This window comes from Cupressus sempervirens, chromosome 4, assembly GCF_028749045.1.
Source record: "Cupressus sempervirens isolate cs-2001-9-10 chromosome 4, ASM2874904v1, whole genome shotgun sequence".
NCBI classification, from domain to species: Eukaryota; Viridiplantae; Streptophyta; class Pinopsida; order Cupressales; family Cupressaceae; genus Cupressus; species Cupressus sempervirens.
In genome coordinates, this window is record NC_143121.1 from 784,331,349 (window position 1) to 784,398,848 (window position 67,500).

Sequence of the window (67,500 nt, forward strand, 5' to 3'; positions counted from 1 at the left end):
CAGCATAACCTCCGTTAATGCAGACGGGGTGAGATGACAGGAAACTAAAAAGGTGGGTCAAAGTCTCCTGCAGATGAACCAAGAACGAAAAGAGAGGAAGAGAAGTACAAACACCCATAAAGACACGGTCACATTGATGCAACATGGGGCTAATGTCATGGAAGGGACACTCACTTGACAAAGGGAGAAGCCTAAAATATCAAACAACTATCCCCCCCATGGTGCTTTATAAAAACAGTGCATGTACAACTGACTCAAAACAACATTCATGACCCTCGAAATGCAAAAGTGGCACTTTATCTTAGTGTGATACATAAAAGTGCTTCAAAATGATAGCTACAATGATCAAAACTAAAAACAAGCTGCAACAAAATAAAATACAGTCCAGAACAAAAGAAACCATGCTAGGAAAACGATCCTTGGGCCTAAAACACTCAAAATATCCACCATATAGAAAAAATGCCAAAAATATGATAGAAAGAGCATGGGCCAAAAACTAAGAAAAAAGACCACATTTCTGAAAAGTACACAGAACTAGCTTTCCAAAAATATATAGTTTTCAAAAAATTGACATGGGATGCAAAAGATATGCATGCTAGAATCAAAAACACAACTTTGGACTTTAATTAAAAAAATAGGCAATAAAAAAGCATCAAAACCTAAAAATACCTACATCAATGTCTCCATCTCAGAACCAATTTTTTGGCACTTCTTTTGGATCGAAAAAATACCTCTGTGTGCTCAAGTTATGGCCAAAAAACTAAAGGTGGGTCAAAAATTGACCTTGGAGATGTGCAAGCAAGGTTGATGATGCAAGATGATGTCATGCTAGCATTAGCAATTTGCTTGTTTAAAATTGATGATATACCAACCGTCGAGGCAAAAAAAGGTGCCACGTGGCAATTGGCTAACATGGCAGGGGCTACATGGCAGCCCTGCCATGTGTCTCACATGGACAGGTGCTGACTCAGCTACACGAACTACTAAGTGTCAAATGCTAGCGGGCTGACTATACATGCAGATTGCTACAAGTGTGACAGGTCCACTGATGTGTCCACAAGAAAATTTTTCCGCTCAGCTAGCTTCCTTTGTCAATTGTGAAAGTATGCTTAGTTGTCACACTTATCTCCAAGCATCTTCTAGCTTGTTCTAGAAGATTCCATGAGGCCTTTATAACCAATCTCTTCCTCATTGTATTTTCATAACATAAGACATTTAGCATATTGTAAATACATATTTTTTTGTGTTGCAATATCTTCTTCTCTCTCATGTCCATTTAGGGTTTGTGGTGGAAGAAGGTGAACTGATGTAGTGCAAATGTCATGTTGACATCAGCATTTCATTGGCTTAAATTTGACAGCTTGTGACCCATCATCGTAAAAAAAGATGTTGATGTAGTACTGACATTAGCAATCTATGGGATTAAATTTGATAGCTAAACCATCATCACAACAAAAAATGATGCTACGTGGTAGCAACTGATGTGGCAAGTGACATGGCAAAGTGCCACGTGGCACCCATGCCATGTGTCACCCCCATAACACACTGACTGGGCACAAAGTATCCACGCCGGCTCTGTGTTGTTGATGATTGTACTGCTGACTTGTTGGGTGGTGATGTAAGCAGTGATGGAGACAAGCAGAGCTCTAGGTGGCAAAACCAAGTGTAGAGGCGCTAATCACTAGCAAAGTGGCCAAAAATGGAGGTGCCACCGACAATAGCAGAGGATTGGCCGAACAAGGGGTGGGAACAACTCTAAGTGGAGTGGAGGCTGCAAATGTCAGTGGCACCATTAGTGTCAAGTGGCACAGTGGAGGAGGTTGTGCCCGAGGTGACACTACCTACTGCGGCCACTGCAGGCCGCACACAGGTGGCATAGTGGCACAGAGGCGGTGCACCGAATTTAAATTTTTTTAATTTTCTTGCAAAAAATTATTTGTACGGCCTCCCAAATTTAAAAAATTTTGCCTCCCGAAGCCCTGTAAATAAATTCTTAGATCACCTACAATGCAAATAGCTTAAGTACAACTAATAAATAAATGCATTTACCTAAGTAAAATTTTACATGACTACAACTAATAAATAAAGTCATTTAGGGATGAGTTTTTGAATTAAACTCCTAGACTACAATTATTAAATAAATACATTTACCTAAGTAAGCTTAAGTAAATAGAATAAATAATTAGTAAATTAATTATTTACTCTGATAACCCCCCTTAAGTGCAACTTAGGGAAATGCCTTAAACTCACAAAACTAAGATGAAATGAAAAATGGGTCCCGACAACAAGGCCATGTTAGGTACCCATGTACAAATGCAAAAGAATGCAACCTCTGAAAATGAGGAAAGAGAGAAAACCACATGGGAAAAACCTTCCCCAAAAAGAGGTAACCTAGTGAAGAACTGAAGAAGCCTCTGACTAGGGGAATGTCCCCTAAAATAGGAACATGGAATGATCATGAAAGCATCATTGAAGCATGAAGAAGTCACAAAATCTACCATCTGGAAGAAAAATACTAATATGAAGAACCTCCATGGAAGAAGAAGGCATGAATCGAGCGTGTCTATATGGTAGATGATCCATCTCACCAAAATGCATAGGTAGCCAGCCACTGCAATCACCTTGTATATAGGATCAACCATTGAATACATAGCTCACACAAACGAACCATCGAACCAAGGATGCATTAGAACAACAACATAACCCCCCCTTAATGCAGATGGGGTGAGATGATAAGCAACTGAGAAGATGGGCCAAAATCTCTAGCAAACGAACCAAGAACAATGAGAGAGGAAGAGGTATAGACACTTATAAAGACACGGTCACACTGACACTACATGGGGCTAATGTCATAGAAGGGACACTCACTTGACAAAGGGAGAAGGCCTAAAATAGAAAACAACTATCCCCCCCATGGTGCTTTAAAAAAATAGTGCATGTACAACTGACTCAAAAACAACGTTCATGACACCTGAAATGCAAAAGTGGCACTTAATCTGAGTGCGATATATAAAAGTACTTAAAAATGATAGCTACAATGATTAAAACCAAGAAAAAGTTGACACAAAAGATAGGACAACCTAAAACAAATGAAACCATTCCAGGAAAACAATCCTCGGGCCTAAAACACTCAAGATATCCACCATATAGACAAAAATGGAAAAAATATGATAGAAACAACATGGGAAAAAATTTAAGAAAAAGGACTACATTTTTGAAAAGGTGATAGAACCACCTTTTCAAAAATATAAAGTTTTCAAAAAACGGGCAAGGAATGCAAAAGATATGCTTGTCAGAGTCAAAATCACAACTTTGGACTTTAACAAAAAAAAATAAGCAATAAAAATGCATCAAAACTTAAAAATACCTGACCAATGTCTCCATCTTAGAACTAGCTTTCTCGCGCTTCTTTCAGATCAGAAAAATACCTCTGTATGCTCAAGTTATGGCCAAAAAATTGAAAGTGGTTTAAAAAGTGACCTAGGAGATGTGCAAGCAGGGATGATGCAGTGCTGATGTCAGCATTTCACTGGAAAAAATTTAACAGCCTACATCTCGTCAACATAAAAAAGTGTCACGTGGCAAAGATGATGTGGCAGGGGTGATGTGGTAGGTCCACGTGGCAAGGTGCCACGTGTCACCCATGCACGGTGCCAAGTGGTGTTCACTATGCAGTGACAACAAAACTACTACTGACTAGACCACGAGCGGAGGAGGAGCGGTGAGTGGGAGGAGTTCCCTTATAGCAGACCAACAGAGCTGAGCTGTAGAGGTTAAACATCAGTGAAGGCACTGACTGAGCAGCGCGCCGATGGAAGCAGCGACTGAGCACTTGGGAGGCGGTGCCTGGGGCAGCACTACCTACTGCTGTCGCTACGGGCCATGCGCAGGTGGTGTGGTGGCAGTACTACAAATTTTATTTTCAAAACTGCAATAAATACTCTAAAATCATCTTTACGGCCTCTCGAGCTAAAAAATTTTTACCTCTGTGAGCCCTGTCTCCAAAATTGACAAGTTTTATATGAATCCTGACTACTAACAGCCTTCTAGATCCAATGGCAGCATCCGTAATGCCCAAAGTGCTCTAAAAATTCATTGTCCCTCTGATTTGAAGAAAAATGCACAAATAAACTAGGGTTTGTGACTCCAAATCACGGCTTCAAAAATATTTCAACGAAGCAACAGCAGGAAGGCTCGAATACCATGTTGGAGTTAATGAAATCCAACTCCAAAGATGCCCAAGATCATCTGCATGCAAAAACCTATCAAAGAGAAGCCAAGGAAGGAAGAGCATGGAGCAAGGGAAAAACTTTAAACAGACATGAGAGACCACAAGATATTGCAACACAAGAAAATATGTATTTATGATATGCTAAATGTCTTATGAAAATACAATGAGGGAGCCCAAATATAAAGAGCTCTAAGAATCTCCTAGAACAAGCTAGAAGACGCTAGGAGATAAGTGTGACAACTAAGCATATATTCACATAAGGTGGAAAGTCCTCGAACAATGTGAGAGGATAAGTATGACTTAGGAGATAACAAACTCTAGTATTATCAACAACTTATAACAAACTCCTAGACTATAACTAATAAATAAATGCATTTACCTAGGTAAACTTAAGTAAATAGAATAAATAATTAGTAAATTAATTGTTAGAGTAAATAATTAATTTACTAATTATTTATTCTATTTACTTAAGCTTACTTAGATAAATGCATTTTATTTAGTAGTTGTAGTCTAGGAGTTTGTTATAAGTTGTTGACAATACGAGAGTTTGTTCTCTCCTAAGTTACACTTATCCTCTCACATTATTCGAGGACTTTCCACCTTATGTGGAAGTATGCTTAGTTGTCACACTTATCTCCTAGCATCTTCTAGCTTGTTCTGAAAGATTCTATGAGGCCTTTATAAGCAGTCTGTCCGTCATTGTATTTTCATAACATAAGACATTTAGCATATTGTAAATACATATTTTCTTGTGTTGCAATATCTTCTCTCTCATGTTCATTTAGAATTTTTTCCTTGCTCCACTCTCTTCCTTCCTTGGCTTCCCTTTGATAGGTTTTTGCATGCAAGTGATCTTGCATGTCTTTGGAGTTTAATTTCATCAACTCCAATATGGTATCAGAGCCTCCCTGTTGCTACTTCATTGAAGGATTTTTGAAGCCATGATTTGGAGTCACAAACCCTAGTTTGTTTGTGTATTTTTCTTCAAATCAAGAGATCATCAAATTTTTGGAGCACTTTCAGCCCAAACAGACACTGCCATTAGATCCAAAAGGTCGTTTGTAGTTAGGATCCATATAAAACCTGTCAAAGGGAAGCCAAGGAAGGAAGAGCGTAGAGTAAGGGAAAAACCCTAAACAAACATGAGAGAGAAGAAGATATTGCAACACAAGAAAATATATATTTACAATATGCTAAATGTCTTATGTTATGAAAATACAATGAGAGAGAGACCACTTATAAAGGCCTCATGAAATCTTCCAGAACAAGCTACAAGATGCTAGGAGATAAGTGTGACAACTAAGCATACTTCCACATAAGGTGGAAAGTCCTCGAACAATGTGAGAGGATAGTATGACTTAGGAGAGAACAAACTTCCGTATTGTCAACAACTTCTAACAAACTCCTAAACTAAAATTAATAAATAAAATGCATTTACCTAAGTAAGCTTAAGTAAATAGAATAAATAATTAGTAAATTAATTATTTACTCTAACACCCCTCCTTAAGTGCAACTTAGGAAAGTGCCTAGTCTAAGAGTTAGTTATAAGTTGTTGACAATACAGAAGTTTTTTCTCTCCTAAGTCATACTTATCCTCTCACATTGTTCAAGGACTTTCGACCTCATGTAGATGTATGCTTACTTGTCAAACTTATCTCCTAGAGTGTTCTAGCTCGTTCTAGAAGATTACTGGAGCTCTTTATATTCGGCTCCCTCTTTGTATTTCATGTTATGTCAGCATTTCACGTGAAAAAAATTGACGGTCATGAGGCCGTCGAAGCAAAAAATATGCCACATGGTAGGCTGATGATGTGGCAAGTGACATGGTAGGTCCACGTGGTAATGTTCCACGTGGCACCCATGCCAATTGTCACCCCCACAACTGCTAACTGGGCACTCTCCTTCTAGGTCCTTTGTGACCTACTCTTAGTTTTTTGGCCATAACTTGAGCACACGGAGGTATTTTTCCGATCCAAAAGAAGCGTTAGAAAGCTGGTTAAAAAATGGAGATATTTGTGTAGGTATTTTTAGATTTTGATGTATTTTTATTTCCTATTTTTTTAGTTGAACTTTGAAGTTCTATTTTTGACTCCGACTTGCATATCTTTTGAGTCCCATGTCAGTTTTTTGAAAACTTTATATTTTTGAAAAGCTAGTTTTGTCACCTTTTTAAAAATGTGGTCTTTTTTTTGAGATTTTGGACCATGCTCTTTCTATCATATTTTTGGCATTTTTGCTATATGGTGGATATCTTGAGTGTTTTAGGCCCAAAGATAATTTTTCTATCATGGTTTCCTTTGTTTTAGGCTATACTATATTTTGTTGTAGCTTGTTTTTAGTTCTTATCATTGTAACTATCATTTTGAAGCACTTTTATGTATCGCACTAAAATAAAGTATCACTTTTTCATTTCAAGTTCATGAATGTTGTTTTGAATCAGTTGTACATACACTATTTTTATAAAGCACCATGGGGGGGATAGTTGTTTTCTATTTTAGGCATTCTCCTTTTTTCAAGTGAGTGTCCCTTCCATGACATTAGCCCCATGCAAAGTCAATTTGACTGTGTCTTTATAGGTGTTTGTACCTCTTCCTCTGTCGTTGTTCTTGGTTCATTTGTAGGAGACTTTTGCCCACCTTCTCAGTTGGCTATCATCACACCCCATCTGCATTAAGGGGGGGTTATGCTATTGTTCTAATGCATTTATGGTTTGATGGTTTGTTAGTGTGAGCTATGTATTTAGTGGTTGATCCTATATACAAGGCAATTGTAGTGGCTGGCAACTTATGCATTTCGGTTTGTGCCTACTTCTTCCTTGGAGGTTCTTCAGATCAGTAGTTTGGTAGAATTTGTGGCTCTTCATGCTTCAGTGATGCCTCTTCATGATCATTCCATTTTCCTATTTTAGGAGACAATTTCCTAGTTTGAGGCTTCTTCAGTTCTTCACTAGGTTCTTACCTCTTTTTGGGGGAGGATTTTTTTCACATGATTTTCTCTCTTTCTTCATTTTCAGAGGTTGCATTTTGTTGCATTGTACATGGGTACCTAATATGGCCTCGTTGTCAGGACCCATTCTACATTTCATCTTTGTTTTGTGAGCTTAAGACATTTCCCTAAGTTGCACTTAAGGGGGGGTGTTAGTGTAAATAATTAATTTACTAATTATTTATTCTATTTACTTAAGCTTACTTAGGTAAATGCATTTTATTTTATTTATTAGTTGTAGTCTTGGAGTTTGCTATAAATTGTTGACAATACGGGAGTTTGTTCTCTCCTGAGTCATACTTATCCTCTCACATTGTTTGAGGACTTTCGAATTTATGTGGATGTATGTTTAGTTGTCACACTTATCTCCTAGAGTCTTCTAGCTCATTCTGGAAGATTACTGAAGCTCTTTATATTTGGGCTCTGTCTTTTTATTTCATAACAATATCACTTCTAGCATATTGTAAATACATTTTTTCTTGTGTTTGCATATTTTCTCTCTCATGTCCTTTTAGGGTTTTTTCCTAATTATTTACCTCTATTTACTTAAGCTTACTTAGGTAAATGCATTTATTTATTAGTTGTAGTTTAGGAGTTTTATATAAGTTGTTGACAATACGAGATTTTGTTCTCTCCTAAGTCATACTTATCCTCTCACATTGTTCGAGGACTTTCCACCTTATGTGGATGTATGCTTAGTTGTCACACTTATCTCCTAGCTTCTTCTAGCTTGTTCTAGGAGATTCTTGGAGCTCTTTATATTCGGGCTCCCTCATTGTATTTTCATAAGACATTTAGCATATTGTAAATACATATTTTTTTGTGTTTGCATATTTTCTCTCATATCCGTTTAGATTTTTTCCCTTGCTCCATGCTCTTCTCTTCTTGACTTCTCTTTGATAATTTTTCACATGCAGGTGATTTTGGGCATCTTCGGAGTTGGATTTCATCAACTCTAATATGGTATCAGAGCCTCCCTACTGCTGCTTCGTTGAAGGATTTTTGAAGCCATGATTTGGAGTCGCAAACCTTAGTTTGTTTGTGCATTTTTCTTCAAATCAGGGGAATAGAGAATTTTTAGAGCATTTTGGGCCCAAACAGACACTACCATTAGATTCAGAAGGCCATTTGCAGTTAGGATTCATATAAAATTTGTCAATTTTGGAGATAGGGCTTCGTGAGGTAAAACAAATTTAGCTCGGGAGGCCATACAAACGATTTTAGGGCATTTATACAAGAATGAGATGATATAATATGAAAATACATAGAGGGAGCCCAAATTTAAAGAGCTCCAGGAATCTTCCAAAACAAACTAGAAGATTCTAGGAGATAAGTGTGACAACTAAGCATACATCCATATAAGATGGAAAGTTTTCGAACAATGTGAGAGGATAAGTATGACTTAGGAGAGAACAAACTCTCGTATTGTCAACAACTTATAACTAACTCCTAGGCTACAAATAATTAATGAATGCATTTACCTAAGTAAGCTTAAGTAATAAAATAAATAATTAGTAAATTAATTATTTACTCTAACACCCCTCCTTAAGTGCAACTTAGGGAAATGCTTTAAGCTCACAAAACTGAGAAATGTAGAATGCAGAATATAGAATGGGTCCCAGCAACGAGGCCATGTTAGGTACCCATAAACAATGCAAATGATGCAACCTCTAAAAATGAGGAAAGAGAGAAAACCACATGGAAAAAACCCTCCCCCAAAAAGAGGTAAGAACCTAGTGAAGAACTGAAGAAGTCTCCAACTAGGGAAATATCCCCTAAAACAAGAACAAAGAGTGATCATAAAGAGCATCACTGAAGCATGTAGAAGCCGCAAATCTGCCATCAAGAAGAAAACTATTGATCTGAAGAACCTCCATGGAAGAAGATGATCCATATGGAACCGAGCGTGTCTATATGGTAGATGATCCATCTCACCAAAATGCATAGGTAACTAGCCACTTCAATCATCTTGTATATAGGAATAACCACTGAATACATAGCTCACACTAATGAACCATTGAACCATGGATGCATTAGAACAATAGAAAAACCCTTCCTTAATACAGACAGGGTGAGATGATAGGAAACTGATAAGGTGCGCCAAAGTCTCCTACAGATGAACCAAGAACGACGAGAGAGGAAGAGGTACAGACACCCATAAAGACATGGTCAAACTGACATTGTATGGGGCTAATGTTGTGGAAAGGACACTCACTTGTTCCTATTTTAGGGGATATTCCCCTAGTTGGAGGCTTCTTCAATTCTTCACTAGGTTCTTACCTCTTTTTGGGGGAGGGTTTTTCCCACGTGGTTTTCTCTCTTTTCCCATTTTTAAAAGTTGCATTTTGTTGCATTGTACATGGCCTCGTTCCCAGGACCCATTCTGCATTCATCTTAGTTTTTTGAGCTTAAGGCATTTCCCTAAGTTGCACTTAAGGGGGGGTGTTAGAGTAAATACTTAATTTACTAATTATTTATTCAATTTACTTAAGCTTAGAGTTGATGAAATCCAACTCCGAAAATGCCCAAGATCACCTGCATGCAAAAAATGTCAAAGAGAAGCTAAGAAAAGAAGAGCGTAGAGCAAGGGAAAAACCCTAAACAGACATGAGAGAGAGAATATTGAAACACAAGAAGAATATGTATTTACAATAAGAATGTGATATGTTGTTATGTAAAAATATAATGAGGGAGCTCGAATATAAAGAGCTCAAGGAACCTTCCATCATCGAATAAGGTGAGAGGATAAGTATGACTTAGGAGAGAACAAACTCCCGTATTGTCAACAACTTATAACAAACTCCTAAACTACAACTAATTAATAAAATGCATTTACCTAAGTAAGCTTAAGTAAATAGAATAAATAATCAATAAATTAATTATTTACTCTAACACCCCCCCCTTAAGTGCAACTTAGGGAAATGCCTTAAGCTCAAAAAATTAAGATGAATGCAGAATGAGTCCCGGCAACAAGGCCGTGTTAGGTACCCATGTACAAAGAAAAAGAATGCAACCTCTAAAAATGGAGAAAGAAAGAAAACCACATGGGAAAAACCCTCTCCCAAAAAGAGGTAACCTAGTGAAGAACTAAAGAAGCCTCCAACTAGGAAAATGGCCCCTAAAACAGGAACATGGAGTGATCATGAAGAGCATCATTGAAGCATGAAGAAGTTGCAAAATCTACCATCAAGAAAAAGAACTGCTAATCTGAAGAACCTACATCGAAGAAGAAGGCACAAACTGAGTGTGTCTATATGGTAGATGATCCATCTCACCAAAATGCATAGGTAGCCAACCACTATAATCGCCTTGTATATAGGATCAACTACTAAATACATAGTTCACACTAATGAACCATCAAACCAAAGATGCATTAGAACAATAGCATAACCCCCCCCTTAATGCAGACGAAGTGAGATAACAAGCAACTGAGAAGGTGGGCCAAAGTCTCATGCAGACGAACCAAGAACAACGAGAGAGGAAGAGATTTAGACACCTATAATGACATGGTCACACTGACATTGCATGGGGCTAATTTTGTAGAAGGGACACTCACTTGACAAAGGTAGAATGCCTAAAATAGTAAACAACTATCCCTCCCATGGTGCTTTATGAAAATAGTGCAAGTACAACTGACTCAAAACAACATTCATGACCCTCGAAATGTAAAAGTGCTACTTTATCTCAGTGTGATAAATAAAAGTACTTCAAAATGATAGCTACAATGATCAAAACTAAAAATAAGCTACAAAAAAATATAGTATAGCCTAAAACAAAGGAAATCATGCTAAGAAAATGATCTTCAAGCCTAAAACACTCAAGATATCCACCATCTAGCAAAAATGCCAAAAATATGATACAAAGAGCATGGGCCAAACTCTAAGAAAAAGGAGCACATTTTTTAAAAGGTGACACAACTAGCTTTCTAGAAATATAAAGTTTTCAAAAAACTGACATGGGATGCAAAAGATATGCTTGCCAGAGTCAAAAACACAACTTCGGACTTCAACTGAAACAATAGGTAACAAAAATATATCAAAACCTAAAAATACCTGCACCAATGTCTCTATCTCAGAACTAGCTTTCTGATGCTTCTTTCAAATTGAAAAAATACCTTCGTATGCTCAAGTTATGGCAAAAAAATTTGGAGTAGGTCAAAAAGGACCTAGAAGGAGAGTACAAGAAGGTGTGATGATGCAGTGCTGACATCAAAATTTCACGGGTATAAATTTGATGGCTCTGAGACCATCGTAGAAAAAAGAAGGTGCCACGTGGCAAGTCTATGTGGCAACCACATGGCTGGATGCTAACGTGGCAGGTCAACATGGAAAAGTGCCACATGGCACCTAGGCCACATGTCACCCCCGTGGGTTGCCAAGTGGAAAAATTGGCATGTGGCCACTGACTATACCAGTTGATGCAGAGGGAAATATGAGTTGGCACGCTGATGTGTACGAGCAGTGAACAAGTTGTTGCACCCTAGCAAAGGCGCCGAAATAGGACTGAGCAAATGAAAAGCTAGGCACAAAGAGTGGCGCCACCTATCATTAGCAGTGCCAAGGTGGCCCATCGGCAGCGATCGGACCGGTACAGAATGGGTCTTGGCAACAAGGCCATGTTAGGTACCCATGTACAATGCAACAAAATGCATCCTCTTAAAGTGGGGAAAGAGAGAAAATCACGTGGGAAAAACCCTCCCTCAAAAAGAGGTAAACTTAGTGAAGAACTAAAGAAGCCTCCAACTAGGGAAATGTTTCTTAAAACAGAAACAAGGAGTGATCATGAAGAGCATCACTTAAGCATGAAGAAGTTGCAAAATCTGCCATCTGAAAGAGAATTACTGATCTAAAGAACCTCCAAGGAAGAAGAAGGCATGAACCGAGCATTTCTATATGGTAGATGATCCATCTCACCAAAATGCATAAGTAGCCAACCATTGCAATCGCCTTGTATATAGGATCAACCACTGAATACATAGTTCACACTATTGAACCATTGAACCACAGATGCATTAGAACAACAGTATAACCTCCCCTTAATGTAGACGAGGTGTGATGACAGGCAACTGAGAAGGTGGGCCAAAAATCTCTTGCAGATGAAGCAAGAACGATGAGAGAGGGAAAGAGGTACAAAACACCCATAAAGACACAGTCAAACTGACTCTGCATGGGGCTAATGTCATGGAAGGGACACTAACTTGACAAAGAAAGATGGCACAAACATGGCAACTACTATCACCCCATGGTGCTTTATAAAAATAGTGCATGTACAACTGACTCAAAACAATGTTCATGACCTTTGGAATGCAAGAGTGGTACTTTATCTCAGTGCAATACATAAAAGTGCTTCAAAATGATAGCTACAATGATTAAAACTAAAAACAAGCTACAACAAAACATAGTACAACCCAAACCAAAGGAAACCATGCCAGGAAAATGATCTTCGGACCCAAAATACTCAAGATATCCACCATATAGAAAAAAATGCCAAAAATATGATAAAAATAGCATGGGCAAAAATCTAAGAAAAATGACCACATTTCTAAAAAGGTGATAGAACCAGCTTTCCAAAAATATAAAGTTTTCAAAAAATTGACATGGAACACAAAAGATATGCAGGCCAGAGTCAAAAACTGAACTTCAGACTTCAACTAAAAAAATAGACAATGAAAAAGCATCAAAACTTAAAAATACCTGCACCAATGTCTCCATCTTGGAACTAGCTTTCTGACACTTCTTTCATACTAACCTATTAACCTAAGCTTACTTAAGTTAATGTATTTATTTAATATTTAGTATTTAATAGTTGTAGTGGTTAGTTGTTGACAATAGGCGAGTTTGTTCCCTTCTAGCATGTTCCATCTTTTTGTGGATGCTTAGTTGTCAACCTTATCTTCTACCACTTTCCAGCTATTTCTACAAGCTTCCATGAGGCCTTTATATTTAGTCTCTCTCTCATTGTAAAATCATCCATTCACATAGCAATTTCATTTTTCTATTGTGAAATATTTTCTCTTGCATTGTTTGCTTCATACTCTTGCTCCTTCGATTTCTCTTCAGCAAGCTATTTGCATGTAGGTGATCTTGGTGACTGCGGAGTTGAATTTCATCAACTCCTACATGGTATCAGAGTCTCCTTGTTGCTTCTTGTTCGAAAGATTTTTTTGAAGCGACGATTTGGAGACACAAACCCTAATTTGTTTGTATTTTTTTCTTCAATCAGGAGGAAGAGCATTTTTTTTAGTATTTGAAGAAAAATGAGAAAGAGGGTTTGACATTAAAAATTTTGATATTTTGGGCTTTTTCTTTATTTTTTGGAGGTGCGATGACGACGATTCAGAAAAAATAACTATAGAGGTTATTTTCAAACAGTGATATCTCCCTCATACGGACTCATTTTTTTGAGCAATTTTTTTTTGTTTTGGGGTAGAATTTCGTGATGTACACATTGGTGTAGGTGGTTTGACATCTCTATTCATGAATTTTTTTGCAACTCGCAAATTTTAATTTTTGTCACTTTAAATACTTTGTATGGGCTCATCTGGACACATAATCAGGTTCCATTTTTTTTGAAAGTGCATTCTTTTTTGTCTACTTTTCAGATCTGAAATTAGATTATAGGTTCTATGGACAGAAATATTACTTTCAAAAAATAGGTCCTAAATTGGCTATTGTAATTGCACTAAATAAAGAGTGTCCAATTTATACATTATGGGGAGCAGGGGGGGGGGGGTGGAGCATTTTATTTTCTATAATTTACTTCAGAATAAGACCCTTCTACTTCTGTCTTCTTCTTTCTCTCAATGGCGGATCCATCTGTGACCTGTCTCACACCACACAACTATCACACTTAGAAGGCACAAATGACATGGCTTCTCATGTCAAGGGGCTTATGGTCATGTCTGGATGAGAATCAACCTATTCTTACATGAGCTTTTGATGTTCTTCAATATAAAAAGAAAATTGATGAGGCCATGGGATTGATTTCTTTGATACCATGTAGGAGTTGATGAAATCCAACTCCATAGTCGCCAAGATCACCTACATGCAAATATCTTGCTGAAGAGAAACCGAAGGAGCAAGAGCATGAAGCAAACAATGCAAGAAAAAATATTTCACAATAGGAAAATGAAATTGCTATGTGAATGGATGATTTTACAATGAGAGAGAGAAACCAAATATAAAAGCCTCATGGAAGCTTGTAGAATAAGCTGGAAAGTGGTAGAAGATAAGGTTGACAACCAAACATCCATAAAAAGGTGGAACATGCTAGAAAGGAACAAACTCCCTTGTTGTCAACAACTAATCACTACAACTATTAAATACTAAATATTAAATAAATGTATTAACCTAAGTAAGCTTAAGTAAATAGAATAAATAGTTAGTAAATAATTAAGTATTTACTCTAACACCCCCCTTAAGTACAACTTAGGGGAATGCCTTAAGCTCACAAAATTAAGATGAAATGTAGAATGGGTCTCAGCAATGAGGCCATGTTAGGTACCCATGTACAATGCAAAGAGAAAAAAAATGAAGTGAAGGAAAGAAGGCCTCAACCAATCCCCCAAGGACAACTTCTGTCAAAAAAGAGTCAAGAGACCCACTCAAAACCATAAGTACAACCAACCCCCCCATGAGAGATACTAAAGCCTCCCTAGAATAAAGGAGCCCCTGAAAGAGGGATCAAACCAATGCAAATCCAATGTGGAAGAAACAAGGGAATCCCTAAATGAAAGGCAAAACTGGAAAGCCTAGTTGACATCCAGAGGAGAATGTATGAGGAACCGAAAAGGGAATCCCCAAGGTAGGTGTGATGACACTGTTATGAATGTTCACTATAGAATCTGCAATAAGTGCACTTGGAGGCTCGATGAATGGAGCTAGAGGATTAGGCAGAGTAGAAGAAGAAGAATCCTGCTGAAGAGAAAAATCCTCAACTGGATGTGGCATGGCAGTCAAAATAGGGATCTCAAGAACAATACAAAGGTTCAAGTATCCTGACTGCACCACATGATACTCCTGTGAAAGAGTAGTGTGCTCCAAAAATGGAGATGGTGTACCAAAGTGTTAAAAGGTGTAGAGACAAGTGGAAGGATCAACTACCCCTATACCAATCAAACCTCCTATTACACAATCTCGAATGAAGACTGAATCAACAGTGAACTCAACTGTCTTCCCTAATCCACTACATGTAATCTAATAAATCAAGAGAAGATTGGCAGACAAAGATGAAACATAAAATACATCATTAAATATACCATCTTGGATGTGAACTAAACCTTTCCCATAGACTAGTAGTGCAGTGTTATTCCCCATGAGAATACGAGGAATGGGAGAAGCCTCAAGAGTAGAGAAAACACCTTGAGAAGATGTCATATGGTGAGAAGCACCTAAATCCAGTATCCAAGAAACCTATGAAGGATATGTAATGGTATCTTGTAATGCATGACCCTTTCCAAGATCCAATGTAGATGGCGAAGATGTGGAAGAAGACTAAAAGGCAGACCCTTGTGAGGTAGAAGAGGATGGAGAAGAGACAATGTTCTTCTGAAGAAGAGCTTGCAAATCTGCAATTTGTTTCTCATAGCCATCAAATCTCTTTTGAAAATAATGTGCCTCATCATGAGATCCTTTCCCACAATAGGAATAGGTAGGAGTCTCGATCTTTTTTTTCTCCTTCTTCTTAGAAGATGATGAATCAGTAGAAGAGGGATATGATATCTGCATTGACTTCTGCTCTTGTGTATCCTTGGCAAGCAATGCATGTGATTGTGAACCTGAAAGTGAATCCATTTGAGTGATCTTGGACTATTCACATGTTAATCAATCACAAAATATCTCAAATGAAGGCATCCTAAGTCTATCACCCAAGGCATCCATAGTGAAGTAGAAAGTGGAAGAGAAGATTTGATACTGTCCCCTTAACTTTGAGAGTATCAAAAAGATACACTCATCATCTGTCTTAGTTTTCCCAAATCCCTACAAAAGTGTACTTAGAGATTTGAACTTCATCAAGAAGTCTTCAATGGTGGGAAAGTTGTCAGGTGTCAAAGAATTCAACTCTGCATCTAGTTGAAGTGCCTAGAACTCATTCACTTGGCCAAACAAAGTCTGAAATTTGAGCCAATAAGCTCATGGAGTAGTCAAACTATCCAAGTGAAATAGTAGATTGTCAAATTTTATCCCATGAAATGCTGAAATCAGCATGATGTCATTAGCATCTTAACCTCTTACACATCTCCAAGGTCCTTTTCGAACTACTCTCAATTTTTTGGCCATAACTTGAGCATACGAAGGTATTTTTTTGATCCAAAAGAAGCGTAAGAAAGCTGATTTTGAGACGAAGACATTGATGTAGGTATTTTTAAGTTTTGATGCATTTTTATTGCCCTTTTTTAGTTAAAGTCTGAAGTTTTTTTTTTTACTTTGGCATGCATATCTTTTGCATCCCATGCCCATTTTTTGAAAACTTTATATTTTTGGAAAGCTAGTTCTGTCACCTTTTTAGAAATGTAGTCCATTTTTTTAAATTTTGACCCATGCTCTTTCTGTCATATTTTTGGGTTTTTTTCTATATGGTGGATATCTTGAGTGTTTTAGGCCTGAGGATCATTTTTCTAGCATGGTTTCTTTTGTTTTAAGCTATACTATGTTTTGTTGCAGTTTGTTTTTAGTTTTGATCATTATAGCTATCATTTTGAAGCACTTTTATGTATCACATAAAGTGCCCCTTTTGCATTTTGAGTCATGAACGTTGTTTTGAGTCAGTTGTACATGCACTATTTTCATAAAGCAGCATGGGGGGATAGTTTTTTTCTATTTTAGGCATTCTCCCTTTTTCAAGTGAATGTCCCTTCCATGACATTAACCTCATGCAAAGTTAGTTGATCATGTCTTTATAGGTGTCTGTACCTCTTTCCCTCTCATGTTGTTCTTGGTTCGTTTGCAGGAGATTTTGGCCCACCTTCTCAATTGTCTATCATCTCACCCTATCTACATCAAGGGGGGGTTATGTTGTTGTTCTAATGCATCCTTGGTTTGGTGGTTTGTTAGTGTGAGCTATGTATTTAGTGTTTGATGCTATATACAAGGCGATTGTAGTGGCTAGCTACCTATGCATTTTGGTGAGATGGATCATCTACCATAGAGACATGCTTGGTTTGTGCCTTCTTCTTTCTTGAAGGTTTTTTAGATCAGCAGTTTGGTAGATTTGTGACTTCTTCATGCGTTAGTGATGCTCTTCATGATCACTCATTGTTCCTATTTTAGGGGACATTTCCCTAATTGGAGGCTTCTTCAGTTCTTCACTAGATTCTTACCTCTTTTTGGGGGAGGGTTTTTCCCATGTAATTTTCTCTCTTTCTCCATTTTCAGAGGTTGCATCTTGTTGCATTATTCATGGGTACCTAATATGGCCTCGTTGTCGGGACCCATTCTACATTTTCATCTTAGTTTTGCGAGCTTAAGGCATTCTCCTAAGTTGCACATAAGGGGGGGTGTTAGAGTAAATAATTAATTTACTAATTATTTATTCTATTTACTTAAGCTTACTTAGGTAAATGCATTTATTAATTAATTGTAGTCTAGGAGTTAGTTATAAGTTGTTGACAATATGAGAGTTTGTTCTCTCCTAAATCATACTTATCCTCTCACATTGTTCGAGGACTTTCCACCTTATGTGGATGTATGCTTAGTTGTCACACTTATCTCCTAGCATCTTCTAGCTTGTTCTAGGAGATTCTTGGAGCTCTTTATATTTGGGCTCCCTCATTATATTTTCACAACATATTTGCATATTATAAATATATATTTTCTTGTGTTTTCATATTTTCTCTCTCATGTCCATTTAGGGTTTTTTCCTTGCTTCATGCTCTTCTCTCCTTGGCTTTTGTTTGATAGATTTTTGCATGCAGGTGATCTTGGGCATCTTCAAAGTTAGAGACTGAATATAAAGAGCTCCAGGAATCTCCTAGAAGAAGCTAGAAGACACCAGGATATAAGTGTGACAACTAAGCAAACATCCACATAAGATGGAAAGTCCTTGAACAATGTGAGAGGATAAGTATGACTTAGGAGAGAACAAACTCTTGTAATAGAATAATTAATTAATTATTTACTCTAACACCACCCCCCCCCCCCCCCCCCCCCCCCCCCCTTAAGTGTAACTTAGGGAAATGCCTTAAGCTCACAAAACTAAGAAATGCAGAATGGGTCCCGACAACGAGGCCATGTTAGGTATCCATGTACAATGCAACAAAATGCAACCTCTAAAAATGGAGAAAGAGAGAAAACCACATGGGAAAAACCCTCCCCCAAAAAGAGATAACCTAGTGAAGAACTGAAGAAGCCTCCAACTAGGGAAATATCCCCTACAATAAGAACAAGGAATGATCATGAAGAAGCATCACTGAAGCATGAAGAAGCCACAAAATCTACCATCAGAAGAAACTATTGATCTGAAGAACCTCCATGGAAGAAGAAGGCACAAACCGAGCATATCTATATGGTAGATGATCCATCTCACTGAAATGCATAAGTAGCCAGCCACTACAATCGCCTTGTATATAGGATCAACCACTGAATACATAGTTCACACTATCAAACCATCGAACTAATGATGCATTAGAACAATAGCATAACCCCCCCTTAATGCAGACATGGTGAGATGACAGGCAACTGAGAAGATGGACCAAAGTCCCCTGCAGACAAACCAAGAACGATGAGAGAGGAAGAGGTACAAACACCCATAAAGACATGGTCAAACTAACTCTGCATGGGGCTAATGTCATGGAATGTACACTCACTTGACAAAGGGAGAATGCCTAAAATAGCAAACAACTATCCCCCCCCCATGGTGCTTTATAGAAATAGTGCATGTACAACTGACTCAAAAAAATGTTCATGACCCCCGAAATGCAAAATTGTCACTTTATCTCAATGAAATACAAAAAAGTGCTTCAAAATGATAGCTACAATGATTAAAACCAAAAACAAGCTAATACAAAATATAGTACAGCCTAAAACAAGAGAAACCATTGCAAGAAAACGATGTTCGGGCTTAAAACACTCAAGATATCCACCATATAGAAAAAATGCCAAAATTATGATAGAAAGAGCATGGGCCAAAAATTAAAGAAAAGGACCACATTTCTAAAAAGATGAGAAAATAGCTTTCCTAAAATATAAAGTTTTCAAAAAATTGATATAGGACACAAAAGATATGCTTGCCAGAGTTAAAAATAGAACTTCAGACTTTGACTAAAAAAATGGGCAATAAAAAATACATCAAAATCTAAAAATACCTATGCCAATGTCTCCATCTTAGAATTAGCTTTCTAGTGCTTCTTTCAGATTGGAAAAATACCTCCGTACGCTCAAGTTATGGCCAAAAAATTGAAGGTAGGTCAAAAAGGACTTAGGAGATGTACAAGCAAGGTTGATGATGTAGGATGATGTCATGCTGATGTTAGCAATTCAAGAGCTTAAATTTGATGACTTCAAGGCCATTACTGCAAAAAAAGGTGTCACATGGCATGCCATGTGGTAGGTCCATGTGGCTAGAAGCTGACGTAGCAGAGGTGACATGGCTGGTCCATGTGGCAAAGTGCCACATGGCACCCAGGCCACGTGTCACCCTTGTAGGCTACCAACTGTGGCTAACTGGGCACTAAATTTGCTAGAAAACTATAAACATGGACTGCAGAAGTGGCAGAGCACAGAGTCGATGATGTTGGAGTGGACCGGGAGTGGCAGGCTGAGCTGTGTAGCTGGGGGAGGTGCAGAAGGGGCGATGTTGGGGTGGCCTGCAGGTGGCAGTGTTGCCAACTGCAACCTCTACAAATGGCATGAAGGCAACCCTGCAGTGGTGCACAAGTGGCCACATGGTAGCACGACACTATTTTATTTTAATTTTTTAGTTTTTTTTGCAAAAAATCGTCCGTATGACCATATGACAACCCTGGTATGAAAATTTTTTTGCCTCCCGGAGCTTTGTCTCTAAAAATGAAAAGTTTTATATGAATCTTGACTGCAAATGGCCTTCTGAATCTAATGGAAACATTCATTTGGGCTGAAAGTGCTCCAAAAATTTGTTATCCCCCTGATTTGAAGAAACAAACACAAACAAACTAAGGTTTGTGTCTCTGAATCACAGCTTCAAAAAAATTTCAACGAAGCAGCAACAGTAGAGAGGCTCTGATACCATGTTGGAGTTGATGAAATCCAACTCCAAAGATGCCCAAGATTACCTGCATGTGAAAACCTATCAAAGAGAAGCCAAGGAGAGAAGAGCGTGGAGCAAGAAAAAAATTTATAATTAGTAAATTAATTATTTACTCTAACACCCCCCTTAAGTGCAACTTAGGGAAATGGCTTAAGCTCACAAAACTAAGAAATGTAGAATGGAGAATGGGTCTCAGCAATGAGGCCATGTTAGGTACCCATGTACAAAGAAAAAAGATACAACCTCTGTAAACAAGGAAAGAGAGAAAATCATGTGGGAAAAACCCTCTCCCAAAAAGAGGTAAGAACCTAGTGAAGAATAGAAGAAGCCTCCAACTAGGGAAATGTCCCCTAAAATAGGAACAATGAATGATCATGAAGAGCATCACTAAAGCATCAAGAAGTTGCAAATCTGTCAAATCTAATACCATGTTGAAGTTAATGAAATCCAACTCCGAAGATGCCCAAGCTCACCTGCATGCGAAAACTTGTGAAAGAGAAGCCAAGGAAGGAAGAGCGCGGAGCAAGGGAAAAACCCTAAACGGACATGAGAGACAACTAGATATGAAAACACAAAAAAATATGTATTTACAATATGTAAAAATGAGATATGTTATGAAAATACAATGAGGGAGCCCGAATATAAAGAGCTCCAAGAATCTCCTAGAACAAGCTAGAAGATGCTAGGAGATAAGTGTGACAACTAAGCATACATCCACATAAGGTGAAAAGTCCTCTAAAAATGTGAGAAAATAAGTATGACTTAGGAGAGAACAAACTCTCGTATTGTCAACAACTTATAACTAACGCCTAGGATAAAACTAATTAATGAATGCATTTACCTAAGTAAGCTTAATTAAATATAATAAATAATTAGTAAATTAATTATTTACTCTAACACCCCTCCTTAAGTGCAACTTAGGGAAATGCTTTAAGCTCACAAAATTAAGATGAAATGCAGGATGGGTCCAGGCAACAAGGCCATGTTAGGTACCCATGAACAATGCAACCTCTAAAAATAGGGAAAGAGAGAAAATCACATGGGAAAAACCCTCTCCCAAAAAGAGGTAAGAACCTAGTGAAGAACTAAAGAAGCCTCCAACTAGGGGAATGTCCCCTAAAATAGGAACAAAGAGTGATCATGAAGAGCATCACTGAAGCATGAAGAAATCGAAAATCTACCATCAAAAAGAAAATTGTTGATCTAAAGAACCTCCATGGAAGAAGAAGGCACAAACCGAGCATGTCTATATGGTAGATGATCCATCTCACCGAAATGCATAGGTAGCCAGCCACTGCAATTACCTTGTATATAGGATCAATCACTAAATACATAGCTCACACTATCGAACCATTGAACCACAAATGCATTAGAACAACAGCATAACCCCCCTTAATGCAAACAGGGTGAGATGACAGGCAACTGAGAAGATGGGCCAAAGTCTCCTACACACGAACAAAGAACGACGAGAGAGGAAGAGGTAAAAACACCTATAAAGACACAATCACAATGACGCTACATGGGGCTAATGTCATGGAAGGGACACTCACTTGACAAAGGGAGAATGCTTAAAATAGCAAACAACTATCCCTCTATTGTGCTTTATGAAAATAGTGCATATACAACTGACTCAAAACAACGTTCATGACCCCCCCCAGAATGCAAAAGTGACACTTTATCTCAGTGTGATATAAAAGTTCTTACAAATGATGTCTATAATGATCAAAACCAAAAACATGCTTATACAAAATATAGTACAACCCAAAACAAAGGATCTCATACCAAGAAAATGATCCTCAGACTTGGAACACCCAAGATATCCACCATAGACCAAAAATGCCAAAACAATGATAGAAAGAGCATGGGTCATAATCTGAAGGAAATGACAGCATTTTTGAAAAGTAGACAAAACCAGCTTTCCAGAAATATCAAGTTTTCAAAAAAAGGGCATGGGACACAAAAGATATGGATGTCGAAGTCAAAAATAGAACTTCGAATTTCATTAAAAAAAAGGCAATAAAAAAGCATCAAAACTTAAAAATACCTACACCAATGTCTCCCTCTCGGAACTAGCTTTTTGATGCTTCTTTTGGATTAGACAAATACCTCTGTATGCTTAAGTTATGGCCAAAAAACCAATAGTAGCTCCAAAACACAACCCGGAGAGGTGCATGCAAGGTTTGATGATGTAGTGTTGATGTCATACTGATACCAGCAATCCAAGCGATTAAATTTGATGGCTAAATCACTGTCGCAGCAAAAAAAGAAGGCCACATGGTAGATCCATGTTGAAGTTGATGATATCCAACTCCGAAGACGCCCAAGATCACCTACATGCAAAAACCTGTCAAAGAGAAGCCAAGGAAAGAAGAGCATGGAGCAAGGAAAAAACCCTAAATGGACATGAGAGAGAAAATATCCAAACACAAGAAAAAATGTATTTACAATATGCAATATGAGATGTTAATACAATGAGGGAGCTCGAATATAAAGAGCTCTAGGAATCTTCTAGAACAAGCTAGAAGATGCTAGGAGATAAGTGTGACAACTAAGCATACATCCAAATGAGGTGGAAATTCCTCGAACAATGTGAGAGGATAAGTATGACTTAGGAGAGAAAAAACTCTCGTATTGTCAACAACTTATAACAAACTTCTAGACTACAACTAATAAATAAAATGCATTTACCTAAGTACAATTCATTTACTCTAACACCCCTCCTTAAGTGCAACTTAGGGAAATGCCTTAAGCTCACAAAACTAAGATGAAATGTAGGATGGGTCCCAAAAATAAGGCCATGTTAGGTACCCATGAACAATGCAACTTCTGAAAATAGGGAAAGAGAGAAAACCACGTGGGGAAAACCCTCTCCCAAAAAAGGTAAGAACCTAGTGAAGAACTGAAGAAACCTCCAACTAGGAGAATGTCCCCTAAAACAAGAACAAAGAGTGATCATGAAGAGCATCATTGAAGCATGAAGAAGCCGCTAATCTGCCATTAAAAAAAAAATATTGATCTGAAGAACCTCCATGGAAGAAGAAGGTACAAATCGAGCATGTCTATATGGTAGATGATCCATCTCACCGAAATGCATAGGTAGCCAGCCACTACAATCACCTTGTATATAGGATCAACCACTAAATACATAGCTCACACTATCGAACCATCAAAACATGGATGCTTTAGAATAACAGCATAAGCCCCCCTTAATGCAGATGGGGTGAGATGATAGGCAACTGAGAAGATGGGCCAAAGTCTCCTGCAGACAAACCAAGAACAATGAGAGAGGAAGAGGTACAAACACCTATAAAGACATGGTCACAACGACGCTAAATGGGGCTAATGTCGTGGAACAGACACTCACTTGACAAAGGGAGAATGCCTAAAATAGAAAACAACTATCCCCCCCATGGTGCTTTATGAAAATAGTGCATGTACAACTGACTCAAAACAATGTTCATGACCTTCAGAATGTAAAAGTGACACTTTATCTTAGTGCGATACAAAAGTGCTTACAAATGATGTCTACAATGATCAAAACCAAAAACAAGCTGATACAAAACATAGTACAGCCCAAAACAAAGGATCCCATACCAAGAAAATGATTCTTAGACTTGGAACACCCAAGATATCTACCATAGACTAAAAATGCCAAAAAAATGATAGAAAGAGCATGGGGTAGAATCTAAAGGAAATGATAGCATTTCTGAAAAGTAGAGAAAACTAGCTTTCTAGAAATATCAAGTTTTCAAAAAATGGGGATGGGACGCAAAAGATATGGATGTCGAAGTCAAAAATAGAACTTTAGACTTCACCTAAAAAAAGGGCAATAAAAAAATCAAAACCTAAAAATACATGCACCAATGTCTTCGTCTTGGAACTAGCTTTTCGGCGCTTCTTTCAGATCGTAAAAATACCTCTGTATGCTCAAGTTATGGCCAAAAAAAATAGTAGCTCCAAAATAGAACCTAGAGAGGTGCATGCAAGGTCTGATGATGCCACGTGGTAGATCCACATGGTAGAAGTTGACGTGGTAGGGGCCACATGTCACACGCGAACTTGACAGAAGACCCACGTGGGCACTGACTGGAGACATTGGTGCAGGTATTTTTAGGTTTTGATTCTTTTTTATTGCCCAAATTTTCCCATGTGGTTTTCTCTCTTTCCCCACTTTTAGAGGTTTCATTTCTTTGCTCTGATACCATGTTGGAGTTGATGAAATCCAACTCTGAAGATGCCCAAGATCACCTGCATGTAAAAACCTATCAAAGAGAAGCCAAGGAAGGAAGAGCGTGGAGCAAGGGAAAAATCCTACATAGACATGAGAGACCACAAGATATTGCTACACAAGAAAATATGTATTTACAATATGCTAAATGTCTTATGAAATACAATGAGGGAGCTCAAATATAAAGAGCTCTAAGAATCTCCTAGAACAAGCTAGAAGACACTAGGAGATAAGTGTGACAACTAAGCATACATCCACATAAGGTGAAAAGTCCTCGAACAATGTGAGAGGATAAGTATGACTTAGGAGAGAACAAACTCTAGTATTGTCAAAAACTTATAACAAACTCCTAGACTACAACTAATAAATAAATTCATTTACCTAAGTAAGCTTAAGTAAATAGAATAAATAATTAGTAAATTAATTATTTACTCTAACACTCTGATCTTAGATTCATGAGTTCTTCATTTGCACCAATGAGTTGATCAATAAAATCTTCTTGCTGAATGGATAGTTGATTGATTTTATTGTTCTTCTCTTCTATTTCTTCTATGGCTTTGTCCTTTTGTTCCATGACTTCACATAGTCTAACTGATTGGATTTCTTGTTCTCTCTTCAACTTTATTACTTCTTCTTGAAGAGTAAGATTCTTCTCAAGTAGATCTTTGATTGCTTCATTAGCTTTATCTAAATTTCTTTCTGGACATATGTCTTCAATTCTTTCTTCAATGTAGAGATTGTCATTTTTTTTGTTTTGCTAGTTCCTTCCTTCTTTGCAAATATTGAGAGAGATGGTCCTTTTCTTTTCTTATATTTCCAATAGCCAATTCCAAATTCAACTTCTCATTCTTAATAGCCTTTTCTAGCTTATATACCTCCATTGCTTCTAATCTTTTCTCAAGTTGTTAAACTTCTTCTTTGAGAACCAATAGCTCTGATACCAATTGTTGGAAATATAAGGTAAAAAAGGTTACTAAGAGGGGAGGGGTGAATCAGGAACCAATAATTTTTTTAACTTAATTCACCAATTAATCCTTCATATAATATCCTGATCTAATTGCATGCATTAAAGAATGAAAATAGTAAAACATTCATAACACTTTGATACAAGATATGGTGACCCAGAAACCTTCCAAATAGAAAGTAAAAATTAGGTGGAGATGATACCCACAAGCCTTAGTACTATAGTAAAAATTTGGCCTATCAAGGCTTACAATTGATCACTTTTGGTGATCTACCCTATTAGGAGCAATAAGGACTATTAGGTCCACCTTGTGAACGGATTTACAAAACATACAATGAAGTATGCACTTAGTAAGGAGATTTATCAAAGAATTTTAAGTCTACCTTGTTAAAGGATTTAACTAATACACTTGTTAGGATGAACTAGTGGCTGATCTTTGATCTACAACTCTAATTTGATAGTTGAGATTCTTTTTAATGTAAAGATCACCTTGTTGTGATAGATAAATATTTATTGTCCCTTATACTACTTGTAGCCTTCTCAATTCACACTTCTTCTCATCATATACACTTCATACATACATTTGGCTATGATATAATTCATTACATATATACCAATCCAAATCATAACTCATTGGAGTTAGCTACAATACATGTTTAAATCAAAATCCACAAAGTTATCCCAACTAATGTCACTCGAATTCAAAAGACAAACTCGGTGATGTTCTAATACTTGGAAACCGCTATCAACACTTGGCATCATCATGCACTTGGTAGACGTAGAGGCTCGGTCCATAGTAATCACTTTCAAGTAGCTTGAACTTAGAAAATAATGTTTGACATAGTGAACATTGAGAAACTCAACATTAACTGAATCACTCATTTGACACTCTATTAGTTGGTGTTTTAACCTCGATTTTAAAACTTGATAACTTGGTCCCCTTGATAACTTTTTCATATTTTGCCTCTCAGTCTCCCCTAATTCGTGTTGAAAAATGCCTTATGGAGTCTTGTTTCAAGAAGGCAATGTTCAAATTTTTGTTATAACAACAAATCTAGTAACACATATGCCAAAACTTGAGATTGAAAAAACAAGTTCAGATGGTACAAAGCAGTTCTAAACCTCTTGTACATGTTGAACAGATGTCAATGATTCAATGGTTTAGAGTTTGAGTTTGTAGAGCTCAAATTCTAACTTTATTTTTAGATATACACCATTTTCAGACATGGAATGTGAATTTAGATGCAAATTCATTGGTTGGCTTTCAATAGGTTCAATAAGTTCAGTGGTTCCATTATGTAATTTCATGTTGTAAGTTCCTTGGTTTGGTTCCAATATTCAAAATGCAAATTTCAAGAATATTATGATTCAAACTCTAAATTTAAAATTGAAGTTCAAGTTCGAAGGTTCATGTGATTTAAGAGGTTCAGAATTCAAAGATTTTGTTTTAACAACTATAATAAGTTTTCTAAAAATTGAAAATCGGGTCTCAGTATGGGGGTCATAACTTTCAAACCCACCATTGGATCATGCTTAGTTTTGGATATGTGTGAGTAAACTTAATTTTCTAATTTTCTAATTTTCTAAAATGTGTCTTGATTTGTGAGATACATATGACTGTTCAAAACACTGTTGAATCCACACTAACAGTCACAGAATGCAAATCACAAAAAATTAGTCATATTTCGGGGGCCATACCTCTCAATTCAACTATTTGGTTAGGTTGCATTTCAGATATTTCTTGTCAAACCTAATTCTCTAAATCTACTCCAAATATTGTTATAAAATTCATTATGGATCAAAAGTTATGGGTTTATGAGTGCAGTACTGTTGAATCAACACTAACAGTCACAAAATGCAGATCACAGAAAATCAGTCATATTTTAGGGGTCATAAATTTTAATCTAGCTGCTGAATTTGGATCATTCCTAGATATGTTTTAGGATTCCTATTCTTTTAAATATTCCCCACACGGTTTGTCAGATTTGTTACAGATCAAATGTTATTGGCATTGGAGTGGACTATTAAAACTGTCATGACAATTCTGAAATGATGACAACATTTCATCACCAGTAAATGCCACATGTCCAAGTCTTCTTATGAACATTATAAAATGATATCCATAAATTCTTAATTATAATGTTTATAAAGACTTTATGTTATAGAAGGAAATGGATAAAGGAAAGTGACCATGAACAATGATCAATGGAAAGGAGATTTAATTTATGATAATTTTCAAGAATTAGTTGTATGAACTGAATTGAAATCAATAAGGAGAAAGATAAATATGTTAGTTGAAGATAAAATGGGGGTTCCAACTTTCAAATCCTTTCTTCCCTAAGACTCTGTCCTAGAGAGGAGAGAGCCATTTTCCTAGATTTTCTAATTTGTTGTGTTCGAGAGTTCCACTATTTGGGCAGACTGTGTGCTGTGTGAGAAGAGGAATTTTGATTATATGAAGGGGGCAAGTTTTAATTGTAATCAGAGATGCCTACTTTTATTTTAGTTTTCTTTTCTAATTTTGTGAAAATAATTTGATCAGAAGTATTATTCAAAAATAGTATTATTTTTGAGTTGAATGAAAGTTCTATCATTTTGAAGATTGTGTGCTTCAGATTGTTTTCATTCTTGGTTTAGATGTGAATCAGGGCTGAGTAATGAAATCAAATTCTACTACTATATTCATTTATTACAGGGGTTGTTCCTATTTTTCTAATCTTTGTATTTCTTTTAGAGTGCATGTATGTGTGAATATTGTAAGCATTGTTGTATGTTGAATCTTTCCTTTCTATTTCAGTTGTAATAGTTTGCCCCCTATCCAAGAATAGTGTGAGTAGCCTTCACTTTCAGGTTAAGATCTTTCTTAAATCTTATTCATTGTAAATCTAATCGGGGAGTTGTACCCTGTAAAATTCAGAGGGCGCTTGCATAATTCAATGGAAAAGTGACCCAATTGTTGCTATCTTTTTGCATCTTCATTTTTGGGCAAATAAGAGTTATTTTGATGGTTTATTGTGTGAAAATAAATTTGTTTACCAACACACTCCATGGCTTGGTCAACACTAGATTCTCATCACTAACACTATGAGCTTAGTAGACACTAGAGAATATGGTTAATACTATGTAACTCAATTAATACTATGGAGCTCGGTCATCATTAGAGTTTCCATCACTTGCACTAAACAACTCAATAGACACTATTATACTTGGTATGAAGTGCACATAGGTTCTGAAGCTCGATAGCAACTAAATATAGACTGCTTGGCTCAGGAGCAACTGTAGAGCTCAGTAGCAACGTAGCCAATTGACTAAGTGCGAGTCACTAATAGACAAATTCGACCTTAATGTCAATAGAAAAATTATGTGTGAAGGGTCAATTACAAACACTCTCATTCTCTCTTTGTCTTCTCAATGCCCTGTTCTACATTATCATCTACACACTTTTATATGTAGAAAGAGGAGCAAAAAAATATTTGTGTAACAAAAATCATGGGTGGAGGGTAGACTGAAGACTTTCTCATTCTTCATTTGTCTTCTTAGAATCTTATTTTTCATTATCCACATAGAAAAAATTGGGCAAAGTGAATAGAAAATTGTGTTTCAAAGTGACAATGAAAGAATTTAATATTCCCCACCAACCAAGTCTAGTCATTTCCCAAAACACAAAAAAATAGTCATCTCCTCCATGCAACAATTGACATTGTCATTATCCTCTACAAAATTGTTCAAATAAAACTCCAAACACTATAGAGTCCTCTCAAATTCCCCTAATTCTTTCCTTGGAATCACAATTTGAACAACCAAACCCTTCTTCTAAAGTGCAAATCTATAATAAGACATTTGAAAAAGAAACTAAGTGTCCCCTATGACAAGATATACATTTTAGTCTTCTATATAGATGTTTCCCTCCTTCACTTCCTAAAGTAACGTATTCCACCCCTTTAAATCCTTAATATGCATCTCAAGCACTCCTCGCTCTTTCCTCAGTTTCTTTCCTGCATAGTCAACATAAGTGATCATAGCCACCTACAAATTTTTTCTATTGACCCTATGAAAAGACATGTTGTCAATTCATGTCAAAATACTAAAGTCATCATGGAATATAGTATAGCCCGAGTTACCAGAAAAATTAGTGTTAACTGAGCTCTAGTGTAAACTGAGCTAATAGTGGAAAATGAGCTCTAGTGTTAACCAAGTTAGTTTTTCATTCTAGTTTCAGAATGAGAACCAAGCAATGAGCAGTGTCAACTGAGTTGACACTATCTATCGAGTTGTAGTGTCAACCAAGTGTTTGGCTTTAAGTAGTCTCTATCAAGTTACCAATGTTAATCGAGTCATCTTCGCTCACCAAGTGATCAATGTGAACCAAGTGTGTAGTGTCAACCGAATGCCATAATTTTCATTATTCACTGTGTTTCCCGAGTGTCAGCATATCATCCAAGTGGATAATTGGACCCAAATATCAGCATTGAAATGACTTGGTATATTATTGCTTGAAACTATTATGACATGTCTATAATTGACTTGTTAAAGCAATTATTTTGGATGGATATAAATATAAGTTACTTTGTTTATCCAAATGATGTGTGTGTATTTTGAAGAACATTGCTTAGAAGTGAATATGAAAGAGCAGAGTAATTAGAAGGCTAGAAGCAGTATACATGAAAGATAGAGACTTGTTTATCACAATTAGGTGATCAATTTATACCAAGGAACTTATTCAACAAATCAAGTTGCACAGCAAAGATCAATCCACTAATTCATCCTAATAGGTGCATCAATCGAATCCTCTAATAGGGTTGACCTAATAGTTCTTGCAAAATATCTTAACTGAGTACATACTTTATTGTATTGTATAAATCCTTTCACAAGGTGGACCTAACAGTCCTTATTATTCTTCATTGAGTAGATCACTATAAGTGATCAATTGTAAGCCTTAAAAAGCCAACTTTATTACTACAGTAGTGAAGAATTGTGGGTGTCATCCCCACCCCAGTTTTACCTTCTACTTGGAGGGTTTTTGGGTTACCAAGTCTTGCATCAAAGTGTTATGGTGTTATTACTTTATTGCTTTATGTTTCATGCATGCAAGTAGATTAGATAATCTAATAAAGTGGGATTAAGTGAAAGAAGTTTGAAGTGGTTCCTGATTAACTCCCCCTAGTCACTCGATCGTCATTACATTTCCAACAATTATTATCAAAGCAAGGTTCTCCTATTAGAAGTTAAATAGCTTGGGAACAAAGATCAAAAGCAATGCAAGTGTACAAGCTAGAGAAAGCCATTAAGAATGACAAACTAGATCTACACCTGGCCATGGAACAAATCAAGAAACTAAAGAATCAACTTTCTCATTCCTTCAAAAGAAGAAAAGAGTTAGTAGTATAGATGAATGACAATCTATACACAAAAGAAATAATTGAATATATTTACAGAGAAGTAAGTTCAGATGAAGCATATGTAGCTATAGAAGATCTACTTGGAAGGAACCTCATTCTTCAAGAAGAAGTTGGGAAATTGAAAAGGGAATAGGAAATTCATTCAGTCAGGATATGTGAAGTTATGGAACATAAGAACAAAGCTGAAAATGACAAAGAGATGGAAGATGAAGACAAACTATTACTCAACAATAGATTAGAAGAAAAGGACAATGAAATCCACCAGCTCTTACTACATTAGGTAGATATGATAAATCAATTGAATAATGCAAATCAAGAAGTTGTCAATTTAAGGACATAAAATGATAAGACTCAAAAATGATCTAAAAGCATAAAAAGAAACTAGTGAAAGAATGATGAGATCACAAGAAAGCATGGATCAATTGGTTGAACTATCTTAGAAAAGATACAAAGGGAAGGTTGGATTGGGCTACATTAAACAAGGAGAACCATCACAACAAGGAGCTCAAACCAAAAAAAGACCTACATGTAATCATTTTTTAAAGTTAGGGCATACATCAAACAAATGTTGGAGCAATAGAAAGTCAAGATTTATTGGTAAATGTTACAATTGTGCAATAAGCTGGGTCATAGAGTAAGTGAATGCAAAGACAAACCAAGGTTTGAAGGTAAGTGCTTTACATGCAACAACCAAGGTCATAAATCCTTAGAATATATAACAAGACAATGGAACACTAGTAAAATATGAGGAGTATTTATCAGTTGGGATTACAACACTTGGTACAGATGCTATCTATGTGGAGAATATGGACACATTAGAGCTAATTGTATGAGGACTCACTTTAGAAAAAGGAATCCTACCAAAAGATGCTATGTATGCAAAGAACTTGGACATCTAGCAAAGAACTGTATGAATCGAGCTACAGTTGAAGATGAAAAGAAAACAAAAGTTGAGAAGATCAGGACTCAAATGAAGCAACAATGGGTGATGAAATCTCTAGAGAGACCATACCAAAATAGTGAAGTTATTGATGCCCAAGCCAATGAGTTGGGTGATATATCCACCTCCGAGTAAGCATTCAAGAAAATCATTGGAATTACAAAACAAAAAGAAGATCTCACATTAGTTCCGATCAAGTAGAAAATCAAGTCCAAAATAGCATATAAGATGCATAGAGGAATAACTATTTTTTTAAGCCTTTATCAAGTAAGGTCAAGTTATATGACTTAACCGAGTCATATGACCTAATTGAGCTTTGCGATGACAAGATTGTGCCGAGTTGGAGTAAATGATGTTTTAACTGAGTTTCTTGATAGATGAATGATTGTTGAGTTCAACATTCATCATCTAAGCTTACTTCACCTACTCTAGTACATTGCATTAATGAGGCCCTAAAATTTGACATTCTGATAAAAGGAGAAGTCAAAGGTTTATTCTTTCACCACAAATTCAGATATCAAAACTGTGTAGAGAATTCTTCAGGCCCTCGAGCGATCTTAAGTGAATTCATTAATCAAGAAAAGTTGTAAGTGAATTTACCATCCAAAGTTCTTCAACCAAATATTCTGGTAGATTCATCAAGCACAAAGGTCGGGAAGGGTTCTGAGATGTTGGTCACAAATGTAGTTTGCAAAGCACCCAAGTTCAAACTATATCCCACAATCGCTGAAGAGAAGGTTCTAGAAGGAGCACACTCAACCATTCCTCCCAAGGTACTTCTCATTCATGATCTAAGGTCATTTTATCACCATTCAATTCAAGAATTGGGTAATTTTGAGCTAGATCAGGCATTCAATGCATTGTGTGAGAATGAAGTGTTGAAACTAGAACACATGCATCTAGAAGTTAAGGGTTTAACCCAAATCCTTCATATACTAAGGAGCTTTCAAGTAAAGCAGATCAAGTTTGTATTGGGTTGAGTCCATGACATGACCTTCTGGCTCAAGAAACTAGTTCCAATCACCAAGAAGATGATCGATCAAATAATTGGTTATCCAATGATGGAGAAGTGCAAGGCAACCGAAACTCGAGGACATGGAGAACTCGGTAAGCTAAACCTAGTTGAATAGGATGATAGACGCATGAAGTTTAATAACATGACTGACATGGAAATTAAGTTTGGCATTCATGTCATGGCTCACAAGATTTACAGTTCAAGCCGACCCAACAACGTGCCTTGTGAAGTAGTTGACCTAGCATATAAAGTTGTGAAGAAGAACCTATCATTTGACCTCACCAAGCTTCAACAAATTCAATTGAGAAAGAACATGGAAAACATCCGAGCCTCCATGAACAATTCATGTAAATTTGGCTCTCTTATGACGTGTTTATTTTTTTATGTGCAAATTTTTTCCATCAAAAGGAACTATTGTATGGAAGAAAGACACCCCCATGCTATATCAAATCAATGATTTCATAGATGAAACAGGTGAGAACTTTGATGATATCATGGATGCATATTTTGAGAACTTCAAGAGGAAGTTACAAAATAGGTTTAGGATCCCTAAGCAATTGGTCGATGATTATGAGCAAGACATCTATTTCCTAGTTGATTGTGACAAAGTGCATATTTAGGTAGTCAGACCTAAGATTGCACGGGTGAAACCTTTGGCATATGAGGTGAACATTGATGAAACTAGAGACATCATTGTGACTCTCATCAATGAGCATGTAGATCCTAAAGCTACCTATTTTAGAACTTATGAAGAAGCCAAGACCAAAATCTCACTTGAGATTTAGATTCCTCAAATCTTGAAGAGAGGAAAGAAAAGGTTACAAAACCTTGAGGAAATTTACCAAATTTGATTCCCCTCTCATGCTTATTAAGAGAAAATGTGATGATATAGAAGACGAAGAAGAAGAGGAAGAAGAGGCAAATGAACCTCCAAAGAAGAAGGCAAAGATACTATCAAGCAAGGTCTTCTACCCTATGATCACTGCCACTAAGCCTAGGAAGCCAATAAGGAAATTAAGGATGGATGATGATGATGATGATGAAGATAACACTCCAATCATCTCACTGAAGAAGCCTCCTCCAAATTTTGAGGAAAGGTTGAAATTAGTAAAGGAAGTGGCATGGCTGATTTCAAATTCTTGAAATATGAATCCAGAAACAAGGAGGAGCAAAAACAAATTGAAGATGCATTGGTGGAGAGAATGGAAAAGTGGAAATATGACCCCATTGAACTCAAAGGGCAAGCTCCTAAAGCCCTACTAAAGGTTGCCTCTCACCATTGGGCTAATGTAGTCAAGATAGAGAAAGACATTAGAGAGCAGACCCTAAGAAAGCTAATGCCAAATCTCTCTAAGAAGGAAGTAAAGGAGGCAATGTCTAAACATGAAAGAAGATAGACTCCTAGATTTGAAGCCTTTCAAATTTTGTCTAATAAAATTGAGGATGTTGTACAATCCACATCTAATTTGTGGAAAAATATTTTTGACATAAAAGAAGAGGGAGAAAGTATGTGTATATGCATATAAAGAGAGATATGTATAATGGAGGAAATATGTATAGAAAAGAAATTGTACAAAAGATATGTAAAAAGTAGATAAACAAAAACAAATTTTGGAAAATAAACAATAGAGTTTTAGTTTAAGTTGCAGAGTTTTTAGTATAAATCGTGTTACAAAACATAGCACATACATAGGGGGAGCTTTATTCAAAGATTGTGATTAAAGATTTTGAGCATCACACGTGTTTTTATCACTAATGCCAAAGGGGGAGATTGTTGACCCTATGGCAAGACATGTTGTCAATTAGTGCCAAAACACTTAAGTTATCATGGAAGACAATACAACCCGAGTTACTAGACATAACAGTGTTAGCTGAGCCTAGTGTAAACTGAGTTAACAGTGGCAATCAAGCTCTAGTGTTAACCAAGTTAGTTCTGCATTCAAGTTTCAGAACGAGAACCAAGTAGTGAGTAGTTTCAACCGAGTGTTTGGCTTCAAGTAGTGTCTACCAAGTTACTAGTGTCAATCAAGTCATCTTTGCTTGTTGAGTGTCAATGTGAACCAAGTGCACAATGTTAACCAAATGCCATAGTTTTCATGTTCCACTGTGTTCCCTAAGTGTTAGCATATCACCCGAGTGGATAATTAGACCAAAATATCAGCATTAAGCTAACTTGGTATATTATTGTTTGAAGCTATTATGACATCTTTGTAGCCGACTTGTTAATGCAATTATTTTGGATAATTATAAATATGAGTTACTTTGTTTATCCAAATGATGTGTGTGTATTTTGAAGAACATTGCATATAAGCGAATATGAAAGAATATAGTAATTAGAAGGCTACAAGAAGTATACAGTAACGGTAGATACTCATCTATCATAATCAAGTGACCAGTTGTAAGCCTTAAATAGGCCAACTTACTACTGATCAATGTCATCCGTCGATGAGCGTAGAGCCAATGGCAACTACTAATGAGCCCAAACAAGAATATTACGCTTAGAACATATCTAAATAGTGATGCATTACCTGCATAATTCGAATAAATACGGTTCAATATAGAGATGTTGACTCCCTGGTCACAACACATTTTTATTTCTATTCTCAATGTAAGATCATCATACAGGGGATGGATCATTTTTAGTTGTAGAGCACCCCAACCCAAGAACCTTCAAAACTTCCAATATGGTTAATGCAAATAAAAAATAACTGAATGATCATAACATTTATAGAATTTATATTATATTATAATATTTAACCATTTTATAGTGCAAAATATTATATTTGCATTTAATTTAATGTATTATATTTAAAATTTATATTTTTAAAATTTAAATAGAATAAAAAATATATAATTTATATATTATAAGTTAATATATTTTAAATTTTAAGATAATAGATATTAAATTATATAAAATATAGTTGCAATTCATATTATAATATTTGTTATAATATTAAAAAAAATTAATTAATTTTTTATAATTTTAAGAATCTTGTTTATTTAAGTTTTATATAATATTAAATTAAAAAATTTATACAACATGAATATCTCCAAGTTCAAGTTTTTTAATTCAATTGATGCACTTTAAATGTATATCTTAAAGAATGATAATAATGTAAGAATCTCAATCTTTATTAATTTCTATTTTGAATCATTTTGTTTTTTTGTGATGGTTTCACTAAGTAAATCAAACAACAATTTTGACAAGAAAAAATTTCTACAATCCATGATAATTATTGTAAGAATTTATGGGTTTGATTGTGTATAGATTTTTGAATCAATGTTTTGAACCACACTTCGTGATCCATCATCAAGGTGAAGCAAGAGAGAACAAGGAGAAATTCTTACAATAACAATTTAGGCATTCAACATTTGTTACATTTACAACATTATTGGGTAAGTGGCCTATCATTTTTCTTCTAAGACAATAATATATGCTAAATCAAGTGCCACGTAGTGGCTTGTATTTTCCATATAATTTTTGTAATAATTGTAATTGAAAAGTTAAATAATAAATATAGAAATTTTGTTTATAATAGTCTATCTTTTGAAAACAAAATAGATTAGTTAATTGAAATAAATTTTAAAAAATGTTTTAGCATTAGTTACAATTATTATTTTTCATTTATCTCTAAGAGATTAGTTTTAATCTTATAGATTATATATATTTTTGTTTATAATAAGACCAAAAAAATTAGTTATTTGTAATTAGTGAAAATTAATTACTAATAGAAGAAAAGTAAATATTGTGTTTGGCCAATACAATAATGTTGGGTGAAATATTGTATTAATAGAATGTAATAGTGTGAATCTAAAATTCTTAACTTAACTTGAATTCTAAATAAGAATACTTTTTTTATAATCATTATGACATAAAACAATTTTTTGAGATTACATGACATTTGAATTTTTTTTATATACTTATGATTAAATTATATTTTATATAATTTGTATATATATATATATATATATATATATATATATATATATATATATATATATATATATATATAATTTAAAAACTCACAATAATATATTATAAAATTTATATATATTTGTGATATATTATTAATAAATTTATTTATATAACTATAAAATTTTATTTTAATACAATTATATTTTGTAGTTTCATCTTTAAAATATATTAATGTTAATATTTGTTAGCAAACATTTAGCAGAAAAAAATGAATATGGAGGAATTTCGAAAAAAAAGCTTCTATAACACATAACACATAAGTATAACACAAAATTGTTAGAATCAATAGAATTTAAGATAAATAAATTTTATAATATAAAACATCAATAAATTAAAATCAAAACTTTATAAATATTCAATTTGTGAAAAATACTTATTGTACATTGGTGAAAAGAATAGAACTATCATACTGAATGCAATAGTATCTTCTGCAAATACAATAAGCCTTCTCCTACTAAATGACTCTTTACATATCTTCCCTATCACACATTAAGGTGCCATTGCTAGTTATAAAAACATTTTTAAAAAATATTTAAAAATAATCCTTTAAGAGTTAATGGTAGTATAAGTTCGAAACATAAGTGAAATTTATTTACGGACATAAATGAAAATGCAACAATAACCCAATACATCCGAGGGAAAGTAGGGTCTAGTTGAGGCAATAAATTTGTGAGCTACTTCAGCTAAGATGTAATCCTGAGAAGTTATTTGTGGGCGTACATTACCCTCTCTCTGCGACCAACATCACTGTGATAGGCCGACTTCCAATATTGAAACAGGTAACAAATATTACCCACTCAGTGTATTCATTTTCTTTCTTGTTACGCCCTCTATCTTTCTCAGCATACTGCCAGAACTCCCCCCATACCGACATGTCTCCAGCCTCCAATGTTGTACAGCTCAGTAAATCTATTAAGGCCCTCTGTAAATCAGGCAACACAAACAACGCGTGGGAACTCTTGCATTCAGCCATTAATAAACGCCTTCCTCTCAATGTTGTATCTTTCACTACCCTTTTGGACGGTCTTGGCAATGATGGCGATCTACACAGGATGATTCTTCTCCTCGCTGAAATGGAAGAGACGGGCATACATTCCGATGTCGTCACTTACAACACTCGTATAAAGGCTTTTTGTGGATGGGGTAAAATTAAGGAAGCTCTAGTGCTCTTGGACAAAATGAGGAGTGACCACTGTTTTCCTAATATTGTTATCTACAACACCCTAATCGATGCTTTCTGCAAAGACTGTAGAACAGATGAATCTTTAGTATAGGTAGCTCGAGTGATACAAGATGGCTATTTTCCCAATCAAGTGACATTTTGTACAGTTATTAAGGGACTCTCCAAAGATGGCAAGCTGGACAAGGCCTGAGACTATTTTCAAAACAAGTTGAAAAAGGGTTTGCAACCAAATCTTGGTACATACAGCTCTCTTATTGCTGGTTTCCGTCAGAATAATAGGGTAAGGGAGGCATTCACTCTTCTTTGTCATATGGAAGACAGGGGATCTCTTTCTAATGTGGTAACATATAATATTTTGATACGTGCATTCTTTAGGACAGGAAATGTGAGAATGGCATTTCAAATGTTAGACAGAATGAGAATAAATAGTATAAAAACTAATGAAGTGACATGCACCACAATCATTGATGGTCTGTGTAAAGCAGGTGATCTTGCTAGTGCACATCTACTAATAAATAAGATATGTAGTGGCTGTTTTTGTTCACATTTTTTCTAGACATATTGTTGCTATTATTATCAGACTATGATGGACTAGTTTTATGTTAATGGATTAGAGGTATTGTTTTGAGACTATCAGACATTATGTTATGGATTCAGTTGATATATAAAAAGATCATTTAGACTTTACATTTCATGCATACATGATGATCATTATATTGTTTTCAACTATTGTTGATAATTAGTTAGATGGTTATTATCTTATGTGTTTTATTATAAATACTTACCCCATACTTGCATGTGTATGGTGTGCGTGTTTTTTTATTGTATGGCGTTTCTGATGTGGTTAAGGAAGGGAGTCGTAGTCACCTGCTTAGTCGGGATCTACACAATGCACCACTTCCTGCCATTGTCTGTTTAGCTTAGCATTAAATATTGTATGTACATGCATGGTTTTTCTGCAGGTTGCAGGTACCGGGTATCGACTTCCCTGAATTGTCAGGATGAGCATACCCTATTATACTATCTCAGTGATAAGAGAAGGGAGATAAATTCTCAAGTCCAAATCCCAAACCTTTAAGCCAATTGTCCTAGTGAGGTAGGACAAGTATCTGGATATTTTACCCACCGAATGTGTCAGATGACATAATTCATGATTTTTAACCCTTTAGATTGATTTTGAGTGATTTGCCCTATGATGGGTTTTCATATTTTATTCTTAAAGGTCTATGATGAATTTTCTATTAATTAAGTCTTAATAAATAGATTTAATTAATAAATTAATTATTTGAGAAAATTAATATAAAATATCATGTTATTTGATATTTTGATTATAATTAATTAAATATGAATTATTGAGGAAAAAGAATTAAATTTTTAAAAAAAATAGAAATTAAAATTAATAATAATAAAATAATAAAGTAATAAATAAATAATAATAATAAAAGTTATAAAAATTAAAATAAAAGTTATAAATATTTAAATAGAAATTATATAAAAAGTAAATTGGAGTTACAAGCTTGCATGGGAGTTAACGCACTTTTCTATTTCTCAAGTGTCAACAACATGGAGGTTTGTGCATCAATAAAGCACATGGTGTCTACAACCCTATGGCTCATCAAAAAGGTTGGTAAGGACCCATGCTTAGTTGGTGACGCCTTCTAGCTATTTTTAAAAGCATTCTAGATGTTTCCTGAGAGCTCTTTATATTCAGGCATTCCTAGAAGCTTAGACATAGCGTTTGGAGTGCAATTTGGAGCATTGGAGGATTCGAGAATTCTAAAGAAGGGAGCTTGCTCTGCGGGTTTCTGAGGAAGAGCGAATTAGCATCAGAATCTGGGTAGATTCTTGTGATTTTACTTATGCTATTTCCGCATCTTGCATTCTCTGTCTTTTTCGTGTCTTCCATATGTCTTCTGAGAATTTTTCCTATTTTTTATTGTATGCATTCTCAATATGGGTAGTTAAAATTTATTTGAGAATCTTTATATGCATAGATCTGAAAAGAATATGGGGGCTAGGGTTGAATTGTAGACAAAATTTATTAGAAAATTATTGAAAAAATTTATAAAATAAATATTTATAGGAAATTCATAAAATTATATATATATTCTTTATGAAAATATATATATAATTCAGATCTGCATTTTCGCATATAAATATATACTGTATAAAGTTCTGCGTATATTTATACACACACACACACACATATATATATATACACACACATATATATATACATACATATATATATATATATATATATATATATATATATATATATATATAATTGGAAAGCCGAGCGAATTATCGCAGTAAAAATTCATTAAAATGCATTGCGATTTGTAATTGTGTTTGAAAAACGTTATATAAAAAAATTATTTAAAAAATATATATATATACATATGCATATGAGGGTGGGTCGGAATATCCCAACCCCGACCACCGTACACTACAGGTCTGCGGACGCAGAGTACCTGCGCAACCATAGTGTACCTGCAACTCGCAGACTGCCCGCATTACGACAGCGCATTTTTTATATATAATCCACATTGTATTTGTATAATGTGCGGTTCGATTTTATATTGTTTGATAAATTCATTTTAATGAATTTCGTTTATGTTATGTAATTCATTTTTTTATAAATTATATATGAATATGTGTGTGTGTGTGTGTGTGTGTGTGTATATTATTATTAATAAATAATTGATATATTATTGGATGTTTGGAATTTAAAGAGGAATTCTTTAATACAAGATATTTTACAATGGTGAGCAATATAGATTCAATATAATCTTTAATTTGGAAAGATGAATATGGAAAGAATTTCAATTAGTATTTTTTTAAATGATGGGGGTCTAAATGGAAATATAAGAGACATTTAGAACATCTAGAAAACTGAGTTTAATGGTAGAAACTTTTACAAAAACACTTGGGCTAGGTTAAACGTGAAGTTTCTCCACTTGACAATTGAATTGGGAATGTAAACCGAGACTTTTGCATTTAAATTTAAATTATAAACTTAGCAAAATCAAAACATGTGTTTGCATTGTGTATTCTTTATGCTATTGTTTTGAGTTTTGGGTTGACTAGTATTGACCAGTTATAGGACGTCTACCAGAGGCTTGAGAGTTATGTGATTGTGATGTCATGATGATGTTTTAATCTCGATCTTTATAACCCAACCATGGTTATGTGATGGAATGCTCTATGTATTGGTTGTGATTACTGATTGTTATAGTTGAGATTCTTATGTATGAGACACTTGACTTAACCATTATTTTTGGTCATCGATCAGTTATCCTTGGTTATTTGCTAGTCGCCATGATGGGACTGAAATGTGGATTTATTCTTGATAATGTCATGTTGAGACATGTCTGACTCAACTATTTTTGGAGTCTTCGATCAGTATGATTGAGATATATTTTGGTTATTGAGAACCATTGGATACTTGATTATCAGTGATACTTCAGTTGCCAATAGAGAGCTGTTGTGTTCATGATTTTCTATGGATGTTTGCTCATGGAGATTTGATACTTTTATGCATATTTGATGATTTGATTATGGTTTATCTTTTGTGATTTTGAGATTTATGATTCCATGAGCATTAGGGTAGGATATCTGCATGTAGTGACAGGAAGTAGCTTGCAATGGGGGTCGGGGCCCTAAGAGGCTGCCAGGGTAACTCATTGTAAGTTGGATTAATAAGTGATAACATTCACACCTAATACTAACTGAATGAACCTAAAAAGATAAGAGTTTTTTTCTCGCCCATGCCTTGAGTGCTTGTATAGGCTAGGATGGGAGTAGTGAGAACGCATGGTTGCGACCTTGCATTTTATAGTATGCCTCGTCAGTAAGAGAGGATACTAGTGGCCGCATGAGATCAATATGGACCCATGCAATTTAGCTAACTGTCAGGGTAACTTGTACATGATAATTGCGATGACACTTTTCCGCTTGCATAGTAGGTTCCTACATGTCATTGTGTGCCTCTGAGAATAGATGTCAAATTTTGTGTTTGGAACCTTTGAGTTAGTATACTTTTAGGATTCTTAGACTCATAGAGATTTGCGCTATGTGATTTTTTTAGCCATTTGGGACTTGAGATTATCTCCTTAGCACGGTGGGAGTGGACCACTTAGGTACCACGCGGTCGGGTGGTAGTGTATTTTCCACTCTTATCATTTGAGATTCATTGAGACATCGTGGCTAATGCGTCCTTCATGATGGTGGATATGTATCCTTTCATTGATGATTAGCATATGTTAGATGATGTTATCTTATGCTTATATTTGCATGTTAGATTACTTTCTACATATGATGTTATATATGTTAGGAGTGGCATTCTTACTATGTTAATACCGATGATCTCTTCGGTGATTTGGAATGTTACGCATGGAGGGATGGTTAGGATCCACGATGGTCTAATGATGCTATTAACGGTTGGGAAGAATCGTGCACTTAGTTTATTATGTTTGATCTTTATGATGGATGTCTTCTATGATGATGTATCATATGATTATCTTTACTTTGATGTATCATGGATTAGAATAGGAAGATGTACCTTATTCTATGTATGTATATTCTTTTGAGCTTGTCATACCCTGTGACATGTACAGTGGATGATTGAGTATTTGAAATGTAATGTATAAACATTGGACTTATCATTATTGTTTCATGTGGATGTTGTACCAAATAGATTCATGTATGTTAGATGTTTTTAGATGTAAACCAACGTTAAGAGATCTTAAAGAATGTAATCTATTATGTATGTTATGTTTACTTTTAGATGGACATTACTATTGCTTCCGTTATTGTGCATTAGTTATACGTGGTGTTTACTTTCATGTAAAAAAAAAATTTAAAAATGCTACCAAATTTAGTGAAAATTCTAGGTTAATTCTTTGGATCCCTTGGCAGGGCATTACAAGATACTTGATGAAGGCAAGGCTCCTCATGTAATGGATTTTAGTTCTTTGATTAGTGGCTATTGTAAAATTGGCAAAATGGATGAGGCTTTCAAGCTTTTTAAAAGGATGGAAATGATTGGCATTACTCTAGATGTTGTAACCTATAGCTCTCTGATTAATGGTACTTGTAAAATTGGTGAAGTGGATGAAGCTTTCAAACTTTTTAAAAGTATGAAAATGATTGGCATCACTCCAAATGTTGTAACTTACAGCTCTCTCTGATTAATGGTTATTGTAAACTTGGCAAAATAGATGAGGCTTTCAAGCTTTTTAAAAGTATGAAAGTGATTGGCATCATTCCAAATGTTGTAACCTATAGCTCATTGATTAATGGGTATTGTAAAATTGGTGAAATAGATGAGGCTTTCAAGCTTTTTAAAAATATGAAAGTGATTGGCATCGCTCCAAATGTTGTAACCTATACCATGCTAATTGACACATTATGCAAAGAAGGTAAAGGTGGCATTGCTCTGTCAATGCTAGATGAAATGAAAGCAAAAGGTTTGGTTCCAAATGAGATCACATACAACTCATTATCTGGTGCTGTTTGCAAAAGACGTGAGTTGGGGAAAACATTTTTTTGATAGATCAAATGCAGAAATAAGGTTGTGCTCCAAGTGATTGGACGGTAAAGACACTCTGCCCGCTGATTGATGCTGCTCACTTAGAAAAATTAAAAGATGTTAAGCAAATGACAATGCTTTTATTGTTGAAGTCACTTGTATGACTGGTACGACCTATTGCTAAAAACTTGCTTTTGTTCAAGGCTTGAAATGGTGGACTATCCTATTTTTATGTTCTAGTGGACTGTTATGTTCTATGCTAAAAGATTTTTCAGTGGTTGCACTAACATGCAAGGTGAGTATTGCACTTCTAAAAAAGTTTAATCGTTCCATATCTTCATATATTATGAAGTTTTTTAAAAGAAATTATTTATACACGACTGTTGCAGCTAGCTCGATATTTTTATCAAGTTCGTAATTCTGCATATCTATGGAGATTTTGTGCATTCAAAATCAAACAAGAAATTGAATCAAATCCAAAAAATGAGTACTGACAAAGAGTCCAAATCTCAATAATTCTCAATTGCACTCGTTCTTTTACGCTACAGGAAAATCAGTCTATCCAAAATGATTATATTGAAAGTATGCATTTTTCCAATTCTGCATGCATACTTGAAGTCTAGATGATTCTATAAAACTTGACATATTTTTTCCTAAGCACTGTCCTATTCCTTACCACTATCAGCCACACCAAGCACTGTTCTCCTCCTTAGTAGTCACAGCCTGCATTCTATTTATGTAGTTCATACCATGTTCCTCCCCTTACACTTCAAGCTACCTTTCTAGAAGAAATCATGCTTTGATCTTAGACATTTAATGACTTTGTAGCCTGTGCTTTGCGGGTTGTCCTCATCTAGAGGATCAGTGATGCAGAAAATATTTCTTCAATAATATGCCAAATGATAGCAGTAGTAATTCAAAGGTGAAGCTCCACCTCTTCCACTCCTTATAGATGAATATTTTGATCACCAACCACTTTGAAGTTCTTTTCATCATGAGTAGATGCAATTTCCCTCTTCTCCATTCTTATGAGTTACATATTGTTTAAAGTTAGTATATTTTTATATATGTATTGTTTTTGATAAGATAAACAAGTTTTACAGGGACCCTGAAATCCAATAGTTAAAACAAAATCAAGGCTAATAATAAGCAATTAAAGCCCAGCCAAACATAGACAAGTCACAAGGCTGATAATAAGCATGAAAGCCCAACCAAAAATAAAGGCCAATGAAAAGGCCAATTCAACATACAGCTAAAAAGTCAGAACAAGAAAAAGCCAACTAGACAAGAAACAACAGAAAACTAATCAGCAAAAGATAGGAAAAAATAAACCATGATTACTCTTTTGTCTTTCGCTCGAGCTCTTGCATCGTCTGAGCTGCTTCATAGACTTTGTGAGTCTCCTCAACCATCTGCTCCCGAGTCTTCTGAACTTCCTGATCCAGGCTGCTGAAAGTTATTTCTATCGCTGCGTCCTCTTCCCTCCTGGCTCTCTCTGTCCTTGTCCTCATTCTCATCCAATAGACCTCAGGCTTTTAACATTCTAGTAAGGGACATAATGTTATCATTGATAGAATTGAGGATGGAAATCATCTGATTCGCCAAATTATGATTATAGTTTTCCAGATTTAGGATTCTTTTCTTAGCCAAACTGAGTCGATCCTCCTGATCCTTCTGATTTCCTGGACTTGGCTACATCCTATTGTTTTTCAGTTGGCCGACTTTTTCCCTAAACTCTTTCAATTCGTGGTAAAGCCATTTGATTGACTTGAAATTGTCGATCATGCTATTTAAAGCATTATTCAACAGATTCATGCCCGTTTCCCTAGCATTATCCGTTATTGCCACCATAGCGGGATTGATGAGGTCTTCGAACTTGAGTTGGCCCTTCTTTTCTTCCAGGATTTGGGGATTCATTGTCTCTCTGACAATTCCCATCTTGGTTGTTCTTACATTGAAGATTCTCCATGCCTTTCATCTATCCTTCATAACCACTTCACCACCCTCTTCACCAATATTCTCCTTCTCCTGCTCTTGGGGATGAATAGGTGAAAGAGGAATAGCAGAGTTTTCAGGCCCTGAACCCAAAACCCCCTTAGTTTCTGCCTCTTTAACCCTCTTCCTTTTTTTAGCAATTGGTTCTTCCCTCTTAATTTTCGTCTCCTCCTCTTCCTCATCCTCAGATTTCATTTCCCCCCTTCCTCATTGTAATCTTCATCGCCCTGGCCTATTATTTTAGGCCCATGTCCTCTAGGGTTCTTCTTGCTTGGGGTAGTAGATGAGGGCGATTTCTTATCCGACTCGTTGGCCTTCTTTCTAGAGGAAATCTTTTCCTCCCCCTCTGAGTTGATACTTTGGATATCTTCTGTATCAGAGGAAAAACTAGAGCTGCCTAAGTCCTCAGAGGCATCCGCTTCATGCAGAGGAGTTTTACTTAAGGTTTGATCTTTAAAATGCTCATAAATTAACAACAATAGTCCTTCATGCAAGGCAGGTTTCATAGAGGGCTTTTTCTTGAATCCAAAAATAGCCTTGCTCATAGAAGTAAATAAATAAAAGGAGAAAGAAATCTTAATGCCATGGCGGAAATGGTTGAGAAAAACAAAGTGATGAGTTCTCACACGATCAAATCTAGTATCCAATGAAATGAACTATATAATAGCACATAAAACATACCTCCAAAGTTTTTTGATAGAATGCATTTCATAATACGTTTCACATTTTACCAAAGCAGTCCTCTCCTCCAATCTCTTTGCAAACTCCTTGACCTCATTCGTCGACAACTTCTTGTCTCTATAAAATTTGAAACCCCTGTCGAAATTTCAGACACAAGAGCAATGACTTCCTCTGTAATCTGAAATGGAACTCCATTCACTTTAACCCGCCTGTTCTTCCAAGAGTTAACCATATTGTTAGTAACATTTGGGTCAAAGCCATGGAGTTTAGCGATGTAATTTGCTATACCTTCGTTCTCCAATTTCTCCCATACTTTTTCCCTTTGTTTCCATTTTTCCGCTTCACCCACAGGCTCCTTCCTACTTTGTTCCCCCACCATTTCTGCGCTTTCCACCCCTAAAATTCTCATAAACACTGACCTCTGCAAACCCTTCTCAAACCTTTGAATGCTCTAGTTTCTACTTCTTTGAAAAGCGCCAATATAATTTTCTATACCCTAGAAAAAATAGCGGATGAAAAATTTGACCCACAAAATGTGTCGATATGACATTGATAACCTCATCTAACTGTGTTTACCGTAAACGCCATAATTGTAAAAACTCACACCCATGCTACCATTAATATTCATTATTACATTAAGATCTCCATCGTACCTCCTTAGATTTTTTCCAATTCGATAAGACTCTTCACTTCTTCTAGAATATTCCCACCCGAATTCTAGGTCATCACCTTGTCTTACCTGACGGCTTCGTTGGTGAACCAATCAGCCACGGGGTTAGCCTCCCTATAAACATGGGTGACGTGGACACATTCAAAATTTTCAAGGATAGTTCGGGTCTCTTCTATTAAATTAGCAATAGACCATGAAGGTTGAGTGATTAATACATCTTATAATGTTATTAGAATCCCCCTCCAACCATAATTTTTTAATCTCCATGTCAAAGGCCAGTTTAACTGAATGACAAGCAGCACTGGCTTCTGCAAAATGGTTAGTTTGGAAACCCAAAGGATGAGAAAAAGCTTCCACCCCTCCATCATAATTATTTCTTATGATTCCTCCACAACCCGAAGGTCCAAGGTTACCTTTTGATGCACCATCAAAATTTGTTTTATGCCATCCCTTAGGAGGGAGCAGCCATTTCACTTCACGTCTTTTTATTCTCCTGTCCTTATCTTTATCCTTCTTATTACCACCATTTTCAATATCTCCCCCCTTCCTAACCTGGTAATTTTCCTTTGTGTTTCTATAAATCTATTCCCCAACAACATAAGCAGGTTCCTCTCTTTCTCTGAAAATTCTATTGTTTCTTTCCTTCTAGACTCCCCAACAAAAATGAGGCAAAGTCTAGGTGTTTAAATTTAGTAAGTCTAAACCTTTGAACATACTTATCCTATGACAAAAGAAATCTAGAAGATTTCTTGGTTTGCACCAACTTACCCCAAAATTCTTAGTTATGTTATCCCAGACTTCTCTTAAGAAAGGACAATGGATAAACATATGATTGACCAATTCCATCTAGTTTTTACAAAGCATACACCTATTAGGGATAATATGACCTCTTTTTATTAGATTATTGTGATTAAGAATTTTGTCTTGCAAGGCCAACCAATAAAAAATCTTGATTTTTGGGGTAAGACCAGATAACCAAGCTTTCACCCAAGGGGGTTTGTCTTTTAGGCTCCAAAGAGAGTTATAGCCCGAAGCTACCGAGTAACAACCATTAGGATTGTCACCCTAAATAACTTCATCCCTCTTATTATTAATAACCATAGAATTCAGCATTGTCATGATCAGCTTGAGATCCTCAGAGATGAAAGATAGGTCTCTCCATCCTTGGTCTATTCTATAATCACTAACTTTTAAACCAAATTGCCTAATATGATCATTAGCCCATATTTCAAATATAGGATTATTAATAAGGGGCCCTTGAAACAACCAATTATTAGTCCAGAAGAGAATATCCTCCCCATTGCTCACTTTCCAAATAACCTTAGCCTTGGCCAGCTCTCTTGCTTTAAGAATACCATTCCAAATAACAGACCCGTTTGGGATGTCCTCATTGTTTAGCAAGAACTCGATAGGTCTTCTAATGTACTTATTAACAAAGATATCTCTCCATTCCCTAGTACTACTAAAGATGCACCAAATCGGTTTCGCTAGGAGAGCCATATTGAGATGCTTTAATTTCCTGATACCCAATCCACCATAGCACTTTGAAGGACAGACATTATCCCATGCCACAAGGGGATATCTTTTTTGCCCTTAAAGACTCAACCACAAAAAATCCCTCTGAATCTTTTCCATTTTCTCTGCAAATTTTACTGGTATCCCAAAAAGGCTCAAGGCATACATTGGGAGGTTTTGAAGAGTGGATTTTACCAAAAGACATTTGCCAGCTTGAGTTAGAGAAGCCCCTTTCCACCCCACAAGCTTCTTACTGAACCAGTTAATGATCCCATTCCAGAAGGAATCAAGAGGCTTAGCACCCAAAGGGAGTCCAAGATAGGTGGAAGGAAGCTTTCCCACTCCGCATCCAAGGATCCTCGCAATTTTCCTCTGCCTGTCCTCTGGAGTATTAATGAAGTAAACTGAGCTTTTTTCCCAATAGATAAGTTGTCCAGATCCTCTAGTGTACAAATCTAGAATCTCCTTCATAACCCTAGCCTCCTTGACTGAAGCTTCCTCTCCCATTATAGTGTCATCCACAAATTGCTAATGGGAAAAAGGATCACACCTAGAGGACGGTTTAATCTCTTTTAGCCTTCCTTCTTGTTTGTTCTTCTTGATTAACCTTCCAATACATTCCGCCAAAATAATGAACAAAATAGGCGAGAGGGAATCCCCCTGTCTAATCCCTCTTGTAGGTTTGAAAAAATCAGAAGGAGCACCATTTATCAAAATAGCAAGAGAAGAAGTAGAAATAAGCTGAGAAATAAGCTTACAAACATTTTGATCAAAGCCAAAAGCCTAGAGCACCCAACCAAGGAAAGTCTAGTTGACCCGATCATAAGCTTTTGAAAGATCTAGTTCGAGAAGCATTCCGTCTCTCTTTCCAGCTTCCATAGAATGGATAACTTCATGCACCATCATGATCAAATCCAAAATTTGTCTTCCAGGGACAAATCTCGTCTGTTGCTAAGATATGATCAAAGGAAGGATTTTAAGCATTCTAGAGGTTAGCACCTTTGAGATAATCTTGTAGAAAGAGTTACACAGACTGATAGGTCTAAGTTTATCCAAAGAGTCAGCCCCAGGAATTTTAGGAATGAGGACCAAAAAAGTAGAATTAATCTCTTTTAGAATGCTTCTTGCTCCAAAGAATTCCTGAACAGCCTTCACAACATCTTTCATAACCACCTACCAGTAAATTTGTAAGAAGAAGGTAGGAAACACATCTGGGCCCGGGGACTTATCCGCAAGGAGGGAGAAAAGAGCTTCTCTAACTTCCTGTGCGTTTGGTATAGCCCTCAACATTTTATTATGATGGGGTTGAATAATCTATGGAATATATGAGACAATTTCATTCTGATCCAACTTCAAAACCAAGGGATCCCAAGATAGAAGAGAGGAGAAAAAGGAAACAGCCTCAGCAGAAATTTCATTCTCTTTTGCTAACATATCCTGCTCCTTTTTTAAACAAAAAATTTTGTTATTAGCTCTATGCTTTAGAGTAGAAATGTGGAAGAACCTTGTGTTCTAATCCCCCTCTTTCAGCTAGTTAATTCTAGATCTTTGCTTCCAAAACTTCTCTTCCTTACTAATAATATTGTGTTGGTTAGACAAAATAGACAACTCAACATTCTTGTTCAAATCATTATACCCTTCCTATTGAATAGTATCCTGAATTGAGGTGAGTTTGACAGACAAATCATCTTTGTCATGAAAAATATGACCAGAATCCGTCTTATTCCAAACTTTTATCATTCTCTTCACATTACTCAACTTCGCAACTCTAAACATGGCAGTACCTTCCACTTCTATCCCCCACCAGTGATATATCTTATTCAATAAATCAAAATGTGATGTCCACATCTTTTCAAACCGAAAAGGGAAGTTCCTTCTTGGTTCTAAAGAGACAACTGAGAGCGATATAGGGGAGTGATCAGAGCCAACTCTAGGAAACAGAGATAGCTTAAGGAGAAAGACTGCAACTAGTTTGGTGAGATAAGAGCTCTATCCAACTGAACCTAAATACAATCCCTTCTAGTTCTTTTATTTGACCAAGTAAAAGCTCCTCCCGTCAGATCCATGTCCAAATAAGCCAGGCTATTAATAAAATTAGAGAGGTCAAATTTTCTTTCCCAATCAGACGCCAAACGTCCCTTCTTCTCCTCATCCACTAATGGAGAATTAATGTCCCCCATAATAATGTCTTTATTTATGCTACTGTTCTGAACCAAATCACAGACTTTGGACCAATAATTCTTCCTCTCCCTTTTAGAATTAGGAGCATAGACATTCAAAAGGAACCAAAAATCATTGGAGTACAAATGGAGCACTTTACAAAAAAGGATGTTGCCATCATTATACAAAGAAGTAAATTTGAACTGCTTATTATTAAAAAGAGTCGGCAATCCTCCAGACGCTCCTTTAGAATCCGAGGCTTCCCCGCTCATGTTATTGCTGAAAGAAATTTTATCCAAGCTCCCTTTCTTCATCTTGTTAGTGTAGTTTTTTATTTTTCCTATTTTTCTAGGTTTTTCCTACACTTTTAATAATCTCGCTTAGGTTAATAAAGCATGTCTTATTAGGTGAATGGTTGTGAGGTGTCACCTTCCTACATGTGAGCATCCATTAGCTATCTTGGGAAGATACTTTTCTATCTTTAGTCTGATAGATGGTTGCTCCTCATTGGTTGGTGTTGCCACCTCCTCCCTCTTCCTAGCCTATATAAGCATGCTACCTGGCTTGTATTTGCATCTCTTATTTTTGCATCCTCTTAATGTTATTTTGCTTCCAGCATTTGCATTACTCTCTTGGAGACTAACTCTATGATGCTATTTTGATTTTGTATCATTTGCATTCATAGTTTAGATATTTATTTTTTGCACTAGTTTTCTGGGTTATTAATCTTATCATATTCTAACATGGTATCAGAGCTTTTCTATGTGCAAGAGTAGATTTTAGTTTTCTTATTTGAGAGATTCGGGGGGGGGGGGGGGGGGGGCTAATAAACTTTATTGTAGTAGTTTTTTGAAAAATGAAGTATGCTCTTCTCTTGCGTCTTTGGATGATCTTGAGAATCAGAAAAGTTTTGACAAAAATAGTTTTTCTCTAGGGTTTCAATCTCAAATCTGACAACCAACTTGCATATTTGGAGTTTTCAATCAGTATTGCAAGTTTCAACATGCCATTGATGGACTTAAAAAGCTGATCCAGTATTTGCATGTCATATTTTGGTTGTTGGGGTCGGTTTTTTATTTTTGGAGCCATTTTTTACTGTTAAAGGCATCTAATTTACACTACAGTAGCATCTTCTATAAATCAACAAGAAAAATGCTTTCTGGGTTTTGTTCGCAGCCCCAAAAAACCATCTGGGTATCTTTTAGATTTTGCATGCAAGTTGTATATTTTTCAAAATTGAGCATGAAAGGCTATAGCCATACCCCTCTCCATTGGCAGTCGCAGATTTGAATGCAATTTTCAAATGTCTCGTTCTTGCTCATACGGACTCTAATTTTGATGATTCTTGTTATGAACTTGGCTTTTTTTTTGTGCTCTATCCACTAGTGGAGTTATTTTTTGATTTTCATGCATGAATTCTTCAGAAATTGTAGATTCTTAGCCATGATTGTGCACAGTTATCATTTTAGAAACTTCAGAGGATCATAACTTTCTCATACGACCTCGTATTGAGGCGATTCTTTTTTTGAAAGTGCATTTTTTTTTAGTAGATCGTAGTGGTGCTATTTGTTTCCTTGATTATTGTGCCCAAGTTTCACTTTTAGCATATGCTCTTCATGAGGGTTTGTAATGCATTGAAATCAAGACCACTGAGTATTTCTTTCTAGTGGTAGTTGTAAACGCACTAAAATAAAGTGCCAAATCATATTTCTTTGGGGGGGGTTCTTTGATTGAGTAAAAGGGAGGGGGGGGGGGGAGGGGGGGGGGGGGGGGCATTGTCATGGCTGGGTTCTCTTCTTTTTAGCATTTCTTCTTTGCATTTCTTCATCATGGATCAAACAAATATACCCATCCTAACTCCATACAATTACTTTGAATGGAAATCACGCATGACAATTCACTTAAAGAAATCTGGATTAAATAGGGTAACTATGGGACTTAAAACTAAACCTGCTAAAGATGAAGACAAGCCTAAGTAGTTTAACAAATGTGATGAGGCATATGGAACATTGTGTTTTTTTATTTCTCCTGACTTGCTATTTCACATTGAGTCTTTGGATACACCAAATGAAGTATGGACAAAGCTAGAAACACTATTTGGCACACAAGATTCAATGAGGGGTCATATGTTAGAAAATGAATTAATTAGTTTAAGTCCAAAAAATTTTAACACAATCCAAGATTTCTTCACCAAATTAAAATCACTAAGGCTGCAGTTAAAACAATGTGGAATTGAAAAGAAAGATGAACAACTGATTCTTAGTATTCTCTCCAAGTTGAGTTCAGAATATTCTGTGTTTGTCTCTACCTTCTATGCTACTAAGGGTGCACTTGGTACTCAATTCACCATGCCATCTTTAGATGATTTTGTTGTCAATCTCACTCGAGAACAGGACAAGCTAATCTAGATGGGTGCTCTTAAGTCCTCTAAGTCACATGCCTTGGCTGCCAACCAAGGCACAAAAGAACAAGGAGGACAAAGTAGTAACAACAATAGTAAGGACAAGAAACAAAAGAATAGCGAGGAGAAGAAGAATTAGATATCAATTTCTTCAAAAGCAACTATTGATACACCATCTTCCAAGGGCAATAAGCCTAAGAAAGAAAAGGTCAAATGTGCCTATTGTGAAAGACCTGGTCATGATAAACATAAATGTTTGCAGAAACAACTTGATCACTTGACATACATTCTTGAGAAGAATAATATCAGTGTTCCTGAGTCTATCAAACAAAGTTCTAATAAAGGGTCTAACAAAGAAAAAGAAAACAGCAAGGGGAAAGGAAAGGGCAAGGCCCTTTTTGCAGTTGCTTCCTCACCATCCACTTGGGTTCTTGATTCAAGTGCTTCACACCACATGGCTTCATCTAAGGAAGAACTTGCATCCTTGGAGCCGTGTACTATGCCTTCTATTTTGATGGGTGATAACACTCCTGTTGAGGTGTGTGAGAGAGGGTCTGTTGATATGGGGGATGGCACATTCCATGATGTTCCTTGTGTACCCTCATTATCAACTAATCTCCTATCAGTATACCAGATCACTCACATAAGTTTAGGCAAGCAGGTTGAGTTCACTCCTAGTTCAATGAAGATATGTGAGTTGCACAATGATTCTATAGTTGCAGTTGGGAGAGCAGATCATCAGTCACGACTCTATATGTTTTCTCACTTTGTTCCTGATCCTCCTTTATGGCATGAGCAATTTGGTCATCTTAACTTCCACTACTTGCATCAGTTTAACCAGCAAAGCATGGTCACAGGGTTGCCTTCTACTTTGACATTGGAGTCACTTGGAATACATGATAGATCTTCTAATGGGTCAGATTCACTTGAGCAGTCTTCTACCTCCACTTCTGATGTAGAGAGTGATTCAGAGGACTCACCTCCTTCCTCTCCTAGTCATCATTCACAGGTTGATAATTCTCCTCTAGATTCTCCATCTTCTAGTCCACTTTGGGCTAGACAGACCTTGTATTTGCAGGTGATTGGGTTGGGGATCCATCAGACACCAAGCAGACTCGTTCACAATTCTAGGATGCTTTGCATATCTTCATTGCTACTGCCTCAAATTCACAGTCCTTTCATGAGGCTTTTGTTATTTCTGAGTGGGATACAGCTATGCAAGAAGAGTATAGTTCCTTGATGAGGAACCACACTTGGGATCTTGTCCATTTTCCTAAGGGAAGAAAACTTGTTCGATGTAAGTGGATCTACCGGACAAAATTTGCAAGCTTTGTTGGGGGTGCGGGATGCTTCATCTTTTGGGGGGGCCTCTTCCTCTCACTTGGAGTCCTAATTTTCTTTGGGGAGTCTCTTTTCTTTCTCTTTTGGAGGAATTTTATGTACATGGGTACCTCATCAGGCTTGACTTGCCGGGACCCATTTCTACATCCACCTAAGCTTCGCTTATGGGGGGGTGTTAGTGTAGTTTTTTATTTTTCCTATTTTGCTAGGTTTTTCCTACACTTTTAATAATTTTTCTTAGGTTAATAAAGCATGTCTTATTAGGTGAATGGTTGTGAGGTGTCACCTTCCTACATGTGAGCATCCATTAGCTATCTTGGGAAGATACTTTTCTATCTTTAGTCCAATAGATGGTTGCTCCTCATTGGTTGGTGTTGTCACCTCCTCTCTCTTCCTAGCCTATATAAGCATGCTACCTGGCTTGTATTTGCATCTCTTATTTTTGCATCCTCTTAATACTATTTTGCTTCCAGCATTTGCATTACTCTCTTGGAGACTAACTCTATGATGCTATTTTGATTTTGTATCATTTGCATTCATAGTTTAGATATTTATTCTTTGCACTAGTTTTCTAGGTTATTAATCTTATTAGGTTCTAACACATCTTAGTTTTTTGTATCATCAGAATATCAGGTCTTTGATCTCTAATCATATTCCTAACAATTCCCTGCTTATGGGCTCCATTAAGGCCCCTTATGTTCCAAGAGATTATCTTCATTTAAAACTAGGGGAGAACTCCAAAAGAGTTCTTTGGTTCCCATCCGCCAAACTTCTTCTGGTCTCATCTTCTCTGAATTGACTAGCATGTCTCCTTCCTCTACAGCTTGATTACTACTCCTGTTCTCAGCTGGCGAAATCAGGGAGGGCTCCCGACTGCTTTTCTTTGTATTCTTAAGAGATAAATAGTTTCCCCTCTCTAATCCCTTTTCCAAGTTGCATGAAACATTTGGGGCCTTCCTAGGAGATGAGGGGAGATCCAAGACATCCTCTTGTATTTCCCACACTAACTCGTTTTCAATAATAAAGGCATGTTTCCCCACTTCCTGCGTTTGAGTATCTAACACCATAATTTCCTGGGATTGACAATCCATCTTTGTCTTGGTCTCCTTCCTCATTACTTGAGCAGGAACCAAAATTGCTCCATTTGCCTCCTTGGCTTTTGAAAATCTAGGATTAGCCTCCTTGACTTCTAAAAATCCAAGATTCCTTGTTAGATCTTCCTCCTCTCTAACAGACGAAAAAACTATCTCATCATCATTTGAGTCTCTGAGGGCTGACTCTTTCCTTCCATCAGCAAGGACTTCCACTATATTTTTTGGTTTTGCCACTGTCATAGCTGGTTCTACGATCACATTAATCTTTGGTGCTGGTTTCGCCAGCACATTAATCTTTGGTCCAGACAGGGCAACCATGTCTTTCCTAGAAATCGTGCTGGACGATTTATTCCCTCCTTTGGTAGGAGCATTCAACACCTTAGCCTTTTGGCCACCCTTAATGTCCTTCCTTTTCTAGATCTTTTTCTCCTTTCCTTGAGAAGAAGATGGAAACTTTTTCTTCTCAGCTTTAACCTTAGGACATTGATGTGCCTTGTGCCCAAATTTTAGACAGGTGTCCAAATTTCAGACAGTGAAAACAAGCAAAAGGGATACTTTCATAAACCAACTACTGATTATGTGTTCTCGGCTTAGAGTGAAAGCTCACAACTTTTGGCATGTCATCCCCTTCCCTGACACCGATACATAACTTTGCATACGTTAGTTTACTTCTAGCAGCTGTTATCAGGTCTATTGAAAAAAGTTCTCCAAAGGAGTTAGCTACTCCCACAAACACATCCTCATTCTAGAATTCTAAGGGCAGCTCTGGAAGTCTGACCCAAACCGGTGCTTGCACAAAGAATGATTCATTCAAATCTAGTTTCAATGACCATTTCTGAAGCACAAGGGTAGACTGACCTATACTCCAAGGTCCTTCACATAGGATGTTAGACAAGTCCTCATTACAAGTAAAATCAAAAGACAGGAAGCCTTTTTCCATAGCTGTAAAGTTGACCTATCTTTTAAGATGCCATTTCTTCTGAGTGAAAGATCTCACTATGTCTATGTTCGGCCTTTGCCTAATAAACTTTCCCACTAGAGTGGAAGCCATTGAGGCAATACTATGGTCTACCACCTCATCTGGAATAGCAATCACACAAGACCCCTTTACCAAGCTATAGAGAATCTTAACCGAAGGGAAGGACGACTTACCAAAGGGTTTAACACCAAAAATAGATGACCATTTCATCGGAAGAACCCTAGACCGGTCCACTTTGGGTGGCGGAACACATTTGTCTGGATCTCTGCTCTTGTCATGTGGGTCCCTGTCCCCATTCTCTGTCGCATCTCCATTCTCTGTTGTCCCCTGACACTCTGCAAACCCCTCTTCATTCCTAGTTTCTGATTTCCTTCTCCCTGTGGAATCTCGCCTAGGACAAGATTCAAATTTTGAAAAGGCACACTACCCCAACCTTTCCCCATCCACTCCTGCTCCTGCTCGCCATTTTTCTTATATATGTATTGTTTACCATGTTTTTTTCTCTATCTAATGCATTCTCTAATTTACTCCTTATGTATAATCCACACATAAATTGTTGTTGACACAAGTTGTTTTGGACAGTCAACACTGTTCTGGGTTGTCTAGATTAACTTGGCTTCAGGATATCACATGATATTTTGACAACTTAACATTGAACTTAAGCGTTTTCCTTAGCAGGCTTATCATGACTTTCAATTCAAAATGTTGTCTCCTTTTCTTGTTAGCCTCATGGTTTTTCTGGGTTTGTCCAGCTGATGATGGTGTTTGAACATTTTTATTTGGGTCAAAATGTAACAGGGGAACAAGAACCCTAAAATTATTAGCATCTATTTCAAAGAAACCCATTTTTATTTCTAAGCACCTCAATGAATGACCATGGTTGTTAGTTCTTACGGTTGGAAAAAATTGTCTTCGACGTCTCATTGAGGAGCTCTGTCATTGAGGCCAGGTGATCATCAACTTTGTCATAGCTGCAGCTACCCACAAAATTTCAAACATGGTAAGTTCAAAAGAAATGCAGGCTAATGACATTTATGCCTAAATGCCAATGACTGTCCATTTCTGTATATATATGACTGCGTTACTCCTATCAGCAGATTAAGGAAACGGGTGTGGAAGTGTAAGGCCATTAAAGAGATGGACGAACAATAGTATGAGTAATGGTGAACAAGTGTACAGGTGGGTCCTTGTCCAGGTGGTGTTTTTCACAAATCACCACTCTTCACCAGTGGCAGCTCATAATTTGGGTGAGTGAATTTTGAATCTTTCTTTTCAAAGTTCTCTCTTTCTTCCACTCATTTTTGCTTTTCAAATCAGTCTCTTTCTTGACAGAAGAAATCAAAATTTAATCTTTTACTTCTGGTGTATTTCATTAAATGGGGGATGTTTTGTGGTTGGTGTTCGCAGAATACTCATATCCTTTTATGACATTTGATGCTGAAAAGGTAGCTGCAAGAACATATGGTTACATTGTTGTTGGAGGAGGTGCACCAGGGTGTCCTCTGACTGTAACTCTCTCACAACATTACTTTGTTTTGTTGTTGGAAAGGGGAGATTCTCCATATGGAAATCTTGATATTGTAGACATACAGGGTGTTTTCAAGGTTTTTGGGGATCTCAAAGATTTTACTTATGTGATGCAGGAATTTTAGTCAGAGGAGGAAGTGCAGTTTGTAAGGGGAAGAGTTCTTGGAGGTGGAACTGCCATTAATGTTGGTTTTTGCATCAGGGCAAGCTCAGAATTCATTAGAGAGATGGAGTGGGATGAGAAACTTGTGATTGGGTTGAGAAGTTGATGGCATTCAAACCAGACAAGCTTTTCTATTGGAATTTTGCATTCAAGGATGCACTTTTAGTAGCTGGAATTATGTGCTGCTACTGGTGAAGAGTGGTGATTTTGTCTGTCTTGATAGTTGTTTTTATCTAATTTTGAAACTTATGGAAATGATGGGAAACAAGTTTATTGGGTGAGTAAAACCTACCTGGTCACATTAGCATCTTAAAACTCAGGGAACCTGGGTTCGTTCTGTTAATCCTATTTCAAGTATTCAGTATTAAAAAATTTCAGGAGTTTACCGGGTGGCAAGAGATGGGCCAGGAAACCTCTCAACAATTTGAATGGAAGCTTGGTAGTGTTGGCAGTATTAATTTCTCCCATCATCCACAGCCGCAGAGCCGTCCACAGCCACAGACAAATAGCCGCATACAGCCGCCCAAGGTCATTTCAGAATCAGTCTTCAACTACCAGTAGTTGCATATATTAATTGATATATATTAATATTATATGTCATGCAATACATGTGTTTGATATTCTAGAGAGTTCTTAGACCTCTATAAATAGAGGCATTATGTAAAGGTTTGAGTATCAAATGTTTATCTGATCATGGTGGATCAGTAGAGCCCATTTTGGGTTTCTCATTGTGGATCATGAGTGGATAGAATGTTGTAGCATTCTCTATAGATTTTCAATAGATTTCAGTTATGTTAATGAGTATGAAGTGCTGTAGCACAGCTTGATGTCTTTGTATTTTGCTTATTGATTTGAATGTTTATCGTTGCATTCATGTTTATCTTTGATCCACTCTATCCACCTCCTTTAAGTGGTATCAGAGCTAATGGAATATGATCCTAGAGATCGTGGAGAGCTCAAGAAGTTTAAAATTGGTGAAGAGTGTTGTGGCAACCTAGCCCAACAAGCAATGGCATTTGAAGTTATCTTCTACAAGAATAAAGAGAAGAACAAGTCAAGAGATTGCTATGAGAAAAAAAGAAGCTGTGAAAAGAAGAAAGTCAAAGTTGAAGTGTGTTTGAGTTATTGTTGTGTGACGCTGTCATTCATAGATTAGAAGCATGCGGAGCATCTCTGTGCAAGCGGGAGTGCCAAAGAATGCATACACATGACATGGAAGATATTGATCATGGAAAAAAAATTTATGTTTGTGTTTGAAATATGTGTGTTAGTTGTTATGCATTAGTTGTTAAAGTTAATTTGGTTATCTTAGGTGTAACATGTTGAATAAAAGGTGAGATGGTGTGCTGAAGCTCGTTGTCATAGTGCAAAGGTCTCTGTGTGTGCTGATTTGGAGTTTAAGTGTTGGAATCTGGATGAGAAAATGTTTAAGGCTTTGTCATATCAAATGTGGTCATGTAATAGTAGATTGCTAAATTGATATCCCCCAATCAAGTGATGAAGATTGAATGAGAATTGCTTGTTAATAATCTATTGTAAGGGGTGCATTATCGGTTGTACCCGACACCCTAGAGTTTGACTGAATGTATTGATGAACCATGTATCTGAAAAGGATACCTATAGAACTAGCAAGTACAGTAGTTGGGCACCCATGTATCTCGGTAGATGGATTTCTTTTTATATGGACTCAATAATCAGTTTGATGCAGGTCAAGAAGGAGAAAAGCCAAAGTGATGATAATTTCCCCGTAGTGATGATTCATGGTCAGTAGAACCAATGAATGCTTGGTTTGTAAACCATTTGAGTGCAAAGTTTATGGTGATCTTGAAACCATATTTGTGATGTTTGAGAAGTTTGTGGTAAACTTTAAACCACTTCAGAATTGCATTGGTTAGGGGTAAGCCGTAAAATCCGAAGTAATTATAATGAGGGAAAACAATATAAATGCAGTACCATTAGTGACAGAAATTAAGGGGGAGTGTTGGCAGTATTAATTTCTCCCATCATCCACAGCCGCAGAGCCGTCCACAGCCACAAACAAACAACCGCATACAGCCGCCCAAGGTCATTTCAGAATCAGTCTTCAACTACCAGTAGTTGCATATATTAATTGATATATATTAATATTATATGTCATGCAATACATGTGTTTGATATTCTAGAGAGTTCTTAGATCTCTATAAATAGAGGCATTATGTAAAGATTTGAGTATCAGATGTTTATTTGATCATGGTGGATCAGTAGAGCCCATTTTGGGTTTCTCATTGTGGATCATGAGTGGATAGAATGTTGTAGCATTCTCTATAGATTTTCAATAGATTTTAGTTATGTTAATGAGTATGAAGTGCTGTAGCACAGCTTGATGTCTTTGTGTTTTGCTTATTGATTTGAATGTTTATCGTTGCATTCATGTTTATCTTTGATCCACTCTATCCACCTCCTTCAGGTAGCTAGCTAACACTTAAAACAAAATTGGTAGTGGAATAGTAAATTGGAAATTTGGAGGAAACTGACAAAAGTGGTTCATATGATCATGATCTAATAGGATGTTTTCTGTTCTACTGATTATATTGATAAGGACTCTATTCGTTGCCATGTGCAAAGCACTTTGAGACACAATTTCAGTTGTTTCTACCTATAAATAGTTGAGAACATTTGTTTCCATTTATTCTAAACACTATTAGAGTCAGTCAGAAGATAGATGGGTTTGTTTGGTGAGTTTCTTATCAGAATTTGTGTTAAAACTTTTTATGAATTTTCTGAGCTAAGCTTGTGTTTATGGAGCTTAGTCTGGCTTTAATATTATGCCCTTTATATGAGTTAATTATAACTCAATCCTAGAACCTCAGACATGCAATTTCAGATGCACCATCAGTGAATTACCATCTGAATTTTTCTATAGACTCATTCATGTCCAAGGAAAACAAAGTTGAAATGAAAGCAGCTGGATCTGAAATTATGGGTCGAGCTTACATGGATACTGATGAATTTACATTTAGCCTAGGTCTGAAAGTCTATAGATTCATGCTAATGAGCGCGAATGTCTTCTTTTTTGTTAGAGTGTTTGTGGGTTTATACGTTACGGCAAGCATTGCCCAAATCAGTTACGTTGTTTTAAAATATATTTGCCAATGATTCCTTGAGAGATGTAGTTAGAATTAAAATGTTACGGCAAGCATTATCGAATTGCAGGATCTTTTTGGTGTAATTTTTTTGTTTTGGTAAATTGTGAAAACAAATTGTACCAAACAGTCTGTTAAATTTTTTTACGGGGGCTAAAGCTCGATATCTAATGAGGCTTTTGATGAATTTGCTTTAAAAAAATTAGGTTACCAAAAGATCTATAATAAAGTCTATTTCAGGTATTAGATTTTTATCACAAGAATTATTTCAAGTATTAGAATTGATTTGGGCATCTTTAACAACTTCAAAGTTGATCTAAGTTACTTTCAATAACACAAAGTGGAAATTTCATGCTAATGTCATCAGGTCTCATCTAATTCACTAATAACTTCACAACTGAGATTTGCAACAGGGAATTTATACATCTTTTAACAGTTTGTGCATATTGGAAGAACAATTTTGTCAATTCCTTCAAACTATAAATTGTTGATGCAAAACAGTTCACACCTAATTTTGCAGTTGTTTCTCATTTGAAGAAAGGAGGATAACAAAACGATGCAAGTGATAAAATATGAAATGCGTGTAAACAAATAAAACAAATTTTTACATTTGACAAGCAAATATGATACGTGTTACAAACTGTACATTAACAATTAATTCAAGGAGTCATAAATGAGTTAAAAAATTAATTATAGTAGTTATATTTGCAAATTGCTACATTCCATCCCCATTTTCCATAGTAGTTATCTGACTTACAATTGAGGTGCAGATAATGCAAGCATGTTAGATAAAATGCACCTAGCTTTTTTTTGGTTTTTTTTGACAAGAACTATTTTTAATTAGAACTGATTTGGGTATCTATTTTGGTATCTAATTTTTATGAGAATAATTTATTTTTATTAGAATTAATTTGGGCATCTTTAATAATTTAAAAGCTGATCCAAGGTAGTTTCAATAATGCACATTGGAAATTGCTCACTAATGTCATGAACTCTCATCTAATTCACTATAAATTTGTTTTTCATTTGAAGAAAAGGAGGAGAGCAAAACAATGCAAGTAATAAAATATGAAATACCTGTAAAGAAATAAAGCATTTTTTCACAATTGACAAGCAAATATGAAATACCTATATACAAATAAAGCACATTCATCTAGATGTTAAAAATTGTACATTAATGATTAATTCAGTAAGCCATAAATTGTATACAAATAAACCACATCCATCTAGATGCTACAATTTGTACATTAACGAATAAGTCATAAATGAGTTTAAAATTACAGTAGTTATATTTGTAAATTGCTACATTCCATCCCCATTTTCCATTGCAATTGTCAAATTTATAATTGAGGTACAAATAGTGCAAGCGTGCTAGACAAAATGCATCCCCATTTTCCATTGTATAAGCATTTTTGTCGTAGAGAGCATAGGAGTAAATCCTCTTAGTAATAGGGGTGTAAGACAAAATACATCTAATATAAGTTATTTTTTTTCATGGAGAGCATAAGAGTTCTTACGAAAAAACAAAAACAAATGAGTAGCATAGGTCCTTTGTATGTTTGAGATGATTATTAGTTTGCGTAATGATCTAGTGGATTTTGGTTTTAATACGGTGCTTATTGAAAGTATCATAGTTTTAAAAAATTTGCTTTAGAAAGAGGAGATAATAATCTAGGTTCATACCAAAATATGTAGTGTAGGGGAAAAAAATGCATTAAAGATTGAAAATCTTCATTATGTATTGTTGATCAATATATAGGTAAATGGTTGCACTAGCTTTGGAGGTGTGCATTTTTTTGGATGGTACAACCAAGATGAAAGTAGAATGTATTGTTCTAGTATTAATTGGTTATTTACCATTTTACTTGGCAATGTCTTTGTATAGATACAACCAAGGTGAAAGTAGAATGTATGATTGTAGTTTTGACCAATTGTATGTTGCCTTAATGTGGCTTATCATGAAATTTTATTTTGATTTTGAGAAGCATTGTTTGATTGTTGAAACTAAAAAAAAAGTAAATCCAAAGAATTATTCCTCTTGTAGAAATAATTCTTAAACCTCTTAAAGAATCATTACTTTATGCACGTCAATTTGATTATGTATATGATGTGAATTGAATAAAATATAGAAAAAATGATAAGCTTAGAGTAATTAAAGGTTTATTGGAATTGTTTGGCGGTAACCTCAATCTATGCTTGTCTTGATGGATGCCTATTTTGCACTAGTCTTATGAACATGTGTGGGAGATAACGCTCCTTGGAGCTTTCATCAATTCATTATTTTATCTTTGATAGTTAAGACATTTGGAAGCAACATGCATAAGACATTTAGAAGTAGTGTAAGGTTCAATGTATTGTTACATAGTAAGTTGCTAAAAAAATGAGATTATAAAACTGCTAAGTAAAAGCCTATCAAAAAAAGTATGGTATGACAATTCAAATTCTTTAGAGAAGTTGGGTCACATAATTGATTAATGAAGTGCATAAAAGTTCCAACCATGATGAATGTTTCAAAACCTAAACAATAACTAATTTATATATACTTATATATAAAATATGTCGATATTAATCATTCTCTAGATGCCTGTTGCACCTTGTAATTTGATGAAAATAGGTGCTTCGAGAAGAATTAGTCTCGACATATTACACACACACACACATGCTAGTAGGAATTGCGGTGCAACATGGAGGAAGACATTTTTTATTTTTTATTTTGTTAAGGGTAGTGCTACATTATTATTTTATTTTAAAAATTTTTAATTTAAGTTTTAATTTTAGGTATTGCTAATTATTTTACGTATAACTTTAAGACATTTTATGAATTTTCAATTTGTTAAGGTTAGTGCTAAATGATTAAGTGATGGTATAATCTATAGACTCTTTACAAATTTTAATTTTCTCAAGGTTGTTAGAATTATGGTTACATTTAGGATTACTATAATAGTTATGTTTGCTATTTTTCCCATGGTAAATGGCTAGTTTATTGTTTATGATTATGGTTATGGTTTAACATTAAATTTTTTTATTAATATCACATTTGACCTTAACAGGTTATGTATGGTTAATGATAGTGACATAGAAACAATTAATTTGAACAATTGCCATGTTACAAGTAGTATAATGTTCACCTTATGAGTAGTAAAATGATAACATTTACAAGTTCAATTACTCATAGTATTAAGATTAGTGTTTGCGTTTGTGTTACCTTTAAGGTTATTATTAGCGTTAGTGATACTTTTTGACTATTAAGGTTGTTGGTATAATTACTAATAATGACAACAATTAGATTTTGGGTTAGGGTAAGGATTAAGATGAGGGGTGAGAGTTAGGGGTAGGATTAGATTAAGGTCACGGTTTGGGAAAAGATGTTATGTTTACAAATAGGTGGTATTTCATATTTAGCGTAATATTATGGTAAATATTAGTACAAGGGGTTAGGATTAGGGTTAGAGTTAGTTAGATGGTCAAGCTTATTAATAGTTATTGTTATATTTAGGCTTACTACTGGGGTTATAGCTTGAAGATCATAGCTAGGGGTAATCTTAGGGTGACTATTAGAGAAAGATAACAAATGTAGATAGGGACATGATGTACATTGTACGAGTAAGATTTTATATCATATTTAGTGGTACATTTATAATTAAGGTTAGATTTAGAGTTGTAGAAAATGTTTAGTACAATTAGGGCGGGGCAAACAATATAGATTTAGGTGTACTATTAGCATTGGTTACATGTAGAGTTAGCTTAAGGATTATAATTACTTTAATCCTTTGAAATTTTTAATTTTAGTTCAATTTTTTAATATTTGTGAATGTATTTGACATTTCTTTATATATATATATATATATATATATTCCTTTTGAAATATTAATTTGTTTGTAACCGACTCTAGTTCTTTTTTCCTTACATGACATGCTCTTGACATATACTTGTTCTAGTAATATGGGTTCCCATTGTATACATGCCTCTTAGTGTAACAAGCTTAGAGAGTTAGAGAGAGGAGAGGTGCCTATTGCACCTTTCAAATTAATTAAAATAGGCACCTTGAGAATGATTACTCTCATGTAAAATATCTATATCTATACACACACACACACACACATACATAAATATATATGCACACACATATGCATATATGTATGTATATGTGTGTGTGTGTATATATATATATATATATATATATATATATATATATATATATATATATATATATATATATATATATATATATATATATATATATATATATATACATACATATATGTATGTATGTATGCATATACATATATATATATATATATATATGTGTGTGTGTGTGTGTCTATGTGTGTGTGTGTGTGTACATACATGCATGCATGAATATATATACACATACACACACAAACACATTTTTTTAAATTTTATTTTACAGGTTGTTAATTATTTTAGGCATAATTTGAAGACATTTTATGATTTTTAAATTTGTTAATATTAGTGTTAAATAATTAAGAAGCAATGCATTAGCTATGGGTTGAATTTTGAATGAACAACCCCCTTAGTAGGCTTATGTAAATAGAGTGGATAAATAAATTAAAATATGAGCCTGAAATTAGCTTAGTGAAAGTAAATGAACTCCTAACCTAATAAGAAAGCATAATGCTCTTAAAATCTACCTAAAGAATTATGGAAGGAGATAAAATTAAAAAAGGAACGAAATTTTTAAGTATGGTCTTTAATGACAATGTTTAATTAGCTGCCTATACACTATTGTAGAACTCCATCTCAACCAAGTTATAAAGAAACAAAGTTCCTTCCAATATCTTTGAAGGGTTGCTAGAACTTTGTCAATGAATTTTTAAGTTTAAATGACTATTGTCAAATCCATTAGTTAGTGCAAACAGTTACTAGAGTACCTCTACAATGAAAATAAAAGTAGATTTATAAAGAATAATTTTTAATCATTAGATGGTGAATCTGTGTGTGTATGTTATGTATAAATTATATAGAAGATATATATATAGAAAACTTGCACGCCTCTCTTGCATTTTGTGTAGTGGGATGGTGCTGAACACACAAAAAAGACAAGTTTATATATATATATATATATATATATATATAGAAAACTTGCACGCCTCTCTTGCATTTTGTGTAGTGGGATGGTGCTAAACACACAAAAAAGACAAGTTTATATATATATATATATATATATATATATATATATATATATATATATATATATATATCTATATATATATATATATATATCTATATATATATATATATATATAGAAAACTTGCACGCCTCTCTTGCATTTTGTGTAGTGGGATGGTGCTAAACACACAAAAAAGACAAGTTTGTGTGATAAATATATTTAGGAAAATCAGACACATGTCATACTATTTATGAATGTATTATTGTATTTTTTACTAGTATATAATCTACCTAAAAATTTATACCCAAGCTTGTTAGGGCATTTAGAAAGCTCAATGTACAATAATACATCATGTGGGTAAGCGTACAAAGTTGTGAAACCAAAAGGATGCCACTTAATTTTTTTCCCCATTCAAGACATAGCACGATCACAATATGGTCTAGATAGATTGAGCGAAGGCTCGTCAAATTCAAAACATAACATGATTACATTGTTAGAAAAGTAACAAAAACTAAAACCTATGGCCTTTTGGTCATTTTAACATTTCCAAATGGTGTCCCAACCTCCTCTTTAGCTTCCCATAGTGTGAGCACGAATTTTGTTTCCAAATTTCTTTAGAAAATCGATAAAAACAATGCCTCCATGCCAAAGCCAATTGAATTCCAATAAAAGGAGTAAGTCTTTTAACTCTTGTTTTAAAATATAAAATTTAAGTTTTTGTTAGTTTTGAATCAATTTTATTTTCAATGTTAATTTTAATGTTTTAATAGGTTTTTAAAATAATATTTTTTTAATTGCCAGGAATGGCCAATGTGCAAATCCCTCCACCAAATCAATCATAAAAGCATCCACCAAATCCACCACAAAACCCTCTATCAAACCCTCAAAACAAAAAATAGGAACCCTAATGACCTCCACTAATTGAAAGACCTCCTCTTGGGACACAAGAAAATTCATTAAATGAAATTAAAAGAGGCAAAACCAAATTAGAACCATTGGTTAGGGGGCTCAAAAATTTGGTTCAAACAAATCCTCGAAGGGCACA

The 67,500-nt window shown here is 35.6% G+C and overlaps 1 protein-coding gene and 1 long non-coding RNA gene across 2 annotated transcripts; both read left to right on the forward strand.

Moving 5' to 3' along the window:
- The first annotated feature begins 37,569 nt into the window (after nucleotides 1-37,569).
- Nucleotides 37,570-59,005, forward strand: LOC149563749 (uncharacterized). Its single transcript, XR_016364113.1, has 2 exons — nucleotides 37,570-37,738; nucleotides 58,155-59,005. It is a non-coding gene; the product is annotated as an uncharacterized LOC149563749 (long non-coding RNA).
- On the forward strand, nucleotides 37,731-38,829 carry LOC149563750 (uncharacterized). The gene has a single exon (XM_089826879.1). It carries the CDS (start codon nucleotides 37,832-37,834, stop codon nucleotides 38,231-38,233), a length of 402 nt encoding a protein of 133 aa, XP_089683005.1. The 5' UTR covers nucleotides 37,731-37,831; the 3' UTR covers nucleotides 38,234-38,829.
- Nucleotides 59,006-67,500: the final 8,495 nt, after the last annotated feature.

Bases quoted from the DNA above. Each gene is read 5' to 3' on its own strand.
- LOC149563750 (XM_089826879.1), top strand. From the start codon at position 37,832: ATGTCTCCAGCCTCCAATGTTGTACAGCTCAGTAAATCTATTAAGGCC.